We start from the raw sequence: 72,089 nt of genomic DNA, 5'->3' as shown, positions 1-72,089 counted from the left end.
TAAGGAAACATATTTTATTCTATTTCTTGGGAATATACTAATTAATAAAACCATCCCAGCATCCATCACGAATTTGCAGTTTCTTCTTGATTGGGTCAAAGACACCCATGTGATATATTTGGATCATATATCCGGTTTGCGTTACCATCGCCTTGGTTACAAATGCCAGCTTTCATTTAGAAACAAGCCGGAACCTACGGTGACGTCACTCGTCACGTGTTGACACGGCTTGATATTGCAGTCCCTATGCACTAGCTTTTATCCAGCCGCCAATCCCCGCTATACCTGCTACACAACTAAGCGCTCCCGCTCCACATCTAGCACGCTGGGCACACACAAACGCGTGCCGTAACAGCGGTGTCGAGTGCTATCTCAAACAACTCATAATCGATATGTATACCGTCACCATAGAAACAAGCGCCATCTTGGATTTTCATCAATGGGCTTGCTTCACTGGTGCTCTCTTTTGCATACTAACTCCATGGAAACAAGCACCATCTTGGATCTTAAACCTAAAATATTTATCAATGAGCGGACATCACTCCGTGGTACCTTACTATCATTATACCATGCTATCATGATTACACTATACCTCATATATCCATATAGGTTCTGATAACTTAGTGGTAGAAATGTTATGTAATTTAATAATAATAATAATAATAATAATAATAATAATAATAACAACAATACATCAATATGTGTTCAGATAGCTTAGTGGTAGGGATTTTATGTAATATAACCATGAATATACTGATATTCATTTTGCCAGAAAAATTCAACTAACTTACTCCATTGCAACATACTATTGTTTTAAATTAAGTGCCCTATTACCATATTATATAATGAATATTTAAGTGAAATATTTAGTTCTTATATTATTATTTTATTATGGCAATTCTCTTAATAAACTATTTTACTAAAATTAGATATAAAGTGACTCATATTGATACATTATATAGTTATTGAATGTTTATATACAGTATATGGTGATTAATACTTATTAATATTAAACAGCTAATTTAATGTAGATGCAACACCACCAAAAGCTTAAATATGTGAACCTCCTATATGATTAGTTAGTAAATCACTCATATACCTAATTTACCTTATACCTCAATAATATAATTCCCTAATTTTAATACTCAATCTTCTAATAATGACTATACTAGATATATATACACTCACACCTATACACACATATATATGCACCATGCCCTGCCCGAATTTAAAATGCTAAAATGCACCCTGCCCTTATGGAGGGGACCCTGGCGCCCTGTTCATCTCATGCTGACAACCTCGGTGGGCCTGCGGCACCCGCCTCCTGATTTACTTGCTCCCACCTACTTCATCCACCAGTGGTGGAGTTCAGGTGTCCGGCTTGAGTGGCGCGGCCGCTCTACAACGTCAAGCGCTGGATCAGCAGTCCTATGACAGTGCGCGGTTTGCTCTGTATTGACCCATGGGGAGAGAGAGGTGGCAGTGACTGGAAGACACTGCAGCCGGAGCTTAGTGTTCCCTGCCGCATTCCCACAGTGCTGCTGCTATATGCGCTGGGGATGCAGGGGATGGTGCTCCGCTCCAACTTTAATGGTACCAGCTCCAGGTGACTGTGTATGTACATCTAGTGACCTCCTGCAGGTCACTAGATGTCTCCTGCAGGAGACATGTTGTCTGGATTCAGTCAAGCGCAGATGACTTACTCTGCAGAGAATTCCTGAAAACATGAGCTGCTGCGGGAGGTGAACACCAGGCGTGGAATCTGCTGCTGGAGGCTAATAGGAAATTGGGGTCTCTGTGCATAGTGACTGCCTACACTGACCCTTGCCCAAAGTGTGAGTATAGGTGGGTGCCTGAGTGTCCCTGCTATGTACCAGCACAGAAATTGTCTCTACACCCTGCAGTTGTGTTCTATTTTAATGTCCCTGCTCACTGCAGGCAATGACCATTCCTGATATTAATCATGAGTGTCTTCTTTGTGTGAAATAGGCTGGGCACGCCTCCACAGTGATGGGAAGTGGGCACGTCACAACACCACACCCTTTTTTGGGCGCCGTAAATGTGCGCAGATGTGGCCTCATAAGTGATCAGCACCCTGCCCCAAAAAAATCCAAGAGTGAACCCTATTTTTTTTTAATTCATTACCAGTTATTTATAAGTAGTGATCCCCCTATACAGTGCCCCAAGTATTGGTCCCCCCTTGTGCCCCCAGTAGTAAGCCCTTTATATAGTGTCCCTAGTAGTAGTCCCCCCTATGCAGTCCCCCTTATATAGTACCCCCAGTAGTAGCCACCCATGCAGTGCCCCCCCTATATAGTGTCCTTTATATAGTGCCCCCAGTAGTAGTCCCCCCCTATGCAGTGCACCCAGTAGTGTTCCCCCGATGCAGGGCCTCCTGCAGTGGTCCCCTCCAGTAGTGGTCCCCCAATGCAGTAACCCAGTAGCAGTCCCCCCAATATTGCCCATGTTCCCTTCAGTATTGCCCCCAGTAGTGGTCCCCCAATGCAGTGCCCCCAGTAGTAGTCCCCTCCCTAGTAGTGGTCCCCCCGATGCAGTGCCCCCAGTAGTAGTCCCCCGATGCAGTTCCTCCAGTAGTGGTCTCCCCAGTATTGCCCCTAGTCCCCCCCAATATTACCCCCAGTAGTGGTCTCCCGATGCAGCGCCCCAAGTAGTATTCCCCCTCCCCAGTAGTGGTCCCGCAATGCAGTGCCCCTAGTAGTAGTCCCCTCCCCAGTAGTGGTCCCCCTATGCAGTGCCCCCAGTCGTAGTTCCATCCCTAGCAAAGGTCACCCCGATGAAGTGCCCTCAGTAGTAGTCCCCCCCAGTAGTGTCCGCAGTAGTGGTCCCCCCCGATGCAGTGACCCCAGCAGTAGTCCCCCCCCCACTCCTCCAGCAGTGCAGACAAACACACATGTAAAAAAAAAGAAAAAAAACCCCACTTACCTGAATCCCCGCTCTGGCTCCTGCTCCCGCCACCATCCATTGCTTCGTCCTCCCAGGCCGGCCCGGCCTGCTCTGCATTATGGGATCGCTCTGCATTATGGGATAGATGTCATGATGTCTCTCCCATTACCCAATGCGGGAGCCGGAAGATGGAGCTCATGAGTTTGCTCCGGCCCGGCTCCGGCAGTGGGCGAAGCAGTCAATGAGAGTCTGTCTGACTCTCATTGGCTGATAATTAAAACAAACACACAGCCGCCGATGTGTGGCTGTGTGTTTGTTACTTACTGTGTAGTGATGACCGAACTCCATCCGGTCAGCACTACACTGACCATGGTGTCCTGTACCGCGACTGCCATGCCCCCCGCACCGCTGGTCTGATGGCGCCCAGGACACACGCCCTGCTCGACCCCCCCTTAGTTACACCACTGGTTAAATACATAGACTAAAACATACAGAGAAAGCTCACACTCACAACAGGCAGATCAGCATCATATATTACACTGACCTGTGGGGAAGAATGTGGTATTCCTCTGCTCGGCACGTCACTTGTCCATACTTCTGCAGGCAGCTTAACCTCTGCTGCAATACGTCATCATTCATCCACAGTCTCCAACTGCCAGCACCATTTGTTGGTGGAGAGGAGGACTGTTGGGGTAAATGGTAGGCACTTCGGCTACCCGCGAATGGGCGGAGCTTTGGCTACCCACGAGTGGGTGGAGCTTTTGGTACCACCCTCTAGTGGGTGGAGCTTCGGGTACCCACGGGGCTTCAGTTTAGACAGCTGTGGGCTGAATTGGCAGGGTCCAGAAGTCTAGTGCAGTGGAGCTCCTGCTCCATTGTTGTTAATACGGCAGTGTACCCCCCTTCACAGCCCGCTAAGCCCCACCCCTTCACAGAAAGGGGTCTGGCCACAACATAGTGGGGCCCACCGGGGAATTACCTGATTCCCCGGCAGCCCAGTCCGAGCCTTTTTAAGGGAATGAGAGTCCTGTTCTAGAAGGCATACACACATAGCGATCTGCAAGTGATTCGATATCACTGGCAGATCATACTGCACCCTCCCTGGTGTGTTGGATGATCTATATAGATCATCCAACACACCACCAACTTGCCAGCAACTATAGCGAACCGCGATCAGCGATCGCGGGTCCCTATAGTAACTTGCTCGATATCGAGCAAGTTGACAGGCATGTATGGCTGATGGATGATATCGCTGGTCGATGGTAAGTTGGTAGGGTCATTTTTAAAGAGGGATTTAAACGATAGTGGTAACGATAATGATATCGTTTAAATCGCACTTTAAAATCGGTACGTGTGTACGCACCTTTAGAAATTAGCAACATGTTTTGTGGTTACCAGACCAATTCCTCAGGCTCGATATATCTTGTAGTGTTACGGTGTTAAGATTTTGTCCAACGCCTTCCTTTGTCATTTATATGTTGAGTTTGTATATTCCACCATACACTGACACAACTGTATAACAGTATACACTATGATCTGTTTTGTTTTTTCTTTCCATTTATAATTACATTACTGAGATGAAGTGATATTATTTATACACTCCAATAAGAGTGAGAAAGTAGCAGTATAACACTCCCTATCTATAAACTACAATCCAGCCAGGAACTAAGTTAAACGGGGTTGGGTATGATATCCCTGAATAGCTGCCGGGTGAAATGCCGACAGCGGAATCCCTATGAGGAGAGATCCTGACAGGAGAAGGTAAGTAGTCTAACCCTACCCCTGTCCCCCCCTAACCCTCCCTTTATGGTGCCTAACCCTAACACTCCCAGGGGTGTGGCTAAACCTAACCCCCCCCCGCACCTTAAACCTAACCCTCCCGGGGGATGCCTAACCCTAACCCCTCCTGGTGGTGCCTAACCCTAACTCCCCCTCCCCACAGCCTAACCCTTACACTCCCGGGGGGGGCCTAAACCTAACCCCCCATACCCCCGGCTATTACTTACCTCCCCTTGGTGTCATTACGATCGAGATGCCGGCTGACACATCCCAGTTAACCAGTTCCAATGTCACAGGCTGCATATCCAATTTACATTTCTGGCGCAAGTCATCCATAATACTAAAACAAAGATATTGTGCATACACACTTACTAAATACGCCCAGCCCGAGATGTCTGGCCACAAGAAAACAGTAGTGACATCATTGTCGGCGGTTTCTGTAGCAGAATATTGGTTGGTTGGCGGGTCGGTCATACAAACAGCCAGACTTACAGATATATTTGCAAGATATATTGGCTGTGCTGCAGGGCCAACATGATATTCTTTGTGAACGATGTAGTTCAAAGACATATCTTCTTTATACACAAACTGATACACTATGCAATATATCGTTCATTGGCTAATTGAACGACATATTGCATAGTGTGTACCCAGCATTAGAATCAACATTTATTTAACATTTAGCTATTCAGTATATGTTTTCTACAGTATTCTACAGGTCTTTGCTTGGCTCTGGGCAATAGAAGGTCGGTAGAAAGCTACAGTTTCAGCAGACTTGACACTGACTTATGTTAAGGGACCTTCCTTTGCACAACAAACAACTGCCTAGTGCATAAACCTATTTTTTATATAAACAATTAAAAAGTCTTCTTTTTTGGGGGGGAATTGTGAGCATTTTATAATAATATTGGAAGTATAAAAGGAAACCAACTATCCCAACATACAAAAAAAGGAGAAAGCAAAATACTTCATGCAATATAATAATTATGGGAAATACGTTATGAAGCATAGTTCAAACAAAGAGAGGAAATTAACAAAAAGGCATGGTCAAAACACTAAGCAAGAGTGATGCTAAATCTTTTCCTGATCTAGTTGGAAAATACAAGCAATAAGAGCAATATGCGTATTTTGTAGTTATAACCTAGTGACTAGGAAAAAGGAGAAAGCAAGAGGAAAAGCGATAAAGAGAAGATAAACAATGCCTAGAAAAAGTATTCACCTCCTTGGTCTTAATCACAATTTGCTGTTACACCATGGAACCATGATGGATTAAATTCAAATTAATTTTCACTAATCAACACAAAATTATCAATAAGGTGCCCAAAAAATGTAATCCAACCATTTGTCAAAATAAATGAAGAACAGAAAATGTAATTAAGTAATTGCATTAGGATTCATCCCTTGCTATATCAATATTAGTTTTCTTGTATACACCCACAACACGGCCATGATACTCCCATGAAATGGTTCTCTTCTGTGCCCCCTGTCCAGTTGCCCCCAAAAATATCAATTTCATGTGGTGAGAGGGGAGGCTGAGATGCATCTGACACAGAATAACCCGGAGATATACAAAAGTGGGCAAGTCTGCCAGAGCTGGCCATCACCTGCCTCCAGCCACCTACTTAACGGGTGAAGTGAGCGGCCCGATGCAGAAAAGTAAAAGTGTATTTAAAATGTGTTGGGCGTTCCTGGGAGGTGACAGGGAGCTGGCTTAGGTCCGTCTGATGGATGTGTTATGGGAGTGTAGCTGAAAGCATTGTGTACACAGATGCACAATCACTCACACAGGGGGACATACACGGACAGAGAATCTGCACCTGTCATAGGTCTGGTGCAAGTTTTGATGGTGGGACCAATGGCAGCGTATAAAAACCTCACCAAGCTGTATTTTTGCATCTACAATCACTGACAGTGGGCGACTCAGTCCTTGCACATGAGGACACATGCAGGTACACCGGGGAAGGGCTTTGTAGCATAGCCACAGACAGACGACCACCAATTGACGCCGTATTTGCCTATTTTTGAAAAAGCATGTCAGGGAGATTGTGAGAGCAGCAACTATGAGCGTGACGGTAAAGTGGGCGTGTACTGCTGCATCTGAGAGGTGTGTCATAAAACTGACTTACATCCAAATGTAAATGAGCCCCAAAGCAGTTAGTAAGATCAATTTGTTAATGAAAACACACTGATACATCTCAGAAAATACATGTAGCCATAGGGATCATTGTGCCTTATAACCAATGCAAGAAAATTATACAAATGATCCCATTTAAATGTACATATTTCTGTATTTTTTATATATATAACATCTTCATAATGGGGGTAAGGTGAAATCAGGGAGATTGCTAGACTCTTCAGGGAGACAGGGAGATTGCTACTGTTTCAGGGAGTCTCCCTGACAATGAGGTAGAGTTGGTAAGTATGATTGACGCAGACACGGATGTGACAGATCTGACTCATACTCAGCCCCTGTATCAGGCTTGCCTACCCTCCCAATCTGGTCGGGAGCCTCCCGATTTTCGGGTGCCGATCCCGGCCCCCCAGAAAGGCAGGCAAGCCTCCCGGAAGCCTGCGACCCTCCCAACCTCCCCCCAGAAAAAACTAGAAACCCCCGCAGCGGTGGGGCCGGTGACGCGATTAGTGCCGAAAATAACAACATTGTGAAGAGGGGGTGGGGCCACGATGATGCGCTCATGCGGCTCCGCCACCTATGTGCCATCAATGGCCGCCCCCGCCCCCCGCTGTTAGCCGACAATCAGCTCCCTCCCGGAAGGCTGGAGCTGATTGTCGGCAAGTATGCCCTGTATGTTCTCCCTTCTTGTTATAGGTTTCCTCCCACAACTTAGTGGTATTGCAGCTAAATGTTAGTATGTTTGCGTGGTAGTGAATTTAGGGCCTATCAGAGATGGACGCAATGCAGATATTTACGCAGATTAAGGGATTGCTAGCCATTGTGCATGCGTGTAATCCGTACTGTCCATACACAGCGATTGAATTGCGATTAGGCTCACAAAGTGAGTGACAGGTAGTCAGCATTTGGGAGAGGTAATGGGGGTAATTAGAAAACCGCAGGCGTGTCAGACCGTATAAGCACTGTTTTCTGGGCATCCAGAAATTACTCAGTACGTTCTTGCTCACAGCAGGAGAGCCCTCTGCGTGTCTGGAGGCCTGTTATGTCTGCGGCAGCTTACACTTACTCAGAAGGCTGATGGCCGCCTGCTTTGCGTTCAATTTTCCAGTTCTGTGCGAGACATTAGCATATTTTCATAATTGCTATCTGTAATAGATCGCAGCTGCGAGTGCATTTGTGTCTATCTCTAAATCAGGTACTTAGGGGTATATTTACTAAATTGAGTTTTTAGAAGTGGAGATGTTTCCCATAGCAACCAATCAGATTATACTTAACATTTACTAGCACCTTCTAGATAATAGCTAGAATCTGATTCGTTGCTATGGGCAACATCTCCACTTCTAAATACTCTCACTTTAGTAAATTTACCCCATAGAGCCGTATTCAATTTGAGCCGAGCCGCGATACTTTTTCGCGGCCCGGACTTACCGCCTACTTCGCCTGTTTTGCAGGCGGAAAAGTATCGCGGCCACCTCAGCTTTACCCTGTATTCAATATGGAAGTAGGCGAAAACGGGACCCGGCGAAACTTGAACAGGCAGAAAGTACTATCAGTTTTGGGGAAATCAGCCTAACACCCCCCAAAAGATGCTCTGACATGGGGGTTAGCTATGGTACCCCCCGATTTGGCTTGCTGAAGGTATTTGGTGTTTTTAAATGGGCTCAATAGCTGCTAAATAGCGTTTTTCTATACGTGGTGCAGAATAGTATTTAGGTGTATTTTTTCCATAAAATAACTTATCCCAGCAAATTTGGGGTACTTAAAAATGGGGGTCAGCGTATTTAAAAGTTGCTAAAGTGAAGTTGAAAAAATCATGAAAAATCCACCTGCCACAAGCACCTGCAATCAAAAAAACACCTGGGGTATACTTGGGGACCCCACTAGAGTCAAGTTCGCTAGTTTTTAAGTTTGTACCCCAACATTTTTTTTTCACCCCCTTTTTCAAAGTCATTTTTTGGGGTGTCCTTAAGTGTTTTTTAAAAATATTTTGACACAGTTTACCTTTGGGGGACTGTCTGAAGGCTGCAGGGGGGTTCCCGCAACGTTGCACCCCAAAACCCCAATTCTGCACTTTTTTCCGCCTCCCATTCATAGGTGAAACTTTTCCGCCTATTACATTGCATTGACTTTCTGCCTAGGGGGAAAGTCTTTCAAATTGAATACGGGGTAAAAGTCAAACAAGCGAAAATGACGTCATCGGCGAAAAGTTTCCGCCAAAAACACGCGGAAACTGAATTTTCGCCTCAAATTGAATACCGCCCTTAGACTGTAAACTGATGTGAATGAAACCATGTGCTGTATGCAGTGTATATAACACATTGGACTGGAGCAATATAAAGTACAAAGTAAGAGTGAAAATAAAATTGCATTGCCTTTGCTTGTGTTGCAGTATTAATAATAAACATTATCTGGAACCCAAAGTGTGAGGAACATATATTTAGCAAGCATAGGCTCTGGAATTAGAATTGCACTGAAAAGCAGTGATGAGACGGAAAAGAAGATTGCAGAGGGTTTGGATATCTTCATCAAGCAGAGGGAAATAAGAATAAAAGAACTGATTATATTTCATGTTTCCCAAATATAAAGACACGCAGCTGTAGGCTTCTATGAGCACAATTATTGCACAAAAAATAGGAATTCTGCAGAAACTTCAGTTCTTTAAATACTTTTAAAGCAAGTACTGTAGTATAGGTGTACCTTAACTAGATATATATAGAAATTAAATACCACAAAATACAGTACTCAGAGCATTGTTCAAAATTGTAATCACTTTGGTAGCTGTACAATGTACGAATAAAACACTTTTGTGTGATGTGTATGATGAATTGCAGTCACTGATCTATTTCATTTCCCAGAAACCCCATAGCCTGCATTTCTTCTGCAGTATGTCCCATTAGTACTTAGACAGTGCCTGCCAAGTAATCCATCATCCTCTGTAACTATGGGCCTAAATCAGAGGTGAGTGCAAGTAAAACAGTTTCACTTATGCAGCTTTAGCATCATTTCACAGAAGTGGCTGCGACAGAAGTCACAGGTGCTGCTTAGCGTCCAGCTATAAATAAGACGCTATCAGGGGCAGAACTATGGGAGACAATGGAGGCACCTGCCGCCGGGCTCCAGCTCTGGAGGGGCACCTCCTCCATTGTCCACAAAATATTCACCCCACTTAGGGCTGTAACTATGTACCTGGCGTGTACGGTCACGGCCGCCCAATACATGGCACCCCTTCCCATCACCTGAGAAGCCACCATACACTAGTGGAGAGCTCCATGTCAGACCATCAGCTGCTGCCTTCATCTATCTATAGCCTGTCTGCATGCAAATTGCCACATTACAGTGTCAGCGGCTGTGACGGGACGAGGGGGGCACCAAATTGTAACTTGCCTCCGGGCATCTGAGATGAACTTACGCCACTGGGTGCTATAACTGAAAAATGTCAATTATATGCAGGCCAATACTAGTGGAAGGTTTATATAGGCAGTGGGTTAAGCAGCTCATGTAGTGTAGGTTGCCCATCTTGGCAAGGGCGTATCTATAATGGGTGCAGGGTATGCAGGGAACACGGGCCCCTGGGTCCAGGGGGGCCCCGCACCGCACACCCTGCACCCATAGAATTACTTACCTCTCCGAAGTCCCACGTCGGCGCGGGGGTCTGGCGCTGTAAAAACAACTGTAAAATGGCCGCCGTGGCCATTTTTTCGTTGTTGGCTCATGCGTAGTACAGGGAACATGGCTGCCGCAGCCATTTTCCCGGTGACCAGCACATCCTCTATAGACTCTGGGCGCACTTTAGTACCCAGAGTCTATAACTCCGTCGCTGGCCGCGCACAGCTCAGTGCGCTGCCAGCCACCGGACAGAGAGGAGGGGGCCCGTGTCGGAGACTGCACATGGACCCCCTCCTCTCTAGAAACGCCCCTGCATCTTGGCCGTATATTTCCCAAATTAGTTAGCTGTCCTCATCTTGCATTAATCCTGACACATATCAAAATGGGAATAACTACAAACTCTGTCCTGGGGTTGGTCCATTTAAATTAAATATATTAAACAAATGTAGACAAGGGGGTATTGAAATTCCCTCAGCAAGATGAAGGAAGAGCATCAGAACCAGGGGTGGAGGATTTTGTAAAGTCTTAGGGCCTGATTCAGTGATGTTTGGTAATGTAGCTGCTCTAAAATAGCGGTTGCTGGAATATACAAATGCCAATCTCAGCCTTCCCTTTGTGCGGCACAGTGTGATGTAGTGTATGAGCGCTGAGATGCCCACTTTTAGGCTGCGCAGTCTGTGCTTTTGCAATATAGATTGTAAACAGTCCAACATTGATGCAACATCAGTCGCACCTTCGACAGTTGCTGTAGCCTAAGGTCTACGCTAGCTACTCTTCTCTAATCCAACTAAACATGGCCTCTGAAGCATTGTATTTGCGATTGGGAATGCAGCAGCATTCCCAGACACGCCTGTGACACTCCCATAACACGTCCATGAAATGGCACCTTTTTATCAATCACTTTCGGTCACCTTCAAGGGTTGGAAACCCCTTCTCAATTGTTAAGTGATGCCATACGCAATTGTGAACAACATAGGACACTTGGTTTCGCGTGTGCACACTAAGGGAGTTCTGGACTTTTCGCGCATGCACAGTAGCAAAACATTGCTCAACTGTGTAAACATCCGCACTGCGTCCATCTCTGTATAAGGCCCTTAATTGTTTGAGGAACCTCTTCAGAAGATATGTTCTTATTGGGATACAGTTTATTTACCGGCGTCCAGAATCCCGACGCTGGAAGCCTGACTCTGTACCAAAGATAGGCGTCTAAATACAGACACCTATTGTATCTTTAGCCAGATGCCGAAATCCCGACGCCTGGCATCCCGAACAAAGATAAGTGGGGACTGTTAGCCCTGGGGGGGAGGGTTAGTTTTAGGCACCACCAGGGGGACTTAGGGATAGGCACCCCCCCCGGGGAGGGGTAGGCTTAGGGGAAAGGGGGGTAGGGTTAGGCACCACTGGGGGGAGGTTAGAGTTAGGCACCACTGGGGGAAGGTTATGGATAGGCACCACTAAGGGATGGTTAGGTTTGGGTGGGGGGAGAGAAGGGAGGGTTAGGGTACTTACCAGCCCAGTCGGGATCCTGATGCTTCGATCTTCTAGCGTCGATCTGGCGGCATTGCATACAGGAGGCTATTAGCTAATGTAGGGTACACACCTGGCTGACATAGTGGCTGCCTGACCTTACTGTCGACTGAGCGACCGATTTGGTAAGCGTACACACCTACCAATCGGCAGCTCGATATGTTTGGCCAGACATCGCATATGGGCAGGCATTTAAATTTACCCACCAAGTTGTGATGTCATTGTCGGTGGTTCCCTAGCACGGTCGGTCGCCCATACATACCATCAGATGTGCAAGGTATATCTCATCTGATGTGCTGCATGGCCAGCATGAACCGATACACTAAACAATAAATCGTCCTTGGCTGTATTGGATATATGTGTGTACAGGATTGAAGATAAAGCAGAGTTTCTGTACATACCAGTGGATGCCTTACAATTATGAATGGCCCAGTTACTTAACTAGTGGAGTGGTTTATTGGTGTTACCAGGGCCGGTGCTAGAGGTGAAGGCAGTGTCCATGCCTGATGTTCTCAGTCTGCACATGCCCCCAGGCGCACTGCACATGCATCCCGATGGTCACCGCCGGTAGATGCAGAACCAATTTGGAAGCAGAGGGACTTCAGTGTCTGTTTTTGGGTTGTAACAGGGGGTGAATAGCCAGACGCGGGTGTGTCACAGGACCATCACAGTCAGCAACAGCATTTTTGCCGCGTTGGCGCTGACAGCGGTGGCCATGTACAGAGAGAGATTCTGCACCTCAATAGGGCTGGTACAATGTTCAGTGGTGCGACCTATGGTGTTTTAATGCGGTTAATGGCCTCATTCAGAGATGTAGGTAAATCCAATGTTTAGGTATATCTCCGATGTATTTAGATCTGTGCATGCGTAGAAGCTACACTGCACATGTGCAGATCCAGGGCTGCGACGTTGCTTGCAGAGCCCCAAATGCCGCAGCATAACTGACATGCTGCTGGTGTTTGGAGACGGAGGCGGGGCGTGCTGAAGCTAATGGCTACATGCTTGGACGCAACTTCACTGGCTTCAGCAGGATAATTATCCCAGCTATCTTGAGCAACCTGAGGTCTATTCAGATGACCGCTATTCATGCAGATGATCCGCTGCTGCATCTACAAGACGCCTCCTGCAGCATTAGGAGTGCGCCCCCAGAAGAGGAGGACCGGCCACGGGAAATGGGGCAAGTATGGAAGCTGGGGGTGGTGGGGCAGCCTAAACATGTAGCAAAAGGGGTGTTTGAGGGGTGAGCCAAGACAGAGGAGGGGGGTGGGATGGAACAGTGGTCAGAACAGTACAGTTGGAAGGGGGTCCGACAGAGAGGAGGTGGGATGGGATGAATTGGGGGGCGGAGAGTGGGGTGACACGGGTCCAATAAACTAGTATATACAGTAAATATATCTCTATATATAAAATCGTTCATTTGTATTTATGTTCACGATAAACTCGAGAACTACTGAACTGATTTTGATCGGCTGAAATATTCCTTGAGTTCCTCCGAGTAACACAGGCTATACATACACACACACCAATCCTTTCTCCACATCAGGAAGCCTTTACAGAGATAACTTACTGGGCTTCTTCCAGCAGCAGCACCTCGTGTAATCTGGGAGGGGCGGAGATCGTTACTGACAGGCTCCGAAGGACGCCAGTGCAGGAGAGGACTCTATGCAGGCAGACTGACTGATCTCACTGGCAACCAGGTGCGAGAGTCCCCATCCACATAATACTTTAATTGTCGATTCAAAATCATTGAATAAAATTAATAATCACTTGGCAACGAAGGGTAGGCACTGCTAATATATATATATATATATATATATATATGTTGCAAGTATGTTAGGTGATAAGCGACTGACGTATATTATGCAATGAGTTGTGAAGTGTGTAAATATTAACCAATAAACATATTCTACAGAATGTAGTGGATGAAAAAAATCTTTTAGAATTAGTTTTACTTGTTTTTATCCACTGATTCTTCTGTGTAACTGGCTATTTTAAATGTATGAACTCCGGGCCTGATTCAGAGACGGACGCTCTGAAAGAGCGCTCGCTCTGAATCAGGGCGTTTTTTTTTTTTTTTTGAGCGGCCAGGTGATGGTCGAGATGGTCAAGACCATCGCGACCATCGGGCTTGCGACGAGACCCTTGTGGTAGGGTCTCGTGGCCGCAAGCCCCAGAGAGCTTCTGGCTCTGATAAAGCCGGAAGCTCTCCCACTGACATCACTGGTGATGTCAGTGGGGTCGCCCACAAACGGCAGACGTTCGCTTGGGAACGCCTCCGTTTGTGAAGCCACCTCCCAGCCACGCCTACTAAATGGGGCGAGCTGTCAATCACCATCGACAGCTCGCCCCCTTTGGTGCGAGACCCGGAGCGGCAGAGCACCTGTCGCTAGCCGGGTCTCGCATATGCGCACGATGGAGCCGGCTCCGTTGTGTGCATGCCCAGTGGGCAAACATCGACCCAGTTGCGAGCGCTCAGCGCTTGTGACCGGGTCTGAATCAGGCCCTCCATTCGCTTTTTAGATGTATGTCAATGTATGAATAGCATTTTTAACATCATCTTAAATATTTATTAGCACTCTGCACATTGTGGGAAATTAATTACATTTATTTGCATTATCTGTGCTTGTATGCACAGTCTTTTGTTATGTTTCATTCAATTATTTTAAATATTAATTTATTATATATTTATTTTTATTTTACATTCTGTAGAATATGTTTATTGGTTAATATTTGCACACTTCACAAATCATTGCATAATATACGTCAGTCGCTTATCACACTTGCAACATTTCACATTAAAGGACTCTTCCAAAAAGTTCTCTCACGTTGGGCTTAGCTGACACCTTTTTATATTAAGGGAGTATGTATAATTACATATGTTCTGTATTAATCCTCTGAAAAACTTGAAGATGGCGCCGACACATATATATATATAGAAGGATATTTGAATCGGCACTCAATTCAACACGGCAGCGTGCCCCAGTGCCCTCTGGAATACTAATGGATACATAGAGCATACAGACAAACAGCGGCACTCAGAGACTGGTAGTAGAGGTACAAAAGTGTACTGAAATCAATATATAGCCTTGGGGTGCCGCTGCTTGTCTGTATTACAGCGCCAGTTAGGTACAGATCCTCGTGAATAGTATTTAAATGTACTTTATCACATACGTATATATTCCTTAACCATAAAGAGATGTAGAGCTAGGTATCAGGCACTCCCCAAAAATATGGGTGTCAACTCAACCAGAAGGAAATGTATCAGTGGTAATCTGCTACATATACAAAATTGCAAATATTGGAACTGGAATAGAGCGCCTCATGTGCTTATGTACCCCCATATATATATATATATATATATATATATATATATATTAAAAAATAGTGGTTTTATAATTTAAAGTGCTTAGTGACATACACAGATAAAGTTCTTAGTGCAAAAAATTCATAAGGAGATATCTCCAAATTATTAATATTCAAAACATGAAAGACATATGCATATCAGCAATATATATAAACAAGATTGCATCAACGTGTGCAGCAGTGCGTTAATAATAAATTATGAAAGTGCAAAATTACTCATTTAAAAATAAAAAGCAACTTTTAATCAAAAACAACAATAATATCCTTCCACCATGTAGGATAAAATATATAAAATCCACCAATAAATATAAGTATATATAAAACAATGCCGTAAGAATATCAGAATAAATAAGGATAAAAAATAGCTTATCTCATTATAAAAAATGGTAAGTTCATGAATGGGTGGAGAATAGGAGCCTCCAACGCGTTTCATCCGTGCCTTGAAGAAGTCCAAGACACGGACGAAACGCGTTGGAGGCTCCTATTCCCTACCTATTCTTGAACTTGCCATTTTTTAGCTGGACCGGGTGCCCTCCTCAATGTAACCTCCAAACAAGGATACACTGTCACACAATCCACCAAACGGCGGCACTCCAGATAAAAAACTGCTAAGTACACATAGCTGGGTTCAGCGTCGTTTCAGCGCCTTTAATCGATGCTTTTATCAAGCTTATAATACGTATAATAAACTTGATAAAAGCGTCAATTAAAGGCGCTGAAACGTCGCTGAACCCAGCTATGTGTACTTTAGCAGTTTTTTATCCAGAGTGCCACTGTTTGTTGGAATATATATTTATATATATATATATATCAATCAACAAAATAGTGGTATATGGCGCTACTCCTTAGCAATGTCACTTATAGTCTTATCTATATAGTGCAGCACTCCCCAGATCTTCAGGGTGGCAGCTCCTCCCAAAAACTGTAGTTCAAGCAGTTGTATCCTATAAAACAAAAACATGGAAAAAGAGTGCCTACTAGTGCAATCTCGCATAGACTTTAGGACCCTTCACCAATCTTAATCACCTATGTGGTGGAGGGGTACCTTATGTAGTGGAATAATCCACAATTTGATTAGCATATGAGAATCACTGGCCATTTAGCACTATGCCTTCCTCATCAAAGCAAGGAGACCCCATCAAGTATGTGCCAATCTCAGCAGTTTATGCAATCAAAGTAGAGAAAAAGCACCATAGTGTAGTATATTACACAAACAATTTTAATACACACAAAGAACAAAGTAAAAATGCCCATACATTGTAAAGAAATATAACAAGCTTATCTGTAGATGGTCACATCACAGGAGCCCCGGGCAGAAAATCACAGCAATAACCTCAACGCGTTTTGTCCAATCACAGTTTACAGGACTTCATCAGGAGGATAAGAAAGGATCATAACAGAGACCTATATATACCCTGAGCAATCCTTAATTGCGTTCCAGGACCCGAAAGTGAACCGGAAATGCGTTCCACTTAACCGGAAGTTAGTTTTTACAGGTCCGTTTCGGGACTCACTAAAAGGTTTAATATGGCCCCTGTTCGAAGCGTATCGCCCACTCAGAGCTCACCGGCATGCCGGATAAGCTGATAGGGTCACAGTGCCCCCAGCTCCAACAGCCGCGTGTAGCTCCGGCGGGCTCCGCTTCTTAGTGGCGGCGGCCATTTTGTTGTAGCGCATACTCTAGTACCCACTCTAGTGGTGACTGACACCATTTTGTCTTAGTCTATATATTAATAGAATCATGAGATGGTCAGGGTAATAGCAGAAACAAAGTGACCATACACCTATCGCTTCTGGACTCTGAAAAATATAAATATATAATGTAATGGGCAATAAAAATATAACAAGGAGGATAAAACTGATAAAAAATCACCATAGACAATAATATATAAAATAAGAAAATAAAAACCTCTAAGGATCATAAAATCTTCAATATCAGAATAGTATAGTAAACAAGGGCTGTGAAAAGAGGAATACATAGGATGGACATATAAAAAAACATAAGTGGCTATGCAATAATGAGATGAAAGTATATATTAAAAGCATAATTAATATTGATAATCTAAAAAACACCAATAACCTAATCTAAAAATGGGGCAATTTCATAATTATCGTTCAAGCCATTGGGAATCATGGTATTGAGAGAATATATCCAAAACATCTCAAGTCTAGATAATTTATTATCTAAATTGCCACCTCGTTCCCCAATTTTGACGTGTTCTATGGCCGTAAGGGGTTACCCTGACAATCTGTTGATTGATTCTATGATAAGAGCAAAGAATATGAATAGCTCTTTTCTTTGTATTACAGCCCTTGTTTACTATACTATTCTGATATTGCCGATTTTATGATCCTTAGGTTTTTATTTTCTTATTTTTTATATTATTGTCTATGGTGATTTTTTATCAGTTTTATCCTCCTTGTTATATTTTTATTGCCCATTACATTATATATTTATATTTTTCAGAGTCGGTTATCATACCGCTCAATATGTAGGATGCAGTACACTAGCAATGGTTAACAATATTGTCCATTTACACATCAGTAAATAAACTAGCAGGTACAATACTGGTTAATTGACTTGACTATTATACCCAGTATTTTTAAGAATGCACTGCAGCATAGCAGTGGTTAATCTATTTTTGCCTGTCTGCATATTAGCAGGAACGCACTGCAGCATAGCAGTAGTTAATATATATTTTTGCTCATCTGCATATTAGCAGATTACAATATGATTAAAGACCATAAAAATTGAGTGTGGTAAAAGTTTTCTCTACAGACTTGACAACAGATTTACTAGTAATTAAGCTGATTTAAGCATCATAGCAATATTAGTAGATAATATACGGCAAGTGTAGCAGTGGTCAAGGTCTATATAAAAGCCTCAATTTTTCTGCATATAAATCTAGGATGGTATTAAATGCAGCAATTATCATAGAAATAACAGTGGATTGAATATAGCCCCCAATATTATCTTAATTAACTTTTAGTAACACATATGATACATATAGAAAGGTGTTACTTCACTTATCATCCTATGATAAGATTATCCTCATATGTATTCTAGTTGTGTCAGAATGAACTAAAGGTGCCCACACACATACCGAATTTTCATCCAATTTGGCCGATTTCGACGAATCGTGACGACAGATCATGTAAAAAATGGCCAAATCGTGAGTTTCTACACTTGATCACGATGCCGATGCGCGTCCCCGCTCGTCGTACATCGCATCTTCAGATCTGCCGTGCTGTAGGGCAGATTAGCCAATCTGGGATACAATGCACTGGCTGCACGATAGATCTTAAGTCAGATTGGACATTTTTAACTCCAAATCGTGACCACGACTGCCTGGGGAGAGTTCAGGGAGAGTTCAGGGGAAATCGTGTACATTGGCTGATTGGGAGGAAGTCGGTATGTGTGTGGGCACCTTAAGGGACATCGTATTGAGATTAGTAAAGACAGTGTGTTGTAACATTGGCAACTAAATAACAGCTATAAACCAAGACATAATAACAAAGATTGGGAAATAAATATAACCAATATTTGGGATAAATTAGATACTGAATATATATATATATATACACATTACATTCACTAAGAGGTAATAATTTACCCTTTATCTACCTAAATAAGAGTGAAATTCTCAATAATTTGTAGAATTATTCGCATCAAAAACTTTCTGCTGGTTATGGGAGGGCACATTATTTTCCTTATTGGAAAAATTTTAATAACACTTTGTACTATTTGTTCACATAATATTATTTTAATATTTCGCTAACAATTTTAAACGATACAAAATAAAAGTTATATTTTATTTGATTTATCATTACATGGAAGTATATACTTGTTTGTCAATGGGGGATAAGTGCACCAAGTAATAATCCCCTTTCTTTCCTTCTTTGGCTTTTTGTAACATATATTACCTGCAATGCTGGGGGGACCGTGATTAAAATGTACAAGCGATATTACCTGAAGCCCACGCTAGAACCAAAGGTAATGATTACTTCCAGCTGGACAGGACCTCACCAGTGTGGTAGCAGACTCACTTTTTTAGCCTCTCCTCGGTACACAGGAGGTATGTGCAGACTGAATGTTCAGAGAGACTATCGCCTTGAATGTTATAGTTGTAGCTGGGCAGGTCTCAGAGGTGTAATTGTCGGTATTAGCTTTGTCAGGGACAGCAAGTGAGCTGAACACAGTGCATGTAGAGTAGCTACTCGTTTCATCCACCACTGTGGACGTTTTCAAGCTGATAAATGACAATTTTAATGCAATTCAGGTCCACCTAAACCACATGAGGCTTCTAAGATTCCTCTGGACTTACATCCCCTACCAAAGGAAGGTAATGGTCTACTGGTTATCCAACACCCTTTACACATTCGCCAGGTTATGAAACTATGACACACTTCTGGCAAAAAAAAAATCTGCTGCATAATTTACTTGGACAACCTCCTTGTAGTCCACTCTGATTCAAAGAAGCTACAGTACTCTCTCAGGAACTGATTAAGGGCCTGATTCAGCAAGGATTGCAAATGCGATTATGCATTCAAACGGCCGATTGTTGCATTCTGCGCATAGGTATGCATCACAGTGCGCGTGAATGAACACTCCTCTGTGATCGGGTCTGCAATCACAGTGACTTCGCAGACCCATCACAGAGTGACAGACTGGAAGTGGGTGGTGAGGGGGGTCGGCAAAACGCAGGAGTGCCAGTGCATTTGAATGCTGTTGCAGGGGCGTATTTAAATTAGCCACTGCAATGCAGCTTGGGCTTTCATTGCGTGCAATGAGCTTAGCAACTCCTGAGTAAGGTCAGACCTTCTGCAAGTGTGCGTGAGGCTGCCATTGTACTCGATATTGCCGATGGATTCGCAGTCTTGCTAAGTATTACAGATATGTGTAAGGTAAGGTGGGCGTCCTTATGTTGTGCTGCGATGGCATAGCGATTTCAGAGGATTAGCATATATTCGCAGTGAGACTGCATGCGTAATCACTATTGCAATCGCAGTTGTGATCCGTACTGAATCAGGTTCTAAGTTCCTTCTTCTAAGTCTACTCTTATAGATAAATTACACCAAATCGGTGCTGACACCTTGCCAGTCTTTAACTGTTCTGGGATTTCTAAGATTTGCTTTCTTTGTCCATAGCAGTCCCATCTGAGAAGTGTGTAGACATTTAGAGATCTTGCCAACATCATTGATTCTCCATGGACCCCTCATTTGCTGACACTATCAGAACCTTTTGGGATCTCTCCTGAGAAATTTCTCCTGGTCAGACAAGATTCTACTGACTCCTATAGTTTGCCATGAGATAAAGAATTGGATAGTCCTTCCCCTACCTACTATCAAGCCTCTTCTAGATTTCCCCCAGAACATCATAATCACCTCAGATGCTTCCCTGACAGGCTGGGGAGCATTCACACGTGACAAGGCAGTAAGAGGATGTCCACATCAACCACCTAGAACGTAGACTGACTAAGTTAGACTGTTTGCTTTGGTCCGTCCTTGCCAATTCAGCTTTGTCTGGACAACAGGATCAAGAAAATGGGAGTGTCACGATCAGGGCTGTCAGGCTGCAGGGTCGTGGCTCTTACCTTGCCGGGTGCTCTGGCGTGGTCCGTCTGGCAGTGGAGCTGGGTCCTGGAGAGCGGCGCCGGGCACAGGGGGTCTCCACAGACTGAGGGGGCCCATCTGGAGAGAGGTGTGAGCAGGTGTGACTGACAGCACTTCTGTGCTGGAGACTGCTGGGCGTGGCCATATTGGATTCTGGTCAGTTGTCTGGTTGGAGCCAATCAGGTCACAGCTGTCCAGGGAATGCTAGCAACCAATCCTGCACTACCTGAGGGTACTAAAGGGCTGTCAAGAGGTCCTCTAGTTGCCAGTGCAACGTCTTTCACAGCGTATGCTGTGAGCTAGTTCCTGTGCTTCCTTGCTCCGTATGTTCTGCAGTTCCAGAGTGTATCAGTGTAACCACCTCATAGCTCTGTACCACTCCAGCCCGGCGTACCAGCTTACCACCTGTACCCGCTAACAGCTGCAGACCGGCCGACCCCGGTCGCTGAGTACAATCCATGTCCCTTCAGCTGAACTGCCCTCCGTGTACCCAGTCACCTCATGAGTCATACTCCATTAAGACTGGCTGCCTTTCAGTTCCAGCAAACTAGCCTCCATTCCACATCTGACTCCACTCCGGGTCCAAGCCCATGCCAAGCCGTGACAGTTTGCACTGGCCACATGGATTCGGCTAGTGGACAGGAGTTGAGGGCTGACCTGCTCCAAAGCATCGCTAGCCGTTTGGAGGGACCAGAAGCTTTGCAGCGGCAAATGGCCCAATTCTTACAGGAGATGTCGGTTCGTCAGGACACCTTGCACGAACCAGCCTGCGACTCCCGCCATTCCCGCACCATCCGCACCATCCCATCTGCATCTCCCGACACATAATAAAGTTGATGGGAGTCCTAAGTTATGCCGTGGGTTCCTGAACCAATGCGATGTTCATTTCACATTACAGCCTATGAACTTCCCATCGCCAAAATCCAAGGTGGCCTATATTGTGTCCCTGTTATCCGGCTCGGCTCTAGACTGGGTTTCACCCCTCTGGGAGAGGTCCGATCCTCTGTTGGATAATTTTTCTGAGTTCCTTTCAGTCTTTCGAAGGATTTTTGACGAATGAGGAAGAACCACGTCAGCAGCAGCTGAGATCTTGCGCCTCCGTCAAGGGAATCGCCCAGTTAGCCAATACATCATCCAGTTCCAGACACTGGCATCTGAGCTGAAATGGAATGAGGAGGCTCTAATTTCCGCCTTCTGGAGCGGGCTATCGGATCATATAAAAGATGACCTCGCCACACAGGACCTTCCTGTTACCCTAAATGATCTCAGCTCTCTCTGCAATAAGGTGGACTTACGCTATCGGAAGTGTCAGAGTGAATAGAACAGAGGAGATAGTTTCAGGTTCCGGCCTACCACTTCTCCAATCACCCTTCTGCCCGAGCCAGTAGGCAATGAACCAATGCAGATTAACCGGGCTTGTCTTTCGGTTGAAGAGCGACAGCGGTGTCGACGAGAAAACCTGTGCATGTATTGCGGAGAGACCGGCCATCTGGTCGCTGCCTGTCCTACATGTCCGAGAAACTCTCAGGTTGGGAGTTATGTCTTCGTCTCCACCTAAAGCTGAGTCTACCTTATCCATTACTCTGGAGTTAACGCACGGTCCTAAAATTGTTGTCTCTCTCCTTGATTCAGGGGCTGCCGAGAACTTCATCACCGCTAAGCTCATCCAGAGACTTCAAGTCCCGGTCTTTCCCCTTGAACATACACTCACCGTGTCTGCCGTGGATGGTACCCAAATTTCCAATGGGACCGTATCCCTTCGTACTCAACCTGTGCAGGTCTGTGTGGGTGCCCTTCACACGGAGGCAATCCAGTTTCTAGTTATACCCAAAGCGTCTCACGGAGTCATTCTCGGTTATCCCTGGCTGTGCAAGCATACTCCCAACATAGACTGGGGTACCATGCAAATTCTTTCCTGGGGAGATGCTTGTCATGTATCCTGCCTCCCTCAAATTAAACCTGTCAATAAAGTTTGTGTTGCCACAACTACGCAAATACCCCCTCAGTACCTCTCTTTCAGTGATGTTTTTTGCAAAGCAGGTGCTGATACTCTACCTTCGCATTGGGAGTGGGACTATCCTATCGACTTGGTGCCCAGCAAAGATCCTCCACGTGGTCATACATACCCGCTGTCCTTACCCGAGACTGAAGCCATGTCAGCATACATTCAGGAGAATCTTCAAAAAGGATGCATCTGACCATCCTCTTCGCCAGCCGGTGCAGGATTCTTCTTCGTATCCAAAAAAGATGGAGGTCTATGTCCCTGCATTGATTACCGGGGTTTAAATGATATAACTATCAAAAATCGTTATCCAATACCTCTTATCTCGGAACTGTTCGATCATGTAAAGGGTGCCACAATATTCACCAAATTAGACCTAAGAGGAGCCTATAACCTCATCAGAATCCGGGCCAGAGCCGAATGGAAAACCGCATTCAATACCCGAGATGGTCATTTCGAATATTTGGTAATGCCCTTCGGTCTCTGCAACGCTCCTGCTGTTTTCCAGAACTTCGTGAATGAGATTTTCCGGGACTTGCTGTATGTCTCAGTGGTAGTGTATTTAGACGACATCCTGATATTCTTCTCCAGTATTGACAAGCACCGGGCTCAAGTCAGAGAGGTCCTGACTCGTCTGCGTAAGAATCATCTGTACTGTAAAGCAGAGAAATGCTTGTTTGAGGTACAGACCGTTCCATTCCTTGGCTACATTCTCTCAGGCTCTGGCCTTGAGATGGATCCCAAGAATGTGCAGGCTGTTTTGGACTGGTCTTGTCCCAATTCGCCGAAGGCTGTACAAAGGTTCCTAGGGTTCGCAAACTACTATCGAAAATTCATCAAGGGATTTTCCACCCTCACAGCACCCATTTCCTCATTAACTCGCAAAGGGGCAAACCCATCTCGATGGCCTCCTGAGGCTGAAACCGCCTTTCAAATCCTGAAACAAGCATTCATTTCCGCTCCAGTGCTGAGGCAACCGGACGTTACCAGCCCGTTCTTTCTAGAAGTAGACGCTTCCTCCAAAGCTGTGGATGCAGTACGCTCTCAGAAATTCGAGGATAATAAATTCCATCCCTGTGGATTCTTCTCAAAGTAATTTTCTCTGGCCAAGAGAAATTACCCCATTGGTGAGCAAGAGTTGTTGGCAATTAAATTGGCCTTTGAGGAATGGCAATCCCTCTTCGACAGGGCTACGTTTCCTATCACCGTCTATACAGATCATCGAAACCTCCTGTATTTAAAAAATATCCAGTGCCTTAGTCCTCGTCTGGCTCGTTGGGCAATTTTCTTTTCTCGCTTCAATTTCTTCTTGACATATCGTCCTGGTTCACTCAACCAAAAAGCAGATACTCTCTCCCGTTCTTTCTACTCTGAAACATCTATTGAACATAATAAAGACACTCCAGTTTTAGAATCTAGAGTATTTGCCACTACCCACATTCAACCTCCTCCTGGGAGAACCTTTGTGACCCTGTACCTACACGAACAGTTATTGAATTGGCTCATACTTCTCGCTTTTCTGGACATACAGGCATCCGTAAGACCCTGGAATTCCTACAACAGTCGTATTGGTGGCCTGCCATGAGGTCTGAAATAACAGAGTATGTTTCCTCATACCCACAGTGTGCTCAGCATAAAATATCCAGGCAGGCTCCTCCTCGAGACTTTCCTACGGATCCACATGTACTCATAATCTTCGCCTCAAGGTTCTGTCCATGAAGTTTGCCCCTCGCTTCATTGGTCCATTTCCTATCACTCAAGTGATTAACCCGGTGGCTTACAAACTGAAGCTTCCACCCTACCTCAAAGTACCGAACTCTTTCCATATATCCCTGTTAAAACCTCTTGCCCTAAATCGCTTCCGGAGAGTTCTACCATGCTCCCCTAAAGTCCTTACTGAGAGAGGCGTAGAATTTGAAGTTAAACAGACCTTGGACTCTCGTTTTTGTTATGGTCAACTTCAGTACCTGTTGGATTGGAGAGGTTATGGGCCTGAGGAATGATGCTGGGTTAAGTCAGAGGATGTCTATGCCCCTCGTTTGGTGCATCAGTTTCATATGAAGAATCCTGAAAACCCAAGAAGTGTCCAGAGGCCACTCATAAAGGGGGGGGGGTACTGTCACGATCCGGGCTGTCAGGCTGCCAGAGCCGCGGCTCTTACCTTGCCAGGCACTCTGGTGTGGTCCCTCCGGCAGTGGAGCTGGGTCCTGGAGAGCGGCGCTGGACACGGGGGTCTCTACAGACTGAGGGGGCTCATCTGGAGAGAGGTGTGAGCAGGTGTGACTGACAGCACTTCTGTGTTGGAGACTGCTGGGTGCAGCCATCTTGGATTCTGGTCAGGTGTCTGCTTGGAGCCAATCAGGTCACAGCTGTCCAGTGAATGCTAGCAACCAATCCTGCTCTACCTGAGGGTATTAAAGGGTTGTCAAGAGGTCCTCTAGTTGCCAGTGCAACTTCTTTCACAGCGTATGCTGTGAGCTAGTTACTGTGCTTCCTTGCTCCGTACGTGCTGCAGTTCCAGAGTGTCTCAGTGTAACCACCTCATAGCTCTGTACCACTCCAGCCCTACGCACGAGCTTACCACCTGTACCCGCTATCAGCTGCGGACCGGCCGACCCCTGTCGATGTGTACAGTCCACGTCCCTTCAGCTGAACCCTCCGTGTACCCAGTCACCTCATGAGTCATACTCCATTAAGACCGGCTGCCTTTCAGTTCCAGCAAACTAGCCTCCATTCCGCATCCGACTTCACTCCGGGTCCAAGACCACGCCAAGCCGTGACAGGGAAACACATAATCCCTACTTCTTTTCCTAGAGGCATTAGACATCTGGTGTTGGGCAGTACAAAGGACATTAGACATTCTTGAAACCAGAGATCTTTCACTACATTGTGACAACCTTTGGCCAGGCACATTGTGATCTGTTCGCAACATCATCCAATGCCCAGGTTCCGACCTTTGTCTCCAGTATCTGATCCTAAGCTGCTTTTTGCATTAATATGATGCCCTTTCCATGGACGGATCTTGTCTTCCCATATGCCTTTCCTCCCCTGGCCATTCTGTTGAGGTTACTACATAAGTGCAGACAGGGTACCCCAGATCATTTTAGTATACCCAGTCTGCATTTCCAGAATATGGTTCACCCTAGTCACAAAGGAACCAACTTCCCCTAGGACAGTCCAAAAACTGCTTTCAGGGGACCCAAAACCTACCTCAAGAACTACCACAATATATGTGGATGGCAATATTGCTCAGTTGTTAACCAACTTAAATCTCTCAGTATACTCTATGGCTCTACTAAATACATCTCTAATGCCCAGAATGAGATCTAGATATCAGACCATAATTAACAATTGAGTTCCTGGCAAATATCACATGCCCATCCTCTGCTCTCAACCCAGCAATAGATTTGCTCGCTTGTAAGTATGAAGCAGGATTGGTTTCCGCTATTATATGACCATATGGCTCTGCCTTTACCCTGCTGATTACCAGACTTTCTGAAAATAAGCTGTAAATGTCCTCACTACCCTACCACCTGGAACATGGATTCTCTGATTTTTGGCTACTATGTCTTCTACTGCTGATATTTCCTGTTTGTGCAAGAAACTGGCATCACTGCTTATTATCCTACAGTATATCTCTATCACGGCTTTACACAGGTGATTTTGCCCAGCTTTTCATCAACTGTTGTATTCCTTTTCTCCCTGCCAGACCGTCCACAATTCGGTCATGCAGCATTCGGCTATAGACACTTCACTTGTTCGCTGTGCTGCCTTTACTTTAACAGCTGCCAAAGAGATGCAATTGCAATCCTACTACTACAGGTTACTCATTGATCATCCACATGTACTTTCATTAAGTACTATTGTAGACCTTTTGATCCCCAGAGAATCAAGTTTCTCAGAGCAACCACTAGGTATGTAGTAGCCTATCCCCCAGCTGTTGCTACATGCAAGTCTCCCAATGAACAGACAGTAGTTTGCAGAAATTGATTACCTGCAATCAGTCTTTGTTCAAGGGAATAGAATTACCACCTACTGTAGTAACAGCACCCACCCTACCCACCCAATACCTTGCTAGGTCTGTTGGTTTCTCTCTTCATTCCAATTACTGCTAATACCTGTTTTCTCCTTTGGTTACAGAAGCTTCAAAGATCAGAAGAAATAGCAGCTGATAGTAAATACTGTTCACTCTGCATCCACTAGTCTTTAGTAATTTCTTTGGTACGCTAGTACAGTTCTCGGCAGGGGTGCCAAGAGGGGGGAGGAGAAGGTACTAATTACCCAGGCCTGGTCTTGAGGGAGAGACCTAGCGGGGTCCTGTGTCTGACACCGCCCCCTCCTCCCTGTCAGCTGAGTCTCCTCTGCCTGTGGGGGGGGGCAATTATCCTGATCTCAGTGCACCCATTTTTTTTTCCTGAAGGGGGTGTGGCTATGCCTCCACCAATTAGGTCATGCCCCCTTCCCCCGGGCGTGGCGTGGCTCTTAGCAGCCCTCGTTCTCGGTGTTACATCTCTCTACTCACGTCACCATCTGTACACTTCTGTAAGTTTTGCAGGGGGTGGGCTTTGGCATGCAGGTAACCTCACGTGCACATGACCAGAGTGACTGCTGCCATGCATGTGATGTGTGGCTGTCCCTGTGTGTGACACGTGTATTTGTGTGTGACACATGCATCGTGCACATGATTCGCACACACATTCATAATGTGCGTGCATGCGCGAACCACCAGAGTCACACCAGCCCACTTTCCTAGCTGTGGAGAAGGTAAGTGAAGCATTTTTCACTTTTCCTTCTCCAGCAACAGTCGGGAGGTTTGCACTCCTACCCACCAGCATCCTGTTCCCTAGAACAAAGACAGTTTGCAGGTCATACATTCTTGCAAACTACTGTTTCACTGACACTTCTCCTTACCATTACTGTCTAGATAGTATTTTTCATTGGTTTCCTTATTTGAGAGGGCATGGCCATGCCCCCATGATTGGCCAAGCCTCCCCCATCACCTGGGCTCTCCTTTGCTGTTGACGGACCTGGGGAGAGGAAAGCTCCTTACACAGCACAGACTGACTCCTCCTCCCTCATGAGCTTGGCCGCTACCAACAAGCATAAGTAGAGGAACAACTCTGGAATGGCGAGCAGATTGGCTTTCTATAATTGCAGCCCCTTCAATGCTTACCCCAGACTGATCCATTTTAACATCAATGGTTGGAGACTGTTGAGAGATTCAGGAACACAATCCTCGATTACCTCATTTAAGGGCTTATTTATCAAATCATATTTATGGGATACCCGCATGTATTAAGTACACCCTGAATGTATCTATGGGGACCGCAGCAGATATCTGTGGTATCTTCTTTTATCCCCAATTTTCATTCTCAAAAGAAGTCCCCACAGGAGTCTATTGGGGCTGATACAATGCCAAATTTACCAAGCTCCCCACTGATGTCTACTTGCACATATGCCGACATCCATCACTGTGCCAGCATGTGGGGGGGTCAGAAGGAGGAAGTGATTGGATATATAATCACTTTACTTCTTATTGAACGCCGGACAAGTTCCCTTTGGAGTCCCTGTCCCAGTGGATAGTAATGATATATCCCGGTGATCAAAGGTTCCTTATTGCAGCGATAGGGAATCTTTAATACCAGAGGCATAACACAAAAATATAATACATTTGCACCTAATAGAAATAACATGATCACATGTCTACTCTTAGTATAATTAGAATATTCATCAATATTTTAGTTGTGTCATGCAGGAGAATGGGACATATAGCAGTGAGGTTTCAAACTGATTGCAGTAGAGCACAGGTTCTCAAAGTCTGTCCTCAGGACCCCAAACAGTGCATGTTTCCAGGTCTCCTCACAGAATCACAAGTTGAATAATTAGTTCCGCCTGTGAATCTTTTAAAATGTGTCAGTGAGTAATGAGTACACCTGTGCAGCCTGCTGGGTGACCTGGAAAACGTGACCTGTGTGGGATCCTGAGGACCGAGTTTGAGAACCACTGCAGTAGAGAATAGAGAATAAGAGAGCAAGGTGAGAAAAAAATCGCCCATCACCCACAGTTATTTTTATGTCAGGTTGTATAACAGACATAGGAGGAAAAATGTCATGTTCAGTTTTAACAATGTTGAGTTTTAAGCAGCAAGAGGTATAAAATAGGAAACAGCTGCAAGGCAGAGAGGAAAATGAGCTGTTAGTGAAGATAGGTCAGGAGCTCAGAGATAGCTGAATATAGAGGAGAGCGTTAAATTAGGAGAAAAGGGAACAAGCTCTTTGAAGTGCTGGTTGTACTCTTTCCATAATGTGCATTCCTTTTTGGGCTCATAGGTGGGAACGTATGACCTAAGATGACGGCAGTATATTACACTTTCTAAATGGTGACAACAATTTATATCAAAGTAATTCTATATTTCTGTGTAAGATACCAAGTTGCAGAGGTATAGCGTGGAGCCATGGCACCTGGAGCAAGTGCAATCTACAGGACCCCTCCTCCATTTCAGTAGTTACCCTTGGTGGTGTCACATATCAAACTGTCTTAGCAATGGCTCTGTATAAAGTACTATAGATTTAATTTTACTAAGCATTTAAAGTAACACATAACCATACAACTTCAATGTATTAATTGATATATATTACAAAATGATACCATTCTTTACTCACTGTAATTCCCCTCACTTACCCTCATTCCTTTACAGCATACCTCATCCACAGAAATACCCCACTCACCATCTCTCTGCATCCTTACCTTCCCCTCTCACTATCACCCCCCCCGACACACCAACATGCTCCCCTCCTGCACACCAACATGCCCCCATGCACACCAACATACTCCTCCTGTACACCAACATGCTCCTCTTGCTCACCAATGTGTCCCCCTGCAAACCAACATGCCCCCCTGTACACCAATATACTCTTCCTGCACACCAACATATTCCTCTTGCAGAACATGCCCCATTGTACAAAAACATTGCCCCCTGCACATCAACATGCTCCCCTAACACCTATATGCCACTTATGGGTGTGGTGCAGACACCATGAGGCCATGGACCCCAGTTGTCAACAAGGTACCGTGCCTGGTAGTGGTTGGATAATGGTGGTGGGTTGTGTTTATGTGGCATGGGTTGGGTCCGCTGGTCTGCCTGAACTTGTCATTGACTGGTAACCACTAAGTTACATTGCTTGATGACCATTTGCAGCCCTTCATGGACTTCATGCACCCCCACAACTATTGAATATTCCAGCAGGATAATGCACCATGTCATCGCTCCCAATTTGTCCAGAATTGGTTTGAGGAGCATTCTGGAGAGTTCTGGCAAATGGTGTGGCCACCACATTTGCCCGCCCTGAAACCAATTGAGCATTTATGGGATGTGGTGGAGAGGTCCATTCGCACCCAAGATCCTGTACCTCAAATATCAGGAAGCTATGGGAAGCTATCAAGACGGCATGGGTCAACATCTCTCCAGAGTTCTTCAGTCCACTTGTGGAATCAATAGCACGTTGAGTTGTTGCACTTTGCCAAGCTAGAGGGGGTCCTACATGACACTAGGCATCTATCCCATGACTTTTGGCACTAGAGTGTATATAGCAGCCAGTTGCGGTACTTGGGGTGGGCAAGCAGGGCTATTGCCCGGGGTGCAGCAGCCTGAGGGCATGGCAGCTGTCACCCCGCCGGTGCAGTCTAATCTGAAAATGCCCATTCACTCTTGCCCACCGCCATTATAGTTATAAACTGTGGCCAGCATTCTAGGAGACTGGAACTTCCAGTGGGAGGAAATAAAACAATGCACAGTTTGGGTAGATTACTGAAACTGTGTGCTGTTTTCTCCCTCCCACTGGGAACCCAAGACTCCCAGAATAACGGTGCCAGACATGACAACATCACGCCGTGTGAAGTAATCTCGCATGGCATTCTGGGAGTTGCTACAGGGAGAGAGGACAGGAGCAGTAGCAGCAAGGAGGAGGGACCTGCCTCCCCCCCAGCAAACAGTGCCCTACCCGGGCAGTGTTTTTTTTTGGCCCTGCCCCTCGATCAAGCCATGCCCCCGAGTTCAGGGCGCCAAAGGAAACTTTCACCCTGAGCTCTTCAAGGTTCATAGCACCCTGCTTTCCAGGAACAAGTGCAAGAAATTTACACGGTGGCTTCTACGTTACTTTGGCTTTCCTCACATTTGCAAGTTCTCTGTACATGTCTACAAAGTTGACATTTAGAAGGAAAATTTCTGTACCGATCCTAGAGAGGATCCTTGCAGTGACTTCTGAGGTAAATATTACTGCAACAAATTTAAATATATATATTTTTAAATACAATCTTTATTGAAGCAATAAACAATAAATACGCACATTTATATATATTATTAGTATTTTTAGCTTGGATAGATTAAAACATAATGGATTTGCCTATGATTCAGATTTATTTGCATATCTTTAATGTAACCTCTCTGAAGTTTTTACAGATCTAAAGTATGAAATATTTAGTCGTCCTTTACACAAATTCTGTTCAATGTTCCAGGAGATACAATGAGTTCTTTCCTATAGGATTGGCAGGTGTTATGTGTCCTACTTTGCATGTTTTTTGCATTGCAGCTATTTATGTCTAATTTACATTGAGACACCAAGGACCATAGGAAGAAACTAGAGAAGTTTTCAGCATTCCTCCCTTGTGAATGAGAATATACATTTGCCTACGGTGTACCCATAGGTTACACCAAATGGCTGTAAGTCAGTAATTTCTTAGCTGGAATAATACAAAATTTATAGAACATTACAACATATTTATGTACCACATACAATTATCTGGCATAGGAGCCCCTTGTCTTCGATGCTCTAGGACCCCAAAATACTTGATTTATATCTGTCAGCATCTATAGATAAATTAATCATCAGGACAAGTGGACACTCACTCTCACCAGGGACAGACTGGTGCCATACCTCACGAGGAGTGCTGCAAGCTGCGGGGATTGGTACATCCCTGCCTCTCTGCATGCCAGCCTAGCAAAGCACCTGGAGGCGGAGCTGCTCAACTAGGTGTGAACATCATGTAGTATGGAGCTGTGGGGCATATGTTAAAGGCTGAAGAGCATGTAAGGGGCATGGGGTTCACTTCAGGACCACATGGGGAGCATCATCGCATAAAACAGAAACTTTTGTGTATGTGGAGGGACACTCTCCTCCCTTTTGCATTCACATCTAATGCCCCAGCAGCACCCAGACACACCCTACACCCTCCCCCCTGCACACACTTTCACATCCAACACCCCAGCAGTACCCAGACACACTCTCCTCCCACTGCATTCATTACCAACATCCCAGCAGCCAGCCACCTGCCTGCATTCACCACTAACACCTTAGCAACAGCAAGACACACACATCTCTATGGATTCACTTCCAACGCCCTAGCAGCACCCAGACACACACACACACACTTGTATTTACTACTAACAACCTAGCAGCACCCACACTCCCTTCAGCATCGACTACGAACACCCCAGTAGAGCCAAGACACACACCTTCCCCTGCATTCTCTGCCAATACACCAGAAGAATCCACACACTCTCCATCTGCATTCACTGCCAACACTACAGCAGCACCCAGACACACTCTCCCCCCTGCATGCACTACTAACACCTTAGCAGCACCAAGACACACACCATCATCCCCCTGCATTCACTATTAACACCCAAGAAGCATCCAGACACACTCTCTTCAGCATCCACAAACACACCAGCAGCACCAAGACTCACACCCCCTGCATTCACTGCCAACACCCCAGCGGCACACAAAACAAACACCCTCCCCCCTGTATTCACTGCCAACACCCCAGCAGCGTCCAACACACACCCTTCCCACTGCATTTACTGCCAACACCCTGACAGCACCCAGACAACCCCACCCCATCTGCATTTGCTGCTAACATCCCAGCAGCACCCAGACATTCTCCTTACCCGCTGTATTCACAATACTTCATAAGCACCCAGATACACAACCTTCCTCCCTGCATTCATTACTAACACCCCAGCAGCACCCAGACGCACACCACACTGCCTCTCTGGATTCACTGTTAACACTCCAGCAGCACCCAGCCACTCTTCCCACTCCTACATTTACTACTAACACCTCAGCAGCACCCAGACACACACCCGTCCCCTCTGCATTCATTACTAACACCCCAACAGCACCAAGGCACACACCACTCTCCCCCTCTGCATACATTGTCAACACCACATCAGCACCGAGACAAATGCTCTCCCTGCATTCACTACTAGCACCCCAAAAACACTGATGCACACACACTCCCCCTGCATTCACTACTAGCACCCCAGCATTACCTAGACACACACCCTCCCCTTGTAGTCACTGCCAACATCTCAGCAGAACCCAAACACACAACCTTCCCACTGCATTCACTGCCAACACCCAAGAAGCACCCAGACAACACCATCCCCATCTGCATTCAATGCTAACATCCCAGCAGCACCCATACATTTTCCTTACCCCCTGCATTCACTACTAAAACCTCAGCAGCACCCACACACCCTTCTCCCCTGCATTCACTACTAACACCCCAACAGCACCAAGACACACACACCATTCTCCCCCTCTGCATTCATTGCCAACACATCAGCACCGAGGCACATACCCTTTCCCTGCATTCACTACTAGCACCCCAGCAGCACCCATGCACACACACTTTCCCTGCATTCATTTCCAACACTCAAGCAGCACCCAGACACACACTCCTCCCAAAATTAACTAGCAACACCTCAGCACACAAACACTACATGTTGCTGATCAGGGTCTTCCATTCTTGATCTTTGCTGCTCCCACAGCAACAGCAGAGAAAGCAGATCCCATGCATGTGTGAGGGGGAAGAGCCAACAAAGGAGGGAGGTGCCATGCACTCCAGCCTCTGTCCCATCCTTTTTATGTACATTGGTGTGGCCTCCATGCTGGAGGTCTGTCCCTAGAAAGACCAGGGTGGGGCCATGGGAGAGGATAGTACATTTGTGCACTAGAAGGTGTATTACAGCTGTTCCACTGGCACGGGTCACTTTGTATAATATTACTTTTCTAGTAGAATCAGGGTATATCCAGTAGTTATTGTACATTTGTATAGTAAAGCAGGATCCAACATTACATGTAACTTGCATATATCACTGAATACCTGAAAAAATAAAGTGCATGGAATATTTATTATGTGAATCAAAATAGCTTGTGTCGTTACAGTTTGAATATTTGTCCTAGAGATGTGCGCCAACCTCCATGTTCTAATTCATCATCGTGTTTTGGTTTTGCCAAAACTGTCCTTACGTTTTGGTTTTGGATCTATATTTTTTTCAAAATGTTTTAAAAACAGCTAAAATCACACAATTTGGGCCTGATTTTGTTCCTACAGTATTATTTACCTCAATAACATTAATTTCCTGTCATTTCCATTCAATTTTGACCACCTCACAATATTGGTTTCACTACATTTCACAAATATATGCCAAAGGCTGCAGCGAGCTGGCTGGCTAAGTGACAGAACAGCTTCCGCAAACGCATGACAGTTTAAAAAAATATAGGATATCTATGAAACATTGCCATATAGCAGTGGCAGACAGGATGGCAGTTTAATAAACTATAAAATGTCAGCCCCAAACAGCACATAATGCAAAGAAAAGAGGTGCAAGATGGAATTGTCCTTGGGCTCTTCTACACACCCTTATGTTATATATTAAACAGGACATGCATAGCTTAACAAACCTATCACTTCAGCGACAAGGACTGCCACTTGTGGCTGAAGAGATTGGTTTGTTTGGGCCCCTACAAAACCAGCTACCAATTGCCAGCTGACATTGCTGTCAATGATCTCTACATACAGACTGGCTCTTCAGAGGCAAATTGTCCTCGTCATTATCATCCTCATCCCCATCAGTGTGTACATCATCTTCATACAATATTAATTTGTCTCCACTGGAATCCACCATTACAGGTGCCTCTGGACTTTGACATAATTGCCAGTATTGGCCTTCATTGTTGAATTTGTAGATAATTTTGATGAAGATCTTCTTTTCCACATTTTGGAGGAAGTAACCTCCTACGCCGATCACTGACAAGGTTCCCGGCTGTGCTGAAATCTCTTTCTGAGTAAAGACTGGAGGGTGGGCAGCTTAAGAAAAGCAGAGCCAGTTTGTGCAAGGGACTCCAAATTGCCTTTTTTTTCCTGCCAGTAGTCAAAGGGACTGTCTGACATGCCTATTTGGATGCTGTCATTAGAATAATCCGCAACCATTCTTTGAATGGTGACTGTATCAGATTGCATTGTGGTAGAGGTGTCACTAATTTTAGGCAATTCCAGATGTCAAACTCTTGCGTTGACTTATCTGCATCACCTGTGAATCTCTTAGGAAAGCTGTTTTTTTTCCTGGCAGCTGCAATTCTCTGAGAAACTGAAGGAAGAGACTTTGGCATGTCACATGCCGCTTGAGCTGACATCTTGCTCGACAAGAGCTATTTGCATTTCTTCAGATTTGTGTCTGTTGGAAAGAAAGACATGACTTAAACCTAGGATCAAGCATGGTCGCCAAAATGTATTGATCCAATTTTTAGATGCTGACAATCCTTGGAACCTGGAAAATCTAATAAAAGAATTAATCTACAAGTCCAATAAACGGAATCGCTTTGTTTCAGCTCCTCCTGCCATTTCTCGAGCTGCTTTTCCAAAAGTCTAATTAGGGGAGTCACCTGACTCAAACTGGCAGTGTTTGAACTCACTTCACAGGTGACAACTTTGAAGGGTTTCAGCACCTTGCACAATATAGAAAATATTCTGTACTGCCTTGGAGTAAGGTATATTCTCCCTATGTCATGGCTCGTTGTGTAGCTTTGGATGGCTTTTGCTATTTCTCCATCCGCTGAAGCATATAAAGGGTGGAATTCCGTCTTGTTCCTACCTCTTGCTTCAGCTGGTGGCAGGGCAAATGAAACTGTTTTTGCAAGTGCTACAATCTTCTACATGCAGCTGCGGAATGCCAAAAATGTCCCAACATTTTTTGGCCACAGACAGCATCTCCTACACAACCCTGTCATTTTTCAAAATATTATGCACCACCAAATTGATTGTGTGAGCAAGAAATCACACATCCCGAGGAGAGTCCAGGTAGGGTAAGCCAAGGAAAAACATGCTCACCGACAGCAACACACTGCGCATATAGTATAATTGACCTACTGATCGTTATTGACTGTTATATATCACAGACACAGTAACATGGCCTGAAGTTTTTATCAAAAAAAATATACAAATTTGTGTTCACCAAAAAAAAGTGAACACCGACTGTGACATACAGTACTGCACAGATAGTATAAGGCAGTGGCCCTTGACCTAATGACTGTTATACATCACAGACACAGTATCAAGTTTTTTATCAGAAAAAACTTTAACACAGCCCCCAGCATGGGAGGCCATAGTCAGACGGAGAAACTGCTGGCGCAAGTTTCGGTGGTGCGACTGGCAGTGGTATATCAGGACTCAACAACCGGTATTACAGCATGCATGGGTGCCAAAAGTGGGCAACTTAGTCCTTGTATGTTCGGCTGCACTGATGTACACAAAGGAAGGAGTTTGCAGGGCATTTGCATAAATTTGCAGACGCTGCTGCTTGCGACTCAGACCCATTATCTCCAAATCATTGTCTGGAAATGTCAGGCATTATAGTCTCTACTGTTCAAGCCGCAATGAAAACACTATATTGGTAAATGAGCAAAGTGCCCGCTCACCTGCTCTGCACCCTCCTTCCTACATGCAGCACAAATGAAACCTATGACTCTGTAAATGAAGATCATGTTGCCGGTCACATATCAGTGTCATTATGCCTATGATTAATTGCAACCTATATAAGATGTAATTATATCATTGTTTTGTTTTCAAGCATCCAAAAATATATGAGTAATGTTCAGACAATGGTAATGGTTTATATACAATGGTAATATTACAAAACTAGTCTTCCTTACAGTACTAAATGGTGAAACTAGGTCAATGACGCACAATCACTAGCCATGCACTACATCTATCCCTGTGATCCGATATGCTTGGTATTAAGGTACCTGTTAACATATGTTTATAATGTTGCCAAGTAACCCGCCCGGTTTTTATTGCTCTTTCAAACAAAGGGCATATTGTTGTGCTTACGTGCTTTCTGGATTGTACTACAATATATGGCTGCTATGTGTAATGTATTAACTAAAAGAGGCACTGTGCACACACTAATATTTTCCTGTAAAACTGCATGGTTACTATATAGGAATACACACCTGCGCTATACACATCACTCCTAGTATTCACATAGCTAATGATATGATCATAAATAGATGTTGCTTCCATGCTAGGACATTATAACATCACAGTGCCATCTATGGACTGAAAAAAGTAATAATAATAATTTGCAACCTACAGTAACAGATAAATTAGAGCTCAGGGCATTTTGACAGTAGAGTGACTACATTTGAGTGGTGAAGAGTGCGCTTGAAAATGTCTAAGGATGGTGTACCTACCCACATTTAGGGGTAAATTTACTAAGATTCGATTTGGACCCGATTTGCATTCTCAGGTGATATCACTTTTTTGCAAATGGGAATTTATTATCATTAAAAGTTGGGTGATTTGTAAATTTTTTCAGGGTGAAATCGGGTGGTTTAATGCCGCAAATTCTTCCGTTTTGAACAATAGAAATGATATCACCATCGGCTCAATTCGGAAGTACTTTTCATTTATTTTCTGCCTAAATCAGGAATTTACCATTATTCGTTTTGCTAAAGTCGGGCGATTTACACTCAAATCGGGGACTCAATAGAAGTTTTAAATGCACCACGTCCTGAGCTGCGAGTTGTCATTCAACATACACAATTCCAAGTGATTTGTGTATGTTTATTAATGGAAAGTGTGTTGTAAGGTTTAATTTTTTTTTTTAAATTACGTAGGGTACCCCCTCCAAAAAAGCATAACCAGCCCCGGACTTTTCATAGCCAGCCCTGGTTGTCTAACTACAGGGAAAAAAAAACTTACAACAACAAGCACTGGGCTCTGGGAACCAGTCATAGTTCTGGAATTACAGGGGAAAAAATGTGTAGGGTCACTCTGTAATTCCCAGACCCAGCAATGGACCCTTTCTAGCGTGGGGGCTGATGCCACAGCTAGGGGAGCCCTTCACCAGACCCCCCCCCCAGCCGCAGCATCAGTCCTGACCACTAGTCAGCCCACCCCAATAAAGGGGTCCCCCTCTCCAGGGCACCCCTGGCCTAGGCTGAGCCTGGGGCTATCCCCACCACAGTAGGGTGGTGGGTGGCGGGATGATAGTGTATAAAAAATAAAATTAACATTGTCTTTACAGCCCCCGCCTCTCTCAGCCAATGGACGGCTCCTCCATTGAAGTCCAAAGTTTATTCTGCGGTTTCCACTATTGACTTCAATGGAGGAGCCGTCCATTGGCTGAGAGAGGTGGGGGCTGACCTCTCTCAGCCAATGAACGCTCAGATATGGCTCTACAAAGGCAGAAGCCGCGTCTGAGCATTTCATTCAGGAGTTAACAACCATCCTGGTTGTTACCTGTTGCGTGGATCGGGATTTTCATTTTTTTATTTTAAGACCTTGGATGCCTACTTTGGACAAGGGGACCAGTCCTGGTAATGTAGGGGAGTATGTGCGCGTGTATGAATGTAATAATACTTTACTTTCACAGTGTGTGTGTCTTGTGTTTTTTTAGACATTTCTTTACAGGTGAACTACAGGTACCAGCGGGCCCTTAATGTCCCGCATGCTGGTACTTGTGGTTCTCCAAGGACCAACATGTGGGGGATGCTTGCTGGGACCTGCAGTTCTACTGTTACGACAATGTTTATACTTTTTTTTTATACCACACATACACTGTCAACCCGCCACCCAGGGATGGCGGGGATAGCCCCAGGCTATCAGCCTAGGCCAGGGGTTCCCTGGATAGGGGGACCCCTTTATTGGGGGGTCCCCAACTCCCCAGGGATCCCTGGCCTGGGCTGACTAGCGGTCAGGGCTGATGCTGCGGCTGGGGGGGCCCGGTAAAAAGGCTCCCCTGACTGTGGAATTACAAGGGGACCCTACACAATTTTTTCCCTGTACTTAGACAACCAGGACTGGCTATGAAAAGTCCGGGGCTGGTTCTGTTTAAGGGGGTGACCCCACGTAAATTTTTTAACAAAAAAAAATACATTACGATGTAAAAAAATTAAAAAACAGGCAGCCTTTCACTGATATGTGCAGCCTGCTTGTTTGGGAGAGGAATTCAGGCAGTGAAATCGGGACTTCAAAACAGACATGATCGACCAAATACACCATCAAGCAAAACGATCCTGTCAAAACCGGGACCTTGGTAAATTCCTGATTTTAAAAGTGAAAAAAAACGGCCATTTTGAATCGAGTTCGGTTGAATAACGGGACAAATTGGGACCAAATCGAATCTTAGTAAATTTACCCCTCAGGCTTTGGTATTCTATTACCAGCTGATCAGGCTTCCCCTCAATGCGGTAGCATTCGCCATCTTCAGATGGAGTTTGCTACCGCTACCCACGCCTTCCCTGTCCGGCTCCTTCCGCCGGACGTCGGGGCTCTTGTGTGCATGCGTGACCTGTAGCCGCTCGCTGGGACAGCTAATTTTCTAATCAGCTTTCTAGGCGCCGGAGTAATGATGAATTGCTCCGGTGTCAGCAGCGAGTCAGTGTGTTAATTATCAGGGTCAGTTTGGACCTCGATAATTAATATCTTGAATAGGCCCCTTAGGGGAGATTTATCAAGCCTTGGAGAGAGATAAAGTGGAGAAGTTGCTCAAAGCAACCAATAAGCTTCTGTCATTTCTAGCACAGTCTTGGAAATGATAGTTTAATGCTGATTGGTTGATTTGGGCAACTTCTACACTTTATCTCTTTCCAAGGCTTGATACATCTCTCCAATAGCTAGAGATGTGCAGTTCAATCTTCCTGAAAACCTGAACACACTCGAACTTTGGGGTTTCCGAGTCGTTTCAAGTCCTGGCTCGGATCACTTTTGGAGTTCCAAGTAGAACAGAGTCCCGACTCTGGTTTACTGTAAGTTCGGAATTCAGATTTCAAAACTGAATCTCGGTTTTGGATTGCATGTAAAGTGTAAACAGGTCTAAATTACATGATTTTAGCTGCTTTTATCAATTTTACAGCAATCCAAACCCAAAACTAGATCCGAACGAAAACACTTTTTGCCAAACCGTAGCATTTTAGAGTGATTTTGCCAAAACGTGGGGATCTGCGCACATCTCTACCCATAACCCCTTCCACTGGTCACCTTTTTAAATATTGAGCAATGTACATTGAGCAGTGTACACAGACAGATGACCGCAATTTACAGTGTTTTGCCTAACTGGGTTGTTATCCGCACCAAAAAGTGCACAGTTTTACAGGATTTATTGCATTTAGCTTCTCATAAATAATAAATAATAGTGTGCACATATACACTTTAACATAGTTATTCTTAATTCTAGAGCTAATCATTGATCTGGCTATTAGTGTTATTCTCTAATGGATATGAAGCAGATTTGAGTTCCAAAGTTACTGCCATCCCGAACATTAGAGAAGAATGTATCAGCGTGGCAGGAGGTACAGAGTGTGACATCTCTGCTCTTGTCCACAATGGTATCGTCTTGGATATTCTGTGGCAGGATGCCACCACGTTCCAGCAGAATCCTGAGGGCAAATAAATGTAATCAGGTAACTTAGAATATTCATTTTACAGGTGATTTACCTCCAAATGTCATTTAGCCTCAGAACTTTAAAAAAAAAAAAACAACAATACACAAAAGATTTCCCGCCATTTATGTTATATCATAGGATACATTTTTTTTTTCAAAGTAGAGCGTCACGTAAACACACTGCAATCAGCCATATCTGAACTCTGACTCAAACGTCAGCCCTGGTGCTCCAACAGGAAGCTTGTAACGATGACTGAACTGAACTTACAAAATACATTTAACCAGAAACAGCACAGAACCACCCAAATAAACAGAGGACAGCCAATAAAAAAGCTGCAATTGGCCCCAAAAATGTTCCAAAGAGCCCGGAGAACAAATGCATGATCCCAGATCGCAGGATTCTGCTAGCCTGTGGGAGAGACAGTCTAACCCTATCCCGTGACTGCTATTATTTACAGTGCTGGACTAATACGATATAATCCTAATTTATATAAACTCTAGTGGACTAGAGATAGAAATTCAATAGTTGATGTACATTAAACACAGAATCTATTGGCAGATAAGAACCACTTGGCTCATCTAGTCTGCCCTTTTAAACATTGACTGGGATCATTGGTTTGCCTTATACCATGAGGGTTTGGGAAAGGTTTTCTAGTCATATCAGGTCACCCAGTTGTGTATAGAAGCCTCCTGTAACATGTTCAGTGTTATGTTGGTGTATTTTATATACAGGAGGTCTAAATATATAGTGCTACAATAGGGATGTAGATATGTGTAACATATTAATACATTTCTAAGTACAATAGGCTGCACTGAATGTGCTCCTTACTAGCGGTTCCCTCTGGAGAACTTCTCTTCATGAATATTTGACACAAATGAAGAAGAATATAACTGTTAAACCTCCTCCACTGCTACAGCACATATCCTATTTACAGACGCTTGTCTAACACAAGAAAAGCATCTGGTCATGAAACCTGTCTAATCCTGTACTGTGCTTTCAAGTGAAACTTCAGAATATATAATTCAGTGCACTACCAAACAACATCAGATTTAGTTTCCTTTATAGGTAGTGATCTGGAATCCCCACGTATAGGGCACTCGTTATACTCCTTGTTTCTTTATTTTGCTAAACTGCTTCCCTCAGAGTCATGGTAGCCAGCCTATTGTCCTCAGCTCCTCTTGTGAAAGGTTTACAGGAGCTAGAAATCAGTTTCCTTTGACAGAAGCACAAGTTTCATTGCCATTCGGGATTGTGGGAATCACCCATATTGTCACCATATTTTTTTTTGTTACCTTTCCTTTGCTAACAATATTTAGTCTATGGGCACTATATACATTATACTTTAAGAACAAAACAAAATCACTCCGTTGGCAATACATTCTAGTGGAGGTTTGTAAGACACGTGATTTATCATTAGAATCTAAGATCATACTCTAACAAAACAGCTTTGAAACTGAAGGGAATTTATGGAATGTTTGAAGAAAAAAAATAGCACAACAGTATTATATCTAGGATAACATAGTCAGTGCATCGGTCATGTTGTGGTTACTGCGAATTCAATATGTGGCGTAGACACTGTGGGGCTGATACTGACTCCACGTCCTTGTCTGCGTCTTTTGCCATTTGCATGTCTGTGACTTTATGCAAATGCTGCTACAAACAATCTGCATGTGCAAGAAACAAGACGCCCACTTTGTGCATCTTTAGATACTCAAATACCGCTTAGTACATATTTAGGTGCAACCATTAGACACACCATCAAAACTTGCACCAGCCCCATGCTAGATGCAGATTCTCTGTCAGAGTATGGCCTCCAATGTGAGTGATTGTACTGTATATCTTAGTTTCCAACCACTACAGCGACACGCCCATATACTCCCATAAAACGGACCATCTTCCCGTCACCGCCCAGGAGCACCCAATACATTTTGAAGACATTTCTGAGACCGTGAGTCCCCAAGCATCTCAATCACAACTGCGACTCTGGGCCTAATGCGCATGCCCTAATGCGCATGCGCGAGACCCGCATAGCGACAGCCAAGCTGTCGCTATGGGTCTCGCACCAAAGGTGGTGTGCCGTCGATGGTGACTAACAGCACGCCCCCTTTGGTGGGCGTTGTTGCCCAGACGGAGGCGTTCCCATGTGAACGCCTTCCGTCTGGAGCCGGCCCCACTGACATCACTAGTGATGTCAGTGGGAGTGCTTTTGGCTCTGATAGAGCCAAAAGCACTCCTGGGCTTGCGGCAGCGAGACCCTACCCTCGTCGCAAGCCCGATGGTCGCGATGGTCTTGACCATCGCGGCCATCTTTTTGGCCGCTCGCATAAGCTGTGGGTGGTCACCCACAGCTATGCGAGCGGCCAGGAGGCCGCTCCATTTTTAGGTAGGAGGGCCCTGATTCAGAGCGAGCGCTCTGGTCAGAGCGTCCGGCTCTGAATCAGGCCCTCTGTGCGCACGGACTCTGGGCACGTTCTTCGACACAGAAAAAATTGCTCAACGGCGTCTGAATCAGCCACTGTGTATGGAACATGAAAACATGCGGAGGTACAAAACATGTAAAAGGTAAGGACCTGATAATGCACCGCACTGCAGGTTCCTATGTCTGTGTCACACCAGACTTATTGCTATGGTATATACCACATGCTATATAAAACATCAGGAAGATAAATACTGGGGCAGTGTCAGAAATAAATGATCTGGTAATACCATTATAGATCTAGGATGGACATCTCAAAAACATACAAGGAACAACTTTTTGGGCAGAAACGTTTATTTAGCTCTGAAAACTGTGGTATGTGTAATGGCACATGTTATTGTATGTATAACCGCACATGTTATTGTATGTATAACAGCACATGATCTTGTATGTATAACAGCACATGATATTGTATGTATAATGGCACATGATATTGTATGTATAATTAACGACACACGATATTGTATGTATAACAGCACATGATATTGTATGTCTGCAATTTGTATTGTGGAATTTATTTCCCCCAACACTTCTCACAAAACACCACAACTTCTGAATCTTATTTTTACTTCCTTCACATATTTGTACATAGCTCCAATTTTAATGAGTGCATTCAACACAAGCCTGATTTATACTTACATATTCTTCCTCCGTGTGTACAAATCAGCATTACATTACTAATCAGACCAGCTGAAGAGATCTATTGAAAGAATGTCTTGCAAAAATGATCCCTTCTTAGTCTTCAGCTTTATACTTAGGCATGAAGCCAGGACACACACGAATTACACAGATTATGTGTCTGGCTGACTTCAAGTCTCCATTTCACCTGGTTTTAGCCAGACACAGAACTTGCGTAATTCACGTGTCCCAAAAGGGATGATATGGCAAGCCTACTTTTACTAGTCACACACTGCAATACCATAGGCATTGCACCGATATCAGCATATAGTATATGTGTCTCCAAAATGACTGTAATGTCCAACAAGGATTTAATTGATATTAAGAGCATCATTTTTGAGCATGTCGGTAAATGTGTGTTATCATCTTCCAGACACGCTAACAGGCCTCAATGATGCCAAAAGTCATCCATTTGCTCAACTCAAGTCAATTACACTGACAACTATCCAAAGTTTACAAAGTACTTTTGAAATATTCCTGGCATTCTCTTTTAACCACTTGCCTGGCGTGGTCGTATTGTTTGCGACAACACCGGGCTGTGCGTTAACTGATATAGTCACAAACGATGCATCCTGTCAGCAGTGGTGTAACTAGGGCAGGGCGAGCGGGGCACGTGCCCTGGGTGCCATGGGACCGGTGGTGCGATGGGGGGGCACGCGCCGCTGGCCACGGTACCAGCCCGCCCTAGTTAGCCAGTGTAGTGCCGATCTCTGTGAGTGCGGTCAGCGCTACACATTTACACAGGACCGGCGCTAGGCTTCCCAGCCGGTCCTGTGCTGCACAGCTGGGCCCCTTCCCTCCCCCTGAGCGCCTGCCCAATAGTGCCAGGAGGAGGGTGGCAGGCGGGGCTCAGGCTGTGCTAACACATACACATCGCTGCCAGCGCTGGCGGCGATGTGTGTGTTAACCAGCAGCCAATTAGAGTCAGGCGCCTCTCATTGGCTGCTGCTGCTACTGCACACACATCACCGCCAGCGCTGGCGGCGATGTGTGAGTTAAACATCAGTCAATGAGCGTCAGATAGACGCTCATTGACTGCTGCAGCCGCAGCGCCCACTGCAAGAGCCGGCTCCTGCAGTGGGTAATGGGAGAGACTTCATGATGTCCGTCTCTCCCATAATGCAGATCGCGCCAGCCTGGGAGGACTGACGTGCGGACTGCAGCATGGATTCAGGTAAGAATTTTTACTTTATTAATTGTTTCATTTCAGTGTGTATTTATCATGGGGGGGGCTAAGGAGGGGACTACTACTGGGGGCATTGCTTCGGGGGGGCAGAGGCGGGTTCCACTACTGGGGACTACTACTGGGGGGGACACTACTGGGGGCACTGCTTCGGGGGGGACCACTACTGGGGTCTACTACGGGGGGAGCTATTGCTAAGAAGGGGACTACTACTGGGGGCACTGCTTCAAGGGGGAGGATGGGAGCACTACTGGGGGCTACAACTGGGGGGGATACTACGGGGGGCACTGCATTGGTGGGGACACTACTGGGGTCTACTACAGGGGGCACTGCATTAAGGGGGACTCCTCCTGGGGCCACTATAAAAGGCACTGTGTAGGGGGGACTACTACTGGGGGCACTGCATTTGGGGGGACCACTACTGGGGACTACTACTAGGGGGACTGTATAAGGGGCACTGCATTAAGGTGCAAATGGAAAGAAATATTCCCAGTGACAAGAAAGGGGTGTGTGTCATGTTGACACACCCCATTTTTCAGTGGCCACGCCCCTTGCAACCACGCCCATTTTTCGCCGTGCACGCACATAGTGGGAGGGGGGGTTTCCATTTTCAAATTTGCCCTCTGCTCCAAATACCCTAGTTGCGCCACTGCCTGTCAGTAACGCACAGTGGGCGGTTGTTGGAAGATAATCTTCCAGCAGCCACCACTAGCAGAAGGACCTCCCTGCCCCCTCTGCAGTGCTGCTGCATCAGTCAGCACAGCAGGACCCCCAACCCGACAGTTGCAGAGAGCAGCAGCCATCGAGGAAATGTAAATTAAACATACACACTCAGTCCCCCAGTGTGTACCTGGCAGCTGCTCAGAGGAGCATCTGCTGAGGAGATCAAAGTCGTGATGGTTGCGATGTTCCAAACATCGATATTGATATTAACAAAATCGATGTTAATGTTATGTGTTTAAAAGTACATTTTTTAATAAAATCGTGTGGGATAAGTTAAAAATAGATGTTCTTGACCTAATTCAATCATAAAAATAAATATTTGTGAGCGATTTATTGGGGAAAAAAAAAGTGGTTAAACAAAGTGGTTAAATGAAGAACCCACTGCATAAAATATTCCAGCATCCTGTAGTCCAACATACTATAGTCCAGCATACTGTAGTCCAGTGGATCCCAAACTGGGTGCCGTGGCACCATGGGGTGCCTCAGGGCATTTGCAGGGGTGCCTTGGGTTGGAGGTCCAGTACAAGTCAAATTATTTTTACTCAGGGTGATAGGCAAAACCAGTGCTGGCTGCTGCCAATCAAAAAATATGTGGACAAAAAAAAAGTGGAGCCCTTTTAACCACCACGTGACTGAACCTAAGGGTGACTTATAAGCATAATTGACTTCATTTAATTTTTAGTGAATTTCTCAATAAGAAACTTTTGCCCCAGGGGTGACGTGGAAAAAATGCTGATACTCTAGGATGCCGTGGTTCTAAAAAGTTTGGAAACCTCTGCTGTAGTCCAACATACTGTAGTCCAGCATACTATAGGCTATTTGAAAAAAGTTTTTAAAAATAGACAGCTGGAAAAGTGAATAGAAACAACCTAATATTTTCCAGCCCAATAGTTTTTTATTCTTAAGAATTTTTACTCTTCAGATTACTTGAACGTTTCTACCTGTTAATTATTACTATGTAGATTAGCACCTTCGTTAAGGGTATCTGCAATAATATAGGATATCTGCACAGGATGCATGCTGGTAAAGTCTGGTTTGGTTACATTTTAATTATTTTTCTGTAGGTACTGTACAAGCACCTAATCTGTTTCCAATGTGAAATAATAAACTCATACTATAGTCACTTTATTGTACATTAATATTAATCAGGATCATTTACACTCAGCCACAGAAAGTATTGAGCTGCTTATTGTTTCTGCAGGAATTTATTGTTTGACAATAACCAGATTTTATTTGAGAAAAATCTCACACTCACCGTGTTGCTCTTCTGATATCTACATATGGGTTTGGCGACTCAATCTGCCGCACACACTGCGGGTCGATGTCATGAAAGGCTCGGGCTTCCTCTTGTGTTAGGGTAAAGCAGCACGGCCCCACTGATGGGCCCAGTACAACCAGTATGTCCTTCACATCACTCCCATACTCTGATGTCATAGCGTTTACGGTGGACATTGCAACTCCTAGCAGCGTCCCTTTCCAGCCTAACAAAGAATTAGTTATATTTAGGTTGTTTTGACGTTTATATACTAACATTGCTCAAAGTTGCAAATTTGCATTAAATCAAAGCAACTAGCTTCTGCAAGGGGCTAATGTACACTTGGAAATAGGCTTATTTATGCTTATGTCCAACTTTGCACAACCTGCAGCTCTGTTAAAACACTGCACTGCATCTACATGAGAATGCCTCATTACATCCCAGGTGTAAGTGTAGTTGCAATTGAAATGCATCACCCATAATTGCGTATGTTCTGTTCCAGAGCATGTCCAGCGCGAATACACCCAAGATACGCTCTGCAAACAGGTACACATTCAAATTTACATCAGCCCCCAGAGTATGTCTTCTCCACTTTTATGACTCATTCAAAGTGAGCCAGTGAGACAGACACTAGGGAATCGATATGAAATACCGCTGGACCCCTTGCCGGCGGTTTAAATCCCGACCCCATCTAGTGGCGCAAGAACTATACCTTTGTTTATTGTGATGTCGATTTTGGAGTGAAAGAGACCACTCCTATGTAGTTTTTTGCAGCCTATAGTGGTTTATGTGAAGCACTGGTGCATTTTCTTTTTGTTTTAATTACAAATCCCGACAGCGCCTGGTCACCACAGGAAGAAATCCCGATCGTCCCTAGGTAAGTATTGACTAACCTAATCTACCCCCTAACCCTCCTTTAGGGTGCCTAACCCTAACCTTCCCCCCCAGTGCCTAACCCTAATCCCCCCTCTAAGTGCCTAAACCTAAGTGCCTAGACCTAACCCTCCCTCCCACTAGCCTAACCCTAACCTCCCGGGGGGGTACCTAACCCTAAGTCCCCCCTCGGGAGCCCTAAACCTAAACCCCGCGGCTGTCCGCTGTGGCGCCCGGCATCCGCTCGATCGGAATGCCGAGCGCCGGTCAAATGATAGGCATCTAGATTTAGATGCCTGTCATTCGTCCCTAGTCGGGATAACATTGTCTGGAAGCCGGCGGTCGGCATTCCGTCCGCCGGCTTCCTGAACTTATACCGACACTAGGGTTCTATCTATCATTGGTGGTTATGGTAACAATCATTATGTGTCAGTGATACAAATGTTAATGAGACTTTAAAAAGTATTTTTATATTATTTTATAGGTTTTAGAAAGTCATGATCTGCTGCTACAAAGGTATAGTGACACTATATAAGGTTAGCCCTTAATCTCTGTGCAATTTATATATGAATTTAATTTCTACTCTGATATTATTAATGTCACAGAAAATAAATCTATAGTACATTGTCTGTGTCCAGTGACACAATGGTCCTGATTCAGAGATGGATGCAATACACACAGCAGCTGTGTCATTGGATGCAGCTGCTGTGTGTAAATGTGCTAATGCTGCAGGAGGAGTCTTGTGTAAATAAACGCCTCTTGCAAGCTTTGTGATCCGCTGCTGCGTCCGAGGGTGCAGCATCATCTGCAAAAACATTGGCCATCTGAGTACCCCTCAGGTTAGTAGGATGGCCTGTTTTTTCCCTCTGACGGGGACACAAGATGCAGACTCAGCACATCTTGAAAACTGGGCCGACAAGTCCCCATTTTCAAGAACATGGACCATCACCGCCCCTTCTCTGCCCCTGTCGTCACAATTAGTGATCAGGGAATGCGCAGTACAAATCCTGCACATGCGCCGAATGTTAAAGCTGATCACAGTTAAGTATAAACCATCAGGCACTACTCTAAATCAGGCCCAATGATCATAAACTGTGACCTAGTTAATGGAAGGTAAAATGTAGCCATGAGGAATGTAATCCATATATATGGGTTATCATAACCAATATAGACAAAACAATGATGATGTGTCATGTGCAAGTCACTTTAGCAGCAGCTAAGTCATGGCTTGAAGACACAATAGACCAGTGATAGCCTGCAGCGCCATCTATCACAGTCTAAGATATTACAGTACAGGACTTCTAATGGCTAATATTTCACATTACAGTATGTACAGACAGTACTGTAGCTGCCAAAATATCCAGATTTGCATCTTCATGATTTTTCCAGGTCGGCTTTATAGAAACACATTTTATTATATCTTACTGAAGAGGAATATAGATAAAGATTTACCAGAGCGTTTTAAAAGAAGGCTGACTATCTTTCAGCAAAAAATATTTACCCTTACCCTAAATGTAAGATTTAAATGAATGAATACTCATAACATTAGCATACCCCATAACCATGTACAATAATAGTTTCCATTGATTGTCCTTCTGAATTTGATCTAGCTTGAGCAGGGCCCTGTCTGCCTTTTGCTGTGATCTGAATTTGTCAAAGAGGAGGAAGAGATGTTGAAGGGGACAATTAAAATTAGTTTTATGGTGCTTTTATGGCAGTTTAGGCCAAACTGCTGGTATTCCATCATTTCCATAGGGTTTTTGCTTCCTCTCCCAAAATATTAATTAAATGCCATCATCCAGTTTTCTGCTCACATCCATTGCTGAGGTACAGATGCAAAACCAAGTACCACTGATATCAGTGTCTTATCTAGGAGGAGAACGTACAGCCAGCCCAGAGCAATGAGGGAGATTACCTGAATGAGCTACACCACATGCCTTCTTTATTGGATCACAGAAAAGAATTGGTATACAGTCTGCCCCAGGAGCTGCTATTGTCACTCCTTTCTGATTGGTCACTATTCCATCATAATAGACGGGTTCTGGTTTTCCTATTATCCAAACAATATCAGCATGATCAACCTACAAATTAAAAGATAAAAGTAAAATGAACAAAACGATTAACAGTTTTCCACTAATAAATTTATGAAGTTAGGGCCTTATTCACAGATGGCCACACTGCCGATCGTTCTGCAGATTGAGCTATAGTTTACCATTGTGTAAGCCTGTAAGCAGAACTGTGCACGTGTAGCGACTGAATTGCTATGACACTTGCAGAGGACTCACTTGCCTACCCTCAGATTAGTCCGGGAGACTCCCGAAAATCGTGTGCCGCTCCCGGCCCCACGGAAAGGCAGACAAGCCTGCCGGCGGCTGCCGATCCCTCAGAGACATCCTTCACTTTTGTAGAAGGCAGCCTCAGCGGCGCACACTAGGCAGCTGCCTAAAGCGGCCTACAGGTAGCACCGGCCCTGTGCATATGCGTATAGCACTTTGCGAAAAAAAGAAAACCCCACAGCTTGGGGGCCGTGACATAATTCACGCTGCATCACGTCATTTTGGCCCCGTCCCGATTCACAATGCCAGTAATCTCGGCATTGTGTAGCGGGGGCAGGGCCAAAATTACGCGATTGTGTGGCCATGCCCCCCACTCCGCCCACAAATGCAGAGTAAGCTGTCCGGCGCACCCCCTTCTGCCGTCCATGCCCCCCTGCTATGCCAATCTGGCTGCTCCCTCCGGGAGTGGGCAGCCAAAATGTTGGCAACCCTAGTGACAGGTAGTCAGCATGTAGAGGAGATACAGGGGGGTGGTTAGAGAAATGCAGGCGTGTCTGGCAGTTTAAACACTTTTTCCTGGGCATCCATAAATTAGCCAGTGCATTCATGCCCGCAGCAGGAGAGAGCCCTCTGCATACACTGTGTCTGCGACAGCTTAGACTTACTCACAAGGCTGATGGCCACCTGATCTGCTTTCGATGTTTCTGGTTTTGTGCACGAGTGGCGGATGACAGATGCTTTCAGTGGACGTCTCTAAACACTGGACGGTAAGTGAGTCATTAGCAAATTTTCGCAATTGCAATTTTAGAGAGATCGCGATTGCATTAGCATACATCTCTGAATCAGGTCCTTAACAAATTACAGTTAACATGAAGTTAGTGTGTCCTATTATTGTGTATACCCATGAGGCATGGACCTACTTTGGTTAAATAATAAGCAGAGTGGCTTAAATACCTGGGCAAAGAGATGGCACTGGGCGGCGGTATTGTGCATATTGCAGCAAATAATAATGAAGTACCATGCTGGATCTCTTCCGCCAGCACCAGCAAAGATTCCCCTCCTCAGTGATTTGCTTTCTGCCGGAAGACTAAAGGTGCATACACACGGTCAGATTTTCTGTCAGATCTGAACGATAATGATTTTAAAAATCGTTCATATCTGAAAGAAAATCTGACATGTGAGTCTGCAACGATGAACGATGCACGTTCCCGCTTGTCAGATAACGATATCTGACATCTGATGTGTTTGCAGTCAGATTTGGACGATTCGATTCATTTTAATACAGTCTAAAATCGTTGGTAAAAGCGTTCATCTGACATATCTGACCGTGTGTATGCACCATAACGCTGCTGATGAAAGGAGGAAGTGCTATACGCATATGCACAGAGCTGGTGCTACCTTTAGACAGCTGCCTAGGGTGCGCCGCTGAGGTCGCCTACTACAAAAGTTGAGTGACATTGCTTGCGACAGCTGCAAGTTTTATTATACGCAGCTGGCGCTATCTAAACACTTATCCCTGCTCTATGCTCCCTGGTCCTTACTTATTACATGTGTGCTGTACAGCCCCAGTAGAGTACTACAACTTCTCCCGAATACAACCGTCACCTTGACAAAGACCCATGGAGGGTAGAAACGCGTCGGAAGCAAGCTGATCAAGTCAGATTTTAGGAGACCGCACTATCAGCCTTTCCCCAGAGAGGAGACCAGCTAGTGGCGTGCACGCCGAGAAGAGCCGGGAGGACCAGAGTGTCACATCTAGCAGACGGGCTGCAGTATCCAGCTTTAATATCATCTTGATGTTCTAACTGCAGCGCCCACCGGGTATACCATCAGCGGGAAGTCTGCATTTGAAGTGGTCCACACAGGTCCGCTGAACTCCAATTTTTTCATCTGGTATGCTGGTTAACAGGCAGTTTTGGTGAATAGCAAAGAATCACAATTTTATATATATTTTTTAATAAAGACACTATTGGTTTTAAATCACTTCCTTTCATTTGTGAATAACATTGGACATTAGTGAGAGATACTTTGTGGGGCACTCTTTTAGAATAAATTAATTGATATCAGGAAATATACATAATTACAGTATAACTTTTAATCGGTTCTCTCTTTAAAGAGATTGAGGATTATTTTGACTCAGAGTGTGAAAATATGACAAAGTCACCCAACAATAAACACCTATAAATGCCATATAGCTGATATCAGAAAATAAATATAATTAAAACATAACTTTTGATCAGATCCTTCTTTAAAATAAATTGGGAATTATTATGACTCGGATTATGAAAATATGATAGAGTCACTCATCAATAAGCTCACATAAATAATATCATATTCATCAATAAGCAAACAGAAATATATTATAGATTCCAGGGAGCACCTCCAGCTATATAGAAAAATTTGGTAACTAATTATTGGAATGTACTAAATTGCTGGTCTATAAATTGAATTACATTTTTGTACTGTTCAGGATATTATTTGTGTTTCTTGTCAAACATTAGTGAGATATATCGCTTTCCTGGAATGGACTAGGAAGTTTTATTTTTTATTTAATTTTAATTGTGCTTAGTGTATATTACACATGCCCCTGTCCGTTTTTGGAGATTGTGGAGTTACACATAAGTTTGGCCGCCGATTATTGCTACATCGTGTTTGGCAATTACTCTCTTGACTCTATTGAACATTTTTCTTTTTGCTAATAAGTTTCAATTGCGCATATATAAAAACAAAGGAGTCTGGCTAAAGTTACAGCGCTGCTGAATTCACATTCAGTCTGATGATATTGTATTGCCCCAGTCTGTGTCTGTTTAAGTGTATCTGTGTATATATGTGTCTGTTTAGATGTGTATGTGTAAAGGGGCCTATCCATTATGCGACCTGAAAAACTGAACGTCTAGTGTTCAGTCCTTCAGGTCGCCGGGTGTGGTGCCCGCACTGAAAAGTGTTCACTGAACGTCATACAGTGCAAGAAACAGACCTCCTATCTGCAAACATGTGGAACCTGACGAGTGTAGTCAGGTTGACGAGCATGATCCACAGATAGTCGGCGTCGGCAAGGACCCAGCGTGCCACGCGCATCGCTGGTCCTTGCCAGCTATCCATTAGACGACTTTGTGAACAATCTGACCAAAACATCCTGGTTTTGGTCGGATCGTTCAAAAAGTTATCTAATGGATAGGCCCCTATACTGTCTGGGGGGAATCAAAGTCTTTTTTGGGAGTCTTAAGTAATGGGCGTCTACTATCTGTCTGTTCAGAATATGGCCCTCATTCAGAGCCACTCGTAAGCGGCAGCTCGTTCGCTCCGAGCGATGTTTGCCAAACTGCGCATGCGTACAGAGCGTTATACGCATGCGCGAACCAGTCAGTGCGGCCGAAATCATGTGCTCGCAAAATAGCGAATGCCTGCTAATTTGAGTGACAGGATGAGGCGTATGTGGGTGGTAACAGGGGAAGGTGCTTGAAAACGGGGAGTGGAAATCAGAACGCAGGCGTGCTTAAAGGTCAAAACGGGCGTTTTATGGGTGTACATATTTAAAACAGCAGCGTCATTGACCACGTCACTGGGTTTTTTTTTAGCCAGAACTGCTCGCAAAATTGTGGTAGCAAAAACCAACCACAAGAATAGCAAGCAGTTCATACCCTGTTCGATGTACTCGATTAATCTAATAAATAGCGGACATGACGTAGGATGCGAGCGGCCAGGGGGCGTAGTTTCCCAAAAAACGACCGCAAGTTTTGTTCGCTCGTTCAGACCTAGAGGCGTGAACAGACCGCAAACAGCGAACGGTTCATTTGAATAGCCACCCCTATTTTCTGGACGAGCGAACGCAAATAGCGACCGGCTCTGAATCAGGGCCTATGTCTGTGTAACTCTGTGTATATGTGTTAGGATTGTGTTATGCTCGTACAACCTGAATAAACTCCAGTACTGGGAATTAGGGTTGGTAGAGTTGCGTTTTTTTAGTGTGCATGTGTGTCTTTTCTCATGGTACATCTCTACACAGCCGCAAGGCTGACCTGTGAATGTGTATGACTGGGGGCATGTATGTGGGGAGCTGGGCAGAGGGTATTAGGGTGGTAAGTGCAATATTTTCATAGGTTTGCCTATGGCAGCTAGAAACCTTACACTGGCCCTGCATATGCAGCTAACGTCCACGTCTGTGCATAGTGATTTCAAGTGGGAGGATGGTGCTAGTTTGTGGATATAAGCAAAGCTTTCTGGTCACATTTGCTATTGCCATAGTGGTAAAGTGATGGAGGAAAGCTCCTGCAAAAGGGGGATGGTCAGAGATATCTCTAATTTCACCATCTTTAACATTTTGGTAAATAGCAGTGATAGAACCTTCTGCTGACATTTACACTCTCATTTTATAATGAATTCTTAAAAAGACAGGTTGGGCTTCATTTCACAGAGATTCGGGTGTACTGGTCCCCAACACAAAGCAGAAGTAGTGCAGTGATGTGACTGAGTGTTATATGCATTGTGTGGCTACATCTGTACATACTCAGAGATCTGCACCACATTTTAATTAGCACTTTTAGGACAGTGCTATACAGCTGGGGAATGTCGACATGGTCGGACTGTTAACATTCACACTGTTGACATTCGGCATGTTGGCAATGAGAATTTATATTTAATTTGAATGTGACCCGAATCCCAACCTAAACCACAACCGAACCCTAGCCATAAAATCATCTGTCAACATTATGTCAGTGTCAATATTATCCTAGATGATAATATAAAAGTGATTTTATTTATCGGGAACATGAAAGCCACATTTCCGCAGTCAATTGGCGCAGGCTAGGCTGGAATCAGAATAATGACAGTATCTCATGGCTGATCTCTCATAGTTTCCATTGTCTGTGGTATATACAAGACAAACACTGGCTTACATTTATATTGTGACAGAGATCATTCATAAAATGCTCCCTTTACAGATTAAACATTACTAAAGACACTATTATAGTCATACTTGAGATGCAATTGTTCTTACAATTACACTTATGATTGAAAGTCCTGATGAACATGGAGATTCATGCATACACTCTATTACATTCTACCTTGTGATCTGTGATCCTCATCTCTCAGAACCATCTGCTGAACAGATTTGTGACTGGAGGGCGGAGCATCAGCAGAAGTATTGGACAGAATGATTGATGGTGCATAAGTGCTTCCAGGTTTGCCTGACATTGTACCATCACATTGCATACATTTTAGGATAAAACCAGATGAGAGATGTGACCGGTGTTTTGTTGAGATAAAACATGATTGTGGTCTAGTACACTCTTACAATATCTCACCAAGAGGTACTGAATCTTATGATGAAAAGATGATTGTATAGGTGTGTACCCATCTTACGAGCCCTATTCTATGCACCTAAGTATATCTGATAAATGGATGTCGGGTTCTCTAGCTATCAGACACAGCAGGTGACGAATTAGCTTTACCTTCACTGTGACATATGTCTGAGGATCAAACCCTGCAACCTGTCCAAGACGACGCAGGTTTTCGGCAACAACCGCCTTTGGGTCTCTCCTCCTTGAACTGCTGAATAGATTTAATGCACTGAGAGTTGGTATATAAGATATTCCACCACATCTTGTGGTAAAGCCATGTAGGAAGATGTCTTCTAGAAATAAAAATAAGTATAAGGAGATACATTAGTAAAGCAGAAGCCATGTGCCATAAAGTGGTGCAATTAAACCAAATAAAATTACATTTTGGCAGTAACACAAAGATCACGTTTTTCCCTTTATGCTAAAGTTATATTATGCCGTTGATGTGAGAGCATCAACCGTCCCAGTATGAACAGCAAAAACATTATGAAACCTGCAATCTGTGACTAAGGGGCTGTTTTTACATAAAATGATACAGAAACTGTAGTTTCTGCATAATTTATGTATTGTAGTTATGTACTAAAAGCACAATGCTGGAGATTTCACAGAATTATCAATGGAGACTACGATCTGGCCCCTATGTACCAAACTCCAAAAAGTAAAGCTTTTTGGAGTTTGGCTCGGTAGTTTACGCCATTTTCAGATGGTGTAAATACTGCTGAAAGCCTATGGAGGCTCCAGGTGCAGGAGAGAGATATTTTGATCTCTCCCTCTCAGCCCCCAGACGGCTCCAGAAGCTGACACTGTGCGCATGTGCAGTGTCAACTTCCCTCGGAGAAGTCTTTCACTTCTGTTAAAGACTTTTACAATTTCCCAAGGATATAACTCGCAGGGACAGCCGTTACCACAACCACTGTCCCTGAGAGTTCCCCTTTTTACATCACGGGGATATTTTCATTCAAAAATTTAATATCCCCAATGATATATGGATAGATGATAATCACAGCACGTCTGTGATTATTAGTACATAGACTCCTAACATACTACAGAGATGGATTCAAACTCTTCACTAAAATTGTAACACACTTGGGGCAAATGTATCAAAGCTTAATGTGAGATAAAATTGTGAGATATATATCACCAACCAATCAGCTTCTAACTTACATTGTAATCAGCTTCTAACTTACATTTTGCAGGCTGTGTTTAAGAAATGATAGTTTGGAGCTTATCGGATGGTGATATATATTTCACATTATTATCTCACATCAAGCTTTGATATATATGCCCTTGGTTACTTAGATTTAACTTATATTTAACTAAAGTGTTGATTTTTCTGAGCTCTCTAACCATGACCTTATTCTGAAATCTCCAATCTCTACAGATTTTTTTTTTTTTTTTTTACTAAGTAAAGAGACTGCAAACCAATCACTATTCTTCATGCAGCATCATCACCATTCCAGAATAAGGTAAGCTACAGAAGTATAAACCACTGGCGTCTCATAGGGCTCATGTTATTTACAGAATATGGCTATTGTGAATGTTAAACACATATATGCTGTGAAGAGTTTTTCATATTTATGATCATTTATAATTTATGTATAATGCACACATTGTACATCACTAAAGAGACAGTACCATTGCCTAAATTGTATACAACTGCTCATACTTACTGTACAAAACCAGTTATGGGAGCAAGATGTTGCATACATTGCAGTATTTTCAGAGAAAATATTATAAAAGATAGGACAGTCAGCATGTACAAACACAATTTGTATAACCAGTATGACATATACGGGAGCCGAACATTTACTGTAAATTAGCTAATAGGAGACTTGACTGAGCTTCTCTCAATCAAAAAGGTTAATATCATATATAAACACACTACTATAAATATATCTAATTTTGGAAGAATATTCATGCTTCCCTTATTTCCAAGAAATGCTATTATTAAAGTCTGAGCCAAATATGCAGTGCAATGTCTTTCTTACCAGAGGTTCCCAAACATGGTCCTCAAGGCTTCCCAACAGGTCAGGTTTTAGAGATATCCATGCTTGAGCACAGATGACTTAAAACAAATTGACTGAGGTACTATTTAAGTCACCTGCGCTCAACCATGGATATCTCTAAAACCTGAACTGTTGGGGAGCCTTGAGGACTGCGTTTGAGAACCTCTGCTTTCCTACAGTCATGTTGCTTTAATGAGAAGAGATACAAAGGGATGTGGGAAGGCAATTCCTACGTCACTTACAAATAGGAGCCATGGCAATCCTTACAATTAATATGGCAAATAAACAAATTGCCATAGAAATCCCATTGTAACTCCACTTACCATGGTACATTTTCATAAGTAGATATACTAAATGCTGTTCACAATTAGCAATACAAAAGCGAGCAGATAAAATATTTGTGACTGCAGTAGCCCAGTTTATACTAATGGAGTGGTTCTCAAACTCAGTCCTTAGGACCCCAACAGTTCACTTTTTCCAGGTCTCTTAGCAGGTGCACAAGTATAGTCATTACTCACTGACACATTTTAAAATATCCACAGGTGGAGCTAATTATTTTCACTTGTGAATCTGTGAGAACACCTGAAAAACAAGCACTGTTTGGGGTTCTGAGGACAGAGTTTGAGAACCTGTGTTATAATGTAATGATACTAATACAGAAATGAAGATTATCTGCAGTTGCATAGCACCATCTAGAGGAAAAATAAAATAATGCAATGGATACATTTCTTCATGGTTGCTTACAGCTGTCAGTGGGATCCATTCAATTCATTGCTATATGACCGTGGACATAACTGAGATGTTCAGCTGGATACATTACCATTTAATATGGTAGAAAGTCTTTGCTCATTCCCTACACTTCTCTATGGGGTGCAAGCAAACATTTGCAAAGATATTGGGCACATGGGGCCTGATTCAGACCCGCTCGCGAGCGCTGAGCGCTCGCAAGCGGGTCGATGTTGACCCAGTGCACATGTGCACAATGGAGGCGGCTCTGTCGTGCGCATGCGTGAGACCCGGATAGCGATGGGCAGTGATGTCAGTGGGAGTGCTCTCGGCTCTGATAGAGCCGAAAGCACTCCAGGGCTTGCGGCAACAAGACCCTACCACAAGGGACTCGTCGCAAGCCTGGTCGCGATGGTCTTGACCATTGCGACCATCTTCCTGGCCGCTCGCTATAGCTGTGGGTGGTCACCCACAGCTATACGAGCGGCCAGGAGGCCGCTCTAAAAATTAAGAGGGACAGCCCTGATTCAGAGTGAGTGCTATCAAGTGACTGATACATTACCGATATACGCTGTCAACAGGGTTCACTCCTATCGCTCCGCATATGCCGATTTATAAAGGGAGGAAAGGGCTATACAGATACATTATCTGGTGTGTGGGATAGATCAGTCAATGGACGGATACACAGGTGGAAACATAGTATAAAATAAACGGCATGAGGGTTAAGCCGAAATAATATGAGATCCACAATTGGTTAAAGAAAAATGCTTCTATTGCAGAAAAGTTGTCATTTGTAATAACGGCAGTCTCCAGGAGCATATTAAGAGAGGAGGGCACCCATATGTAGTCTACGTCTGAGCCTCTTCCTATCTAGCTGTGGCACACTGAGTAGACTCTGGTGCTATGCCAGGGCCTGATTCAGAGGTGCACGCAGTGGCGATGTCGCATGCAATCTGCCAATGTTTTATGTCTGTGCATGCATCCAAGTCATACTGCACATGCATCCCAATGGTTAGTGCTGGGAGACGCAGAACGAATTTGAATGCAGGTAGAGTGAATTTCAGTGGGCGTTTCTAGGATGTAACAGGGCTGTGAATAACCAGACACGGGCGCATTGTGGGCATCTAAAGTAGCACTGACCGAGGACACAATACTCAGATGGAGAAACTGAGCCTGCCATAGGGCTGGTGCAAGTTTTGATGGTGCATCTAAAGACGAACCAAGACATATTAGCACTGCTGCTGATGGGCGTCTCGGTAGGAAGAAAATTGGTTGTGGCATTATCATAAAGCTGCAGCAAAAGACGCAGCCACGGCTACTTTCACCTCTGAATAAAGCCCTATACCGCCATGGAAGCCTTCAGCTTTGCCTCTTGTGTCAGCACCAGTAACTTAAAATGTGAGACCCAATAAGTCAAGATCAATTTCAGCTGCAGAGCATCAGTCAGTCTCAGCAGCAGTCAGTGACATTATACTTGTGGGAGCCTTGTGCCTTTGTAGTTGAGCACTGCTAGTAAACTTATATGCAAACACATATCTTATGCCAAGTCAGGGCCGGCCCTAGCCCCCCTGTGCAGTGCCCCTTTTGCCCCCAGTAGTATTCCCCTTATATAGTGCCCCCAGTAGTAGTCCCCCTATGCAGTGCCCCCAGTAGTGGTACCCCCTATACAGTGCCACCGGTAGTGGCTCCCCCTGTGCAGTGCCCCTTCTGCCTCCAGTACTATTCCCCTTATATAGTGCCCCCAGTAGTAGTCCCCCTATGCAGTGTCCCCAGTAGTGGTACCCCCCCTTGTAGTGCCCCCAGTAGTAATCTCCCCTTGTAGTGCCCCCAGTAGTAATCCCCCCTTGTAGTGCCCCCAGTAGTATTTCCCCCCCTTGTAGTGCCCCAGTGGTATTCCCCCCTTGTAGTGCCACCAGTAGTATTTCCCCCCCTTGTAGTGCCCCCAGTAGTATTCCCCCCCTTGTAGTGCCCCAGTGGTATTCCCCCCCTTGTAGTGCCCCCAGTAGTAATCCCCCCTTGTAGTGCCCCCAGTAGTATTTTCCCCCCTTGTAGTGCCCCCAGTAGTATTCCCCCCCTTGTAGTGCCCCCAGTAGTAGCCCCCCCTTGTGGTGCCCCCAGTAGTAGTCCCCCCTTGTGGTGCCCCCAGTAGTAGTCCCCCCTTGTGGTGCCCCCAGTAGTAATCCCCCCTTGTGGTGCCCCCAGTAGTAATCCACCTACCCACGCCCGCAGTAGAGACGTAATAAAAAAGATACAAAAAAAAATAATAATTTACCTGAAACCCGCTCCTGCTCCTGGTCCCACCGCCGATATCAGCTCCTCCGTCCGCTGCTTTGCATTATGGGAGTGACGTCACTCCCATTACCCACTGCGGGAGCCGGAAGATGTCCAGCTCTGGCAGTGGGAGCAGCAGCCGATGAGAGTCTGTCTGACTCTCATCAGCTGCTAAAGCAAACACACAGCTGCAGGTGCTGGTGGCTGTGTGTTTGTGCTGTGTAGCGCTGACCGACCTACGTCCGGTCAGCGCTACACACGCGGTGCAGCTGTGTCACAGAGACACAGTCTGCCCGCGGCCCGCATGGTACGCAGCTGAGGCGCCTTTCACTATGTGGCGCCTTACGCAGTTGCGTACCATGCGTAACGGGAGAACCGGCCCTGTGCCAAGTCTAAAAAGCAGAGTCAAATCTACAGATGTGTCGTCATACACGGGTCCTCAAGTCTTGCACAAAATGTGTATCTTAATTGCATAAATAAAACAACTAGAAGTGACAAAACTACTTCACTAGATTGCACTGATCAATTTGATATGTGACACTTGTATACCTGTGAGTGACCGAGTGTGAATCTGTATACGAAGAGCTATGATGCAGCAGCCGTGGCTTTTTCTCACGCCAAGTACCGTTGTGCTTCATCTGCGACTTTGTACATGTTTAATTCCTGCTCAGTCAAAGTGGCAGCCCAGCGTCTCTAGTACACTTTGAGCGCTGGCTGATCACTATGGCCACATGCATTTTCAAAAAAAAGTTTCTCGTGGCCACTTACATGGAACCACTTGAGAGTAATACATAATACATGAATAAGCCCTGAAAAGTATCAGTGTGTTTTCATCAACAAGTAATGGTGCATACACACGATCAGATTTTTTCTTCAGATATGGACGATAACGATTTAAAAATCGTTCAGTCGTTCATATCTGAAGGAAAATCGTTCATATCTGACATGCCTGAACGATGGACGATCAACGATGCGCGTTCCCGTTTGTCAGATAACGATATCTGACATCTGATGGGTTTGCAGTCAGACTTGGACGATTCCATTCTTTTTAATGCAGTCAAAAATCGTTCAATCGTTCAAAACTTTGGTCAAATCGTTCAAATCGTTTAGTCGTTCAGTCGTTCATCTGACAAATCTGACAAGTCTGACAAATCTGACCGTGTGTACGCTCCATAAATCTTACTGAGCAACAGCTGCTGCTTTAGGGCTTGTTTACCTTCGGATGTAAGTCAGCTTTATGACACGCCTCTCAGACCGAGAAGTACACGTTCATAGGTGTCGCTTTCATAATCTCCCTTTTTCAAAAGTAGGGAAGTATGATCTGTACCCAAGTTTAACAATACATGCCCATAACTGGTGCCAATGCTATTATACAGGCCCATATATGTTCAAAGTCTAATAGGCGTAGCTATAATTTCAGCCGAGTGTATTATATAGGCCTATACCTGGTGTCAATGCTATTATACAGGCCCATATATGTTTCCAGGTCTCCTAGGCGTAGCAATATTTTCAGCCGGTGTAATATATTAGCCTATACCTGGTGCCAAGTCTAATAAGGAGAACATATACTGTATGGTGGTCAGTCTAATATGAAAAGGTATACCTGGTGCCTAGTCTAATAAGCAAATCCATACCGGGTATCAATTTTACCAAGAAAGCATATACCTGGTTTCCCATTTAATATGCAGATCTTTATCTGGTGCCAAGACTAAAATGCAAACCCATATCTTGTGCCAAATAGCTATACATTGTGCCCTGCGTAGCAGTATCTGGAGCCCTGAATATGCATACCCATAACTGAAGCCAAGTCTAACATACAGACTCATATTTGCTGCAAGGTCTAATAGACATTGCCTTTCTGAAGCCAGTATAATATATAAACCAATACAAATATGACAAGCAGAGCCATATCTGGTGCCAAGAATTATATGCAGAGCCACAACTGATCCAAATCCTCATATACAATGGGCAGCACAGACGGTGTAATGCCTCACAGCACTAAGGTCATGGGTTTGATTCCCACCACGGCCCTACCTGCACGGAGTTTGTATATTCTCCCTGTGCTTGCGTGGGTTTCCTCCGGGTACTCCGGTTTCCTCCCACACTCCAAAAATATACTGGTAGGTTAATTGGCTCCCAACACAAATTAACCCTAGTGTGTATGTGTGTAAGCATGTGATAAGGAATATAGATTGTAAACTCCACTGGGGCAGGGACTGATGTGAATGGCCAAATATTCTCTGTAAAGCGCTGCGTAATATGTGTGCGCTATATAAATAACTGGTAATAAGGTATGCAATCGGGAAGCCGACTGCCTAAATACCGGCAGCCGGCTTCCCGACTGTCATATTCCGGCAAGGGTGAAATGCAGTTCCCCTAGACCGGCGCCCGGCATCCCGATCGGACTTAGGGACCCCCCCCGGGAGACTTAGGTTTAGGCAGCGGGGAAGGGGGTGGTTAGGGTTAGGCACCCCTAAGGAGGGTTAGGGTTAGGGGGGTTAGGTTAGTAGATACTCACCTATCCACGATCGGGATTTCCAGCGCTGTCGGGCTTCCGCTGCTTCGAACTCTGCTCATGTCGGGCTGCCGCTGACGGGAATCGAACATACCCATTCCGGTAGTAATAATAATAATAAATATACAAAGCCATATCTTGCATCACAACTAATGTCTCAAACAGGGGTTCTCAGCTCTAGTTCTTAGTACTTAGACCACCAGCAGGTCATGTTTTGTGGATTTCTTCAATCATGCACAGGTGAGTTCATCTATTTTGCTGGGTCAGTAATTATCCCACCTGCTTCCAAAGACAATCCTCAAAACACGACTTACTGGGGGTACTTGAGGTACGACGTTGAGAACCAATGGTCTAAAGGGATATCTGGAGCCTTGTCTACTATGCAGACCCATACCTGGTGTGAAGTCTAATATACTGTACAGAGCCATACCTGATGCCCAGTTTAATATACAAACCCATACTTTAGCTGGTACTATGAGCCATATTTATCACAACCCGCATTAAAAATGATGATGTGATAAAATAACTTTGCTAAATTCCCATGAAAATATTCCTTTTCATGTTTCGAATTTAGCAATGTGCTCTTGCCAGGACACAGGCTACGATAAGAAACTCTGTAAACTAAAGTGCACTGGAAAACTACTGTACCTCCATTAAAACCTAGGCATCAATGAAACTTGAACATACAGTCAACTTTAGAATGCCAACTATTCCCCGACCCCATACAGATTACACAGGAGCATTACAAAAACTACATTTCTTAGATTGTAAGCACATAGCAACAAAAAAGAATGTGCTCCCCCGACTCTCATACCTCTTCCAAACATTACCTTTCCTGGTCCCTACCAGCACCCTTCACTCCCCCAAATCTGCTTGTTGCAAGTTCATATGGCATAATAAAAAGCCATGCATAAGAAGCGGTGTCATGTCTAGATCCTCGGAGGTGGTCCCAGACTGCCTTTATTTCTCCAATATAATGGGAGAAATGTAATAGCCTTTGATATGCAGACATCAGTACTATTCCAGTCTGACAGGCTTTCATTTAAAAGTGGCAAATTGGCTTGGGAAGCCGATCTCGGATGCCCTAGGAAACGGAGAACTGGATCATTATCCACTCCTGAGTTTCCTGGTCCATAAACTTATTCATCAAACAAAATTTCTTTAAAGTACTCACGATGGTATTTAGCACTTGACTGCCTCCAGAAAATTTAACCCTCCACCTTCAACCTATGTTGGAGATAATGTGGCCAGATTGTCACTTTCTATCGCATATGGTGGTTATGTCTAAAAATTATTCCATTCTGGAAGATGGTTAATTTCATCACTGTCATTTCCTCTACTCTCACTCCAATTAATATGTTACTATGTGGCTGTGTTAAAAAGGATCAACAAACCCCTGAAAATGCCTATCCTGTGTGGCGAAATACCAATTGTCCCCTATTTCGAAAGCCAAAACACTCTTTACCAGCCAAGAGCTTGTAAATCGCAGTTTATTACTGTCAAAACAATACTATAAACAAGTGGGAACTGTGGAGGTACCACAGTAGTGGCATAGTATAAGTATTCTCATGCCACCAACCACGCATGGCTCCCACTGACATGTTTCTCATAAATTGAGATAACTTCATCTTGTTGGTCAGAACCTTCTCTCTCAGTCTCCGCCTTTTTATCTTCTCTCTTTCTATCTCTCTTCTTCTTTACTCCTCACAGTGTAAGTCTCATATTTTAGAGGACCACTGTGCTCAACCAACCAGCATTTCAGGGAATTGCTTACCACCCCATTGTACTCTTCTCAATGCACAACCAGTACCCATTCTCCCTGAAACCCCATACTGTTCAAGTGCTATTGCTTTCTGTTTAAGTATTGGGCTCTGATTACTTTTGATTCTGAATGCTGTTACTTTTACATTATGCCCATTTAAAATAAAGAGTTCAGTGCAGAAGTGTTCGCTGTAAAGTGTTCCCAGGCCTACTAACAGATGTTGGTGTTATGAAGGTACAGTGGGGTTCACTCTATATATGGTGGGATTGCCCCAAGATTTAGGAGTTCTGGGATATGGTTATACTAATCACCAGGGCTGTGGTTGTGGAGGTGGCGCCATCTGATCCTGGTTGCTCAATATTATAGATTTGCCTATTTGTAGATGTAAGAAATCTCTACACAAACATTTTATAAATGCAGAAAAAACTGTAATCACCCTCCTTCGATATCTGTGTGGTTAAAAAGAATTGATATGTACATGGATATGGAAGACATTTCCCTTTTCAGCCAGGATAGATATCAGGAGATCATGGCTACATGGTTGCCTGGTTAGAATACAAAGCTTATGCTGGTATCTGGCTTGTCTGTAGAAGTGGGATGGTTTGGATTTAATTTATTTTAATCCTCCTATTTCCAATTATTGACCCTTAAATTGGAATATTACCACCCTCATACACCAGTTTCACTTCGATTTCCATTCTGCCACCCCCCCTTCTGCTCCTTGGTGTTCTTTCCTCAATCCCTCTCCCCCTCCTTGTTTGTGAGTATTTGTTCCTCTTGTTGTTACTGTATGTTGTATTATTATTGTACTTGATAATTTTATTACTTCTGTATATTTGTGACTGCCAATAACCACTGATTACAAACACAAAAAAAACGGTTTAAAAAAAAAAATAGGAAGCTATTTAATACAGGCTTTGAAAGATGCAGTGTCTTGCTAGAATTATTTACCATTTAAAACTAAGGGGTCTATTCATTATGTTAATTATCGGGGTCGGAATGATCCCCGATAATTAACGTTTCATCTTACGGTGAGCGCCGGAGCAATTCATCATTGATATGAAAATCAACTGTCTCCATGGAAATTTTCACTGCTCCTTTTGAAGCAGTGAATCTCTTTGAGGAGCAGTGACACAAGTGCGCATGCATGACCTACAGGCCACGCACGCGCACAAGAACCCCGACCTTGAAAGGTGGAAGGAGCCGGACAGGGGTGGGGGGATCCAAAAGGATCCCTCTTCGTAACTTGGACCTCCTACCCATAGGGAAGGAATGGGTTGCTCGCAGCAAGCGGGAGCAAACGCCATCTGAAGATGGCGAACGCTCCTGCTGTCAAGCTCCAAAAGTATTATATTTTCAGAGCTTAATGAATTCTGTCCCCATACTAGTGTATGGAGACAGCAGGCCATTCCGCGAGTGTAAGGTAAGCAGGAGATATCTGTGATATATCCTGCTTTACCTTCTTGATGAATGGCCCGATAACTTATTTTCTACAATTGCAGGTGAAAATGTTCATTGTCTTCTGCTTTTGTAAAAATTAAGTGATAATGAATAGGTCCCTAAAAATGCTTCAATAAAGTAATAACTGTCCACATATGAGACTACAAGTCACTTGTTAATATGTAGATTTCAATACTATTCAAATTTATATGCCTAGCAAGATTATGTCATCTTAATTTGTTTAAACTTTATGTAATTGGCTCAAACTTATTATGCAACAAAACTTGCAAAAATCATAGATAATGTAATATTCTGATAGATAAGACATTGTTTTATGATATGTCTCTGTAGATAGCACTGATCATGGGAAATACAAACAATACACTCGTATTCCTAATTTCCACCCTGACAATGATTTTGGGTATGTTTACAGTAAGAGTTCTGTCACTGGGTGATCCAATTCCTTCCAGTAAGAAGCAGACACAAACATTTCCCTGCACCTGTGCCAGCTCCGCCTAAACTATATTTGTTGTCCTACAAAGCAATGGTGCATGTGCCAGAATATAAGCAGGCACCTTACTAATACAATGCTGCCAGTGTTCAAATGGACAGACAAATTATATCTTACCTGGGATCAGACGTGATGTAAGGATGAGCAGTTTCCCTTTCAGACCTGGGAGACTCCCTAAATATGTCTGTATGTTCCTTCTCACCAGCTCTGCAGAGTCCTCATCAGCAAACTTGTTATCTTCATGTTGTATGCCACATTGTTTTATAATGTTCTCATTCTGCATATTAAAACATTCCAATGTGAATGTGTATACAGCAGTAAACAGATTGTCTAAATATATATCCATTTGTATTTTCCTATGCTGTGGCAGGATGACAAGAATTGTGTTTATGTTCAGTGCATCAATTTCTTGTTTGATGGTATAAAGTATTGCTGCCATGTCTGAGTCTCTTACAATCTTATATCCATTTTTCAAAATGTCCAGGCATTTTTCTCTGGTATCAGACAATGCATCCGAATTATTGTTGTTGCATGGAGAACCCTGGCAACACATGAAGTAGGTGAATGGAACGTTTGTGCTACAACATTTATCAATGATACTCCAGACGTGCTGCAAAGCTTTTTCCTTGTGGAAGTCTATAGGACAACCCGAGTCAAACAGATCAACCAGCACCACTTCCCCCTTGCTGGTTTCTCCATTCATTCTGGATCTGTAATACACAGAAGAGACAATGGGGACAGTTATGAAAACTCTTCCACAGCAAAAAGGTGGCCTTGTTCATAGCAACCAATTAGAAGTTTGTTAGGGGGTTGTGCTTAATCGTGACACCACCTTGTTCTTGTGTTACATTTATTATTTATGTCTTTTTATTTAAGTCATCACTAGGCAGCGCCATTTGTCAGCACAGAATAAAAGGTAACAATAATGAACCAGGGCTTAGTTTCAGCCCAGAGTTCATGTAAAAGAAGAGTAACTCTGTGGTAGCTACAAGGAAATTATCTCCACAGAGATACTGTACTGTAGTCACATTAATACCATAAGGAATAGATAGGAGAAACTAAACTCTCCTTTTTCTGATCACATCCACCATTAATTCTAGATAACTATTTACCGCTGACACTGTAACGTAGCATTCTGCATGCAGATACAGCCGCAGAGACACAGCATATAGGCATGCCGCATATCATTTTAATTAGCACAAGCTGCTTGTGTATCCTAATCGCATTGCTGTGCAAATAAGACATTTGAAGGTAAAAAAGTTGTGAGTAAAACTGTTCAGCGCTACCGAGTCGTACGGCTCGCGTGTGTTATGCTAAACGTGGCATGTAGTGAACGGAGATAAAATGTATGTGGATACATCTGTATATATAGGTAACAAGTGCACATTAATACATATTGGGGCTGATTAAGAGATGCACGCTAACCCAATGGTTATCGCACATCTCCAATGGCCAGTGCGCAGGCACATGACCCGTACTGTACCTGTGCAGTACGGCTATGCAATCCAGCAAGCAGTCCGGCAGCAGACTGTCAGTGATTGACAGTCTGCTCCAGTTTCTGGGTGGGGAGGGGGCGGCGATGGCCTCTGTTTCCCCAAACGGAGGAGTGTCACCACCATTGGGGGGAGGGAAGAGGCCAGGATCTCCATTGGCTGACAGAGATTTTCTGACCTCTTTTGAGCATCTGCGGCGGTTGGCTTCAGTGACCCCATGGTCACTCATCCAGCAAGGATCTCGCAGATGATCTGATGCTGCCTCCTTGGCCGCAGCTCAGATCAGTAATGCATGCAGGAGGCGTGATGCCTCCTGCTGCATTACCATAATAGTGCTATCGCAGCTTCTACCATGTTAGCAGCTGCAATAGCAATACAGTCTGAGGCTGAATCACCCCCTTTAATCAGATACTGCTTTACTAGGGGGTGATTCAGGCTCAGACATTATTGCTATTACAGCTACTAACATGATAGCAGGTGCGATAGCACTATTATGGTAATGCAGCAGGAGGCATCACGTCCAAGGACGTAGCATCGGATCATCTGCGTGATCCATGGGGTGATTCTAGCAGACCACCAAAGATACACATAAGATGCCAGGAAATCTCTGTTAGCCGACAGAGCCAACGGAGACCCTGGCCTCTTCCGTTCATCCCCCAGTGAACTGGAAGCCGTCGCCCCTCCACACCCTCAAATGGCAGCAGACTGCTAATCACTGCTGCTGCTACTGACAGGTAAGACAGAGAGGTGGGCGGTGGCAGACCCGGACCCCTCCTAATTACCCTCCAAAAAGCCTGGGTAATTAGTGCCCATTCGCCCCCCCTCTCAACAGCCCTGATCACTGCCTTTTCAGTTTTCCCCGGGCACAGCAGCATGGAGCTGTGGAGCCCAGGACTGGAGAAGTAAAGGCACCATGATGGTGTGGTTATCAGGGACAGTGCTTTCATTGGCATGTGCACGATAGCTGCAGTAAGCGTGTATGCAAAGCGATGGCATGTTTTTTTATCCTTCAAGCGAAATATAGTAAAGATTATAAAACCATATTTCATTCTTCTGACCAACGCATTTTACTATATTTCGCCACAAACAATAATTGCTAATGAACAAATTTATAGATAATTCTCTATACAATTAAAAATTAATCCTGACTCCAACAAGGCTTTGGGGCCTATTCATCATCACTTAATATTTACAAAAGCAGGTGAAAATTAAAATTTTCACAACCAGCTGAAGAAGTCCCGGGTTGCAAAAGGGAATCCTTTTGGATCCTTCCGCCCCTGTCCGTCTCCTTTCGCCAGACATCGAGGCTCATGTGCACATGCGTGACCTGTAGGTTACGCATGCGCACTAGCGTCATGGCTCTGAAAGGAGTGCTCCTTTCTGAGCAGTGATACACTTCTGGGAGAGAACTGATTTTCGGATCAGCTGTCTCCGTGCCGGAGCAATGATGAATTGCTCCAGCGCTTGCATCCAATTAGAATGTTAACTTTTGGGGGCCCGATAATTAACATCATGAATAGTTGTGTTTCATAAAATGACATAATCCTTCTGAAACATCTGTTGTGCTGTGCACTTCTTGTCCTCAAGGACCCTCATGTTTTATCTTGATTTCTCTCTGTCTGATAATCATCATACATGTAAGGCTAATATCATAGGAAGTACTGTACATCTATACTTGTTTTGAAACGCCTATCAGTGTAGCCTCACCTGACAATGTAACACTGTAAATTAATTCACTTGTTTAAAGGAAATCTCCCAAACGTGACCTGTTGCAATACATATGAAGATTAGAGTTCAGGATGTGTACTGCGCATGTGCAGCCCTCCATCTACGACTCCACTCGCAGTGCCACCCAGCCGCATCCTGATTGAGAGGCTGCAACATTTGGGAGACAGAACAGGGGTATTCCTTGGCAGCGTTCCCGGAAACGGGGGCGTGACGTTCCCGTTTTCCGAGAGGGATGAGGCCAGGGTGTGCGTAGGCAGACACACAGATTTCTTGGCATCGCAAGCTGCCAGGACCCAGTCAGGCTGCGATAAGCTTCAGGAAAAAGGGACAGCCATAGCAACAGATGGTTGCAACGCTGGGATCGCAGATGTAGCAAGGAGGCGTCTGTTTGCTAGATACGTCCTGCTGTATTTGCATTTTAGATGGACAGAATTGCACAAGTGCTTGTGTGTGGCTCTGCAATTCCATACTTCTCTAAATAAGGCCCTAACTTCAGAAGATAAATAGCTGGCCTGTAATTACAGTGTAGGTACACTAGGCAGGTGCCTAGTGCAGCACATTTTAAGGGGAAGCACAGAAATGTGTTAAAAGTAGTCTGAATGGATTTTTTTATGTTTATTATTTACTGATTTTTTTACCCACTTCTTCATCTTTATCAATTCATTTGTTTTTCCAAATTAATATAATAGAAAATGATTTATTGTATAGTGAAGCATAAGCATGCAGGCTAATTAACCACATATTAATTCACAATCACCAGCTATGAATGCATCACTAATGATGGGGATTGTAGAGGTTTACTGTTTATAAACACCTGCCCAGCTGTGAAGTACTGTACAACTCAATCAACTTAAGATCTCAGGGGCAGGACTTCTTCTCCTCTTGTCTACTTCTACATTGAACACATATGAGTCCTTGTATTATGCTTTATGTTTATTTACCTTATACAATATGGCTTACATATTATGCTTGATTTCCTGGTTTTATTACATCTATGCTTCTTGACTGTTCTGTATTTAGTTTGTTTGAACTACATAGTTTATATACTATGTTCTATTTCCCCACTGCATAATCTGTTGCGTTTTAAAAATTAATGATGATGATAATAATGAAGATGATGAGGGTAATACAGTAATAATAACATACATTTCACAAGAACAGAAATAAGTTTAGTATAATGCATTTAAGTATGCATTTTATCTACACACAAAGTACTGACAACAATGTACTTGCAAAGATTATGTCTGAGAAACTGAGCAGTCTGCATGTTCTACAAGCCTGTGTACTGTAAAACTATTGAACATTTATGCACATCATTGAAAAGAGTTCAGCAATGGTGCAACAACCAGTGCATGAAAACAGCATGCTATATTTCCGTGACTTACCGTTGTCTGGAATGCAGGTCATGTACTGATCTTGACACTGTGAGCAGTCACTGGATTTAGACTTTACTTCCTTTAAGTACAATGACCTCCCGGCATACGTAAAAGTCTCCGCCCTCTTCAGAAAAAAACACTGGCTGTTTGCATGACTTTCCCTGGATTTTCAAATGTACAAAGCAGTGTATAAACGTATCTCTGACTTTCTTTATTGCTACTCTAGGATTACACTGTGAGTAACTACCGTATATTAAGATAATACAACAAGCAGGTAATTGAGTAATGAGATCTTAAAGTTTGTTGTTTGTTTTTTTTGTCCAAAACTAAAATTATGTCTATGAATCAGCTTTGTGACTATGGCTATATTTTTGGAAACCCCTGAATGCATCTTAACATTTATTTTCTGTTCCATGGGGACTTTATAGCAGCAGTTGATTCCTCATCAAAGCTGGTGTCCCAGTATTTTAGGGGTATATTTATTACAGGTAGATTTTAATCAATTTAAATTGGATGAAAAGTGATCAACAACAATGTTGTGTTTCTGGGGCTAAATCACACATTTACTACAATTCCTCATTTGGTTTTTTAAGTATTAGTAAATGTGTGATTTAGCCCCAGAAACATGACATCGATGTTGATCGATTTTCATCAATTTAAACTCGACCTTTTGTAAATATACCCCTTAGTGTGCCATGTGATCAGCAAGGCAAAGTCCTAGGGAGCAGATGTGTAAATAGTATGCGAGTTGCAGGTAACCACAACATTAAATATATTGGCTATATCACCCAAATCTTTCAACTT

The 72,089-nt window shown here is 44.2% G+C and overlaps 1 protein-coding gene across 1 annotated transcript; it reads right to left on the bottom strand.

Annotated features, from left to right (window-relative positions):
* Positions 1-40,354: 40,354 nt before the first annotated feature.
* Positions 40,355-71,371, bottom strand: LACC1 (laccase domain multifunctional purine nucleosidase 1). Its single transcript, XM_088476991.1, has 6 exons — positions 71,295-71,371; positions 66,806-67,398; positions 55,569-55,750; positions 49,758-49,923; positions 46,970-47,195; positions 40,355-40,648 (listed from the first exon to the last, which is right to left on the bottom strand). The coding sequence occupies exons 2-6, from the start codon at positions 67,389-67,391 to the stop codon at positions 40,474-40,476; spliced, it is 1,335 nt and encodes a 444-aa protein (XP_088333117.1). The 5' UTR covers positions 67,392-67,398; positions 71,295-71,371; the 3' UTR covers positions 40,355-40,473.
* Between the last annotated feature and the right edge of the window lie 718 nt (positions 71,372-72,089).

The sequence above is a fragment of the Taudactylus pleione genome, unplaced genomic scaffold (genome assembly GCF_031769625.1).
Source record: "Taudactylus pleione unplaced genomic scaffold, aTauple2 ptg000005l, whole genome shotgun sequence".
Taxonomy (NCBI): Eukaryota; Metazoa; Chordata; class Amphibia; order Anura; family Myobatrachidae; genus Taudactylus; species Taudactylus pleione.
The sequence above is the reverse complement of the archived record's forward strand: the minus strand, read 5'-3'. Positions and strand labels throughout refer to the sequence as shown.

Excerpts from the sequence above, each read along its gene's own strand:
- LACC1 (XM_088476991.1), bottom strand. The coding sequence starts at position 67,391 with ATGAATGGAGAAACCAGCAAGGGGGAAGTGGTGCTGGTTGATCTGTTT. Across the intron at positions 55,751-66,805 it reads TACATCACGTCTGATCCCAG|AAGACATCTTCCTACATGGC; the intron begins GTAAGATATAAT and ends TTTTATTTCTAG. Across the intron at positions 47,196-49,757 it reads ATGTGGTGTAGCTCATTCAG|GCTGGAAAGGGACGCTGCTA; the intron begins GTAATCTCCCTC and ends ATTCTTTGTTAG.